Source organism: Nyctereutes procyonoides, unplaced genomic scaffold, assembly GCF_905146905.1.
Source record: "Nyctereutes procyonoides isolate TBG_1078 unplaced genomic scaffold, NYPRO_anot_genome, whole genome shotgun sequence".
NCBI classification, from domain to species: Eukaryota; Metazoa; Chordata; class Mammalia; order Carnivora; family Canidae; genus Nyctereutes; species Nyctereutes procyonoides.
In genome coordinates, this window is record NW_026575021.1 from 7,800,938 (window position 1) to 7,873,026 (window position 72,089).

The 72,089-nt window shown below is 43.8% G+C and overlaps 1 long non-coding RNA gene across 2 annotated transcripts; it reads right to left on the reverse strand.

Moving 5' to 3' along the window:
- Positions 1-22,531: 22,531 nt before the first annotated feature.
- LOC129520205 (uncharacterized) lies at positions 22,532-24,283 on the reverse strand. 2 transcript variants are annotated; one of them, XR_008666515.1, is made up of 4 exons: positions 24,262-24,283; positions 23,884-24,098; positions 23,272-23,798; positions 22,532-22,574 (listed from the first exon to the last, which is right to left on the reverse strand). It is a non-coding gene; the product is annotated as an uncharacterized LOC129520205 (long non-coding RNA). The 2 variants fall into 2 exon arrangements; XR_008666514.1 differs by lacking the exon at positions 24,262-24,283 and having other exon boundaries at positions 23,884-24,163.
- Positions 24,284-72,089: the final 47,806 nt, after the last annotated feature.

The window sequence follows — 72,089 nt, forward strand, 5'->3', positions numbered from 1 at the left end:
CACTCCATCAGGGCAAGGACTCCTCTCGTCCTGCTGGCTACTGTATCCCAGCACCTTCCCTGTGCTTGGCACGTGATGGCTACCCAGAGAGGTGAAGACAAATGCCACCCGCCCCAGGCCCAGTAGGGTTGGATTTTTAAGACTTGACACTTGAGCCCAGCTCTATTTGACCCCGCCCTCTCCTTTCTTAACACTATACAGTATCTTAGACTTATTTTTTTTAAGATTTTATGTTATTTATTTAATTTATTTATTTGCAGAGAGCAAAAGAGAGAGCATGCACACAAGTTGGGGGAGAGGTAGAGAGAGAGGGAGAAGCAGGCTCCTCACTGAGCGGGGAGCCTGATGAGGGGCTCAGTCCCAGGACCCTGGGATCATGACCTGAGCAGAAGGCAGATGCTCAACTGACTGAGCCACCCAGGCACCCCCAATATCTGATACTTCAGTGATCTGATATTTGGAGTCCTTTGGGCTAGGGAGGTGATGGGGGTTGCATCCTTATTGTGATAACAAAACACATAGCTTAGAATTCACCGTCCTAGTCATTTCTAAGTGTACCGTTCAGCAGTGTCGAGCGCATTCACATTGCCATGAAACAATGATCTGAGCTTTTAAAGTTTAATAACATAAAACAGTTTATGTCTATTGTCCAACAACTCATGAAAACTTCTAGCTGTTGACATTTTGTATGCCCCCCCCCTTGTTGGGGTGACGTCACTTGCTCTTTTATGAAAGTTTATTATCCAGAGTGCGAAACAGTCAGGTCTGTCTCGTGTTTAAAAACATCAAGGAAGAAGCAGAAAGATTTGATTCTGTATTTTGGTTTCACAGACCCAAGACCATATGTTTACAAAATATAACATCTGATCCAGATTTCGCTGCACAGTGGAAACTGAATAGAAACCCTAGTGGAATTTTTCCAAATTCTTCTCATTAAGGAAAACACCCCCCCCCCAAAAAAAGGAAAACACCCCCAGCATTTTTTTTAAATGAAAGAAAAATATGAGCATATTTTAATAGTTTTATTTTCTATTTTTAATACTTTCTAGGTGATATAAAAGATTTTCCTTTTTCTGGTTTTTAGGAAATTTTAATCTGATTACCAGAAAACAAGACATGCGTCGCAGAAAATTTCACCATCTAACAAATGTTTGATTAAGAAAAAATAAAAGTAGCTTTAATCCAACCTCTCATGATGGCCACCACTGCACATTCTTCTAGACCTTCCTTGAAAATACAAACACACAAAGACGCATAATGCCCTTGTAATTATGTTTCACATAGAACTTGGTACACAGTGTTTTAGACTTTTTCCTTAATAGTAGACAACATCTATTTTATAGTAGTCAGAGATTATATTGTTTATATTCTTTGGCAACTTGTAGTTTTCATTTAAATATCTTGGGCATCTTTCCATGTTAGAACATGCAGATCCTTTTTTAAACAGCTGAATACAAGGAACAATTGTTTGTGCCATGAAGCATCTCTCCAGGCCTGTACTCAGGGCCACTGGGCCATTTCCAGGTTTTTGTTTGTCCTTACGATGCTTCAGTGAGCATGGGGGCCATACCTTTACGATACCTGTTGGTCAGTGATATCAGGCAGGGGTTCTGGTACTTTCTCACTTGAGTTTCCCCTCCCCTTACCATTATCCTGGCTCCCTGGAGAACCCCTTCTGTGGCTCTAGCACATGTCACCCGGCCTCCTGAGCCTCCAAACTATTACCTGTCCAAGAAGGATAAGAATCCTTGCCAACCTCTTCCCTCAGGGACATCATGAGGACTGAGATCATATTTGCTCAGCACTTTGCATTCCCTCAATAATTGGCAGTACATAAATATAAAATGTTTTCAGTTCCAACAGAGCTTTTGGATTCCTTTCAGGAAGAAGTGAGGGCCCATGTAAAATGAATGTGTCAGTGTAAATACTTACGGCCTATCTTTTGTGTTCTAAATGACACTGCTGAGAGCAGAGAGCTCACCAGAGCTGCCAACATCAATGTGGGTTCAGGCACAGGTTAATTCCTGGGTCTTGGTGGCTGGGGACCATGGAGGCCCCCACCTGCTGGGGGACCACGCATGGGAACGATGTCAGGTCACCTGAGATTTGGGGTGAAAACAAGATCTTTTCCTTTTGCATGCTCATCTACTCAACACTCAATTATCAAGAGTCGGTCGGAGCCAGGAAGGGGGCAGGGTGAGTCCAGCAATGAGCTTCCCTGCCTTAAGGAAGCTGACAATCTAGCACATAACCCAGAGGGCAGTCGAGGCCTGGTGTCTTGGAGTACAGGAGAGCTGAGTTCAAATTCCCAAATCCATGCTCCACTGAAGCCCAAAGCCCTCCAGAAAGTATGCAAAGCATCAGCTGACAGGTTTTTTTTTTTTTTTAAGATTTTATTTATTTATTCATGAGAGACACACAGAGAGAGGCAGAGACACAGGCAGAGGGAGAAACAGGCTCCCTGAGGGGAACCTGATGCAGGACTCAATCCCAAGACCCCAGGATCATGACCTGAGCCAAAGGCAGGTGCTAAACCACTGAGCCACCCAGGTACCCTCAGCTGATGTTTTATGTCCTTGGTTTCCTTTCCCTGTGACTCCTGCTCCCATGGGTCTACCTCTGTCTGTGTAGCTTGGACCAGGGAGGAATGTTTGCCCTTCCTCTTGTTCCACGGAGCCTCCCTGCCCCCAAAGCATGCATGAGCTTCAATCACCTCCCCAGACATTTTTGAAGAGTATCGCAGAAGGAAAGACGCTTTTAGGAGACAGAAAAGCAAACAACTTGAAATGGTAATGACCAGCACTTGACTGGTGCTTACTCCATGCCAGGCTCTGATCCAAGCACTTTACTTTGTTAACTTACATAAACTTCCCAACAATTCTGCGAGGTAGATATTGTCCTTGTCCCATTTTAAAGATAAGAACATTAAATGTAGCTGATGCTGTGGGACCCTCCCCATGTCCCTTTGGCCTTCACCATTTTAGCACATGCCAGCCCCAGTTCCAACTGCCACCATGTCTATGCTGAGAGCTTTCTCTGCCCACATGTGGCAGGCCAGGCATGCCGGGGAATTAACTGTCCACCGAAACAGCCCTCAGCCAAAGACTGATGGGAACCGGTAGAGAATCCCCCGGGTCCCTCGCCCGTTGAGTGTCATAACTCAGAGGCACATGTTCTACGGGTGTCCCCAGATTTCTCTGGGGGCTTATGCTCCAGCTGTTTACATACACTCATTGGCCTCCTTCCCTTCCCTGCCTTACTTTCTCCCTCCCTTGTGCACAGTTCCGGGAATTACCTCCAAATAAACTATTTGCACTCAAATGGTTATTTTAGGGTCTGCTCCTGGGGGAAAACTAAACTGAGATGCTGAATCATGCATACAAGGTCACACACTGCCTGGATTTAAACCCAGAGAGTCTGGCTTGTGGTCAGTGATCCTTCCCATTGCATCGCACAACCTCTCAACCTCAAAAGGAATGCAAGGCAGACCCATTTAAAGGCATTTCTGACTGAAATGGTGGAGTAGAAGACTCTAGCCTCTGTCCCCCAAAGAAGAACAATGATTAGACAGCTATCTGCGAACAAAAATATCTTTGGGAGAGCTCAGGAGTTCACTTAAATGTCAGCAACACAGTGGAGCGCAGTGTCCGAGAAGAACTGTGCAAAAAGGGAAGGACAGCTTCATCTTGCCCATGTCATGCCATTACTCAGGCTGGCTCTGCTCAGCATCAAGAATGAACTTCCCTTTCTTTCCCAGAAAGAGCTCCCCTTGCTGGGAAGGGGGTGTCAGGGTGATCGACCCCCTTCCCACCTTTCTGGAACACTGCACAAGGATCCAGCTCAATTTCACCCCACCCAGAAGCACAATGTTGAGATGTATAGAGAGGCCTGGGATCCAGGAAGAAGTAAAGGGTTCATGAATATCAGCCATGCAGGGGGAGTGACCCCGAAGCTCCCAGCAGGCCCTCTCTGCAGAAGACCCGAGCAGCTTCTACCAGCACAGTCACTGTGCACCCGTTGCAGGTGCCACTACTAAGGTTTTCCCACTGCAGATTTTCCCACTCTCAGATGCTGGCTCCCTGAGTCTCTCCCCACCTCCTCCTCTTTCTCACCACTGGAGCCCAAGATCCACACTGGTGGCTGGCCTTGGCCTCTGTGGCTATATGAGTGTAAGACACCAGCCAAGACTGGCAGCTGGTCCCCTATTGCTATGTGCACATTCAGCGCTAGTCCCTCCAGCTGTGCTCCTGTGTGCCAAGGGCCCAATTCTGCACATCACCAGCCATGCACTTGCCTGAGATGAGAACCTGCAGCCACTGGAGAGTGCACACTGACTGCTGGGGCCCCTGCAACCACCATGGGCCTGGATCAGGCCCTGACTCTTATCACTGGCCTGCATCACTGGGCTCTCCTGAAACTAACCTCTGTGGTTCTACACTTGCATATTGCCAGTATGCTTATGGCTACTGGGATGCCCACAGGTGGCCCTGACCCTTGCTACTGGCTCTGGCCCTGACTACTACATGTATCTTTCAGCCTCTGCCACTACACAGGCACCTGCAGGAGGCTCCTGAAGCTAAGCATGTACACACTACCAGCTCTGGCTACCACCACTCCCTGCCCTGACCTCTAGCCACTGAACCTGAAGGCATCACTGATGACCCCAACAGCCCTTACATGCACTGAAGAACCCTTGCAGTAGTCTCCAAGGATCACACCATTGTCAATGTTGTAGACTTATGGAACACCGTTAAAAGAAACGATCTATGCATTATTGGAGTCCCAGAAGGAGAAAAGGATGGGAAGCTTATTTAAAGAAGTAATGGTTGAGAACTCTTCCAAACTGGGGAGCTATTTGGATATCCAAGTTCATGAAGCTCACAAGTCCCAAACAGATTCAGAGATCTTTCCATCTTTACACTGTAGTAAAACTGTCAAAACTCAAAGACAGAGAGAGAAGCTTGAAAGCAGCAAGGGAAAAGAAGCTTGTGACTTAGAAGAGAACCCCCATAAGGTTATGAGTGGATTTCTCAGAAGAAATGTTATAGACTTATAGACTGGGAGATGATATGTTCAAAGTGCTACAGGAAAAAAACTGCCAACCAAGAATATTTTATCTGGTAAACTTGTCCATCAGACTCTTAACTCTGGGAAACAAATTGAAGGTGGCTGGAGGGGAGGTGGGTGAGGAGGATGGGGTAATTGGGTGATGGGCATTAAAGAAGGCACTTGATGGAATGAGCACTGGGTGTTGTATGCAACTGATGAATCACTAAATTCTACCTCTGAAACTAATAATCCACTACATGTTGATTAAATTGAATTTAAATTTTTTTAAAAAGTGGAAGAGAGACAAAGATTCTCACAGGCAAACAAAAGCCAAGGGAGTTATCACCACTAGACCTGCCTTACAAGACATACTGCCAGAAGCTCTTCAAGCTGAAATGCAAGGACACTAATTAGCAGCAAGAAGATAGATGAAAATCTAAAATACATTAATAAAGGTAAGTATATAGTCAAGTTAGAATACCCTAATCTTATGATATGGTGGGTGTTACTAACTTACTCTAGTAGAAAGGTTAAATAACAGAAGCATTAAAAATAGCTACAGCTACAATAAATTGTTGATGAATGGACATCATCATCATAAAAGGTGGCATAAAATATGATATAAATCATATTTTGATTCACATTTACATCATAAAATGTGACATAAAATGTGGCAAGGGGAATAAAAGAGTGGGGTTTTTGTACAGGTCCAAGTCAATTGTTATCACCTTAAAATGGACCATTGTATTTATAAGATATTTTATGCAAGTGTCAGGGTAACCACAAAGGAGAAACTTGTAGTAGGTGTACACAAGACAAAGAGAAGCAAATCAAAATATACTGCTATGGAAAGTCACCAATTCACAAAGGTAAACAGCAAGAGAGGAACCATAAAACTACAAAAACAGTCTGAAAACAATTAACAAGATGGCATCAGTGAGTCTTTACCTATCAACATTTACTTTAAATGCAGATGGATTAAATTCTCTGATCAGAAATCATAGAATTGCTGAATGCCACATATAAAAGACTCGCTTCAGCTTTAAGGACACACAGAGGGTCAAAGGGAAGGGTTGGAAAAAGATATTTTATGCAAATGGAAACCAAAAGAGTGCAGGAGGGTAGCTATCCTTGTAGCAGACAAAATAGAGTTTAAGCTAAAAGCTCCAATAAAGACAACTGAGGCCATAATATAATGACAAAGGGTTCAGTTCCTCAAGAGATATAACAATTTTTTTTTAACTTTTATTTATTCATGATAGGCACACAGTGAGAGAGAGAGAGGCAGAGTCACAGGCAGAGGGAGAAGCAGGCTCCATGCACTGGGAGCCCGACGTGGGATTCGATCCCGGGTCTCCAGGATCGCGCCCTGGGCCAAAGGCAGGCGCCAAACCGCTGCGCCACCCAGGGATCCCCGAGATATAACAATTTTAAATATACATGTATCTAACATCAGAACACATAAATATATTAAACAAATACTAATGGATCTGAGGGAGGAAATAGACGACAATAATAGGTGTACCACTACCGATGATGATCAACAGTGGATAGATCATCTAAATAGAAAATCGAAAGGACACATTGGGCTGGAACTATACTTTAGACAAAACGGACCTAACAAACATACACAGAACGTTCCATCTAACAGCGGCAAGAATATATTTGCTTCTCAATCACATGAAACATTCTCTCCAGGATAGATCATATGTTAGTTAGGTCACAAACAAGTCTTAGCAAATCTTAAAAGATTGAAACCATATCAAATGTCTTTTCTGACCACAATGGTATGAAACTAGAAATCAACAGCAGGAAAAGAACTGGTAAATTTGCAAATATATGGAAATTAAGCAACACACACTTTTGAACAACCAATGAGTCAAAAGAGAAATCATAAGAGAAAAAAAAGATATTGTGAAACTAATGAAAATGGAAACACACATACCAAAAACTTATGGGATGCTGCAAAAGCAATTCTAAGAGGGAACTTTATGATAACAAACATCTACATTAAAAAAAAGAAAACTAGAAAAATGAAAACAAGGTAAGCCCAAAGTTACCAGAAGGAAGGAAACAGCAAAGTTCATAACAAAAGTAAATAGAGAATTTTTTTAAAATGGAAAAAAATAAAGGAAGTTTTCATTTTTTTGAAAAGATAAAATTAGCTAGACTTACCAAGGTAAAAAAAAAGAGAAGAATCAGATAAATAAAACTATAAATGAACCTGACATTATAATTGACACCACAGAAATACAAAGGATTATGCGACTACTATAAACAATCACACACCAACAGATTAAACAACCTTGAAGAAATTAATAAATTTGTAAAAACATACAAGCAACCAAGACTGAATCATGAAGAAATGGAAAAATCTGAAAAGACCACTAATGACAATAATCAAAAACCTCCAAAAAGAAAAGCCTGGGATCAGATGGCTTTATGGGTAAATTCTACCAAACATTAAAAGAAGAATTAATGCCAATCCTTCTTAAATACTTCCAAAAAATTGAAGAGGAAAGAGGACTCTAGAATAATTTCACAAAGCCAGCATTACACGGATACCAAAGCTAGATAAGGATACTACGAAAAAGAGAACTATAGGCTAATGTTCCTGATGAATATAGCTGTCAAAATTTTCAAAAAAAAAATACTAGTAGACTGAATTCAACAGCACATTAAAAGGATCATAAACCATGAACAAGGATTTATCCCTGGGATACAAGGATGATGCAATACACACAAATCAATGTGTGATATGTCACATTAATAGAATGAAAGATAAAAGTCACGTGATCATTTCAATAGATGCAGCAAAAGCATTTGGCAAAACTCAACACTCTTCCATCATAAAAGTGCTCAGTAAACTGGGTAGAGAAGGAATATACCTCAACATAATAAAGGCCATATATGACAAGCCTACTGCTAACATCATACTCTGTGTGGAAAAGCTGAAAGCTTTCTCTCTAAGGTCAGGAACAAGACAAGGTTTCCTACTCTTACCACTTTTATTCAACACAGTACTGGAAGTTCTAGCACAGTAATCGAGAAGGAAGGAAGGAAGGAAGGAAGGAAGGAAGGAAGGAAGGAAGGAAGAGGGAAGGAAAGAAGGAAGGAAGGAAGGAAGGAAGGAAGGAAGGAAGGAAGGAAGGAAGGAAGGAATCAAGAAAGAGAGAAAGAAAAAAATCATCCAAATTGGAAAGGAAGAAGTAAAAGTATCTGCAGATGGCAGATCTGACATAGAGAAAATCCTAGACTCCACAAAACAAACAAAAACAACCAAAAAACTGTTAGAACTAATAAACAAATTCAACAAAGTTACAGGCTACAAAGTCAACATACAAAAATCAGTTGCACTTCTATACACTAGCAAAGAACTATCTGAAAAAGAAATTAAAAACCAATCTCTTCTATAAAGTATCAAAAAGAATACATTTTAATGAAGGAAATGAAAGACCTATACACCAAAAACTAAGATACCAGTGAAATAAATAGAAGAAGATACAAATAAATGGAAAGGTATCCTGTGTTCACGATTGGAAGAGTCAATATTGTTAAAATTTCCATACTGCCCAAAGCCATGTGTAGATCCAGTGCAATCCCTACCAAAATCCCAATGGCATTTAAAAAAAGAAGTGAAAAAAAATCCTAAAATTTGTATGAAACCAGAAAAGATCCTGAATAGGCAAAGCAATCTTGGAAAGAAGAACAAAGCTTGAGGCATCACACTTCTGATTTGAAATTACACTGTTTAGTTGTAGAAAGTAAACCATGTTTTTGGCCTAAAACAGACAAGTCAAAAGAACAGAATAGAGAGCTCAAAAATAAACCTATACATATATGGTCAATTAATCTTTAACAGAGGTGCCAAGAATGCATAGTGGGGAAAGTATAGTCTCTTCAATAAATAGTGCTGGGAAAACTGGATTTCCATATGCAAAAGAAAGAAATTGGACCCTTATATTACACTACTCATAAAAATTAACTCAAATGCATTAAAGACATAAACATAAGACCTGAAACCACAAAACTCTTAGAGGAAACCATAAGGAAAAGCTCCCTGATATTGGTGTTGGCAAGGATTTTTTTGGCTGGACACTAAAAGCATAAAGAACAAAAGCAAAAATTAATATCAAGCTAACAAGTTTCTACATAGGAAAAAAAACTATCAACAAAATGAAATTGTAACCTGTGGAATGGGAGAGAATATTTGAAAACCATTTATCTGATAAAGGGTTAACATCCAAAAGATATAAGAACTCACACAACTCAACAACCAAAAAAAATTGATCTGATTTAAAGCTCAGGCAAAGGACCTGAGTAGAATCTTTTTCCGAAGAAGACATACAAATGGTCAACAAGTATGTGAAAAGATGTTTAGTGTCACTAATTATCAGGGGAATGAAAGTCAAAATCACAATGAGATGTCACTCCAAATCTGTTTAGATGTTATTATCAGAAGAAAGAGATAACATAAGTTGGCAGGGGTAAGGAACAAAGGGAGCCCTCATGCACTGTTGGTGGGAATGCAAACTGGTACAGTCACTGTGGAAAACAATATGGAGGTTTTGCAAAAAAAAAAAAAAAGAAAAAAGAAAAAAAAGAAATAGCAGTCCCATCTCTAGGTATATGTGCAAAGGAAATGAAATCCCTATTTCCAAGAGATATCTGCACTCCCATGCTCATTGCGTGAACTCCCACATTCACAATAACCAAAATATGGAATAGTCCAAGTATCCATCGATGGATGAACAGAAAAAGAGAATGTGGTAGATACATACAATGGAAGATTTTTCAGCCATTAAAAAAATATCGAAATAAAAGAGAAATCCCGCCTGTTGTGACAACATGGACGGACTTTGAGGGCATTAAGCTAAGTGAGCTAAGTCAGACAGAGAAAGACAAATACCGTATGATCTCACTCATACGTGGAATCTCAAAAAGCCAAACCCATAGAAGCAGAGAGTAGAATCGTGGTTGCCAGAGACTGGCAGGTGGGTGAAATGTGAGGTTGTCGGTAAAAGGTAAAAGGGTACAAACTTCCGGTTATAAGAGCACCGAGTTCCGGGGATGTAATGCACAGCCTGGTGATTATAGTTAACAACACTGGATTGTACACTTGAACGTTGCTAAGAGGCTAGATTTCAAATGTTCTCACCGTAACAGTAACAACAACAAGATGGTAATTTGTGAGGCGAAGGATGTGATGTGTAACTAATCTTACGGTAGTAAACATTTTGTGATACGTAGATGTATTAAATCATCACATTGTACATCTTAAACTTACACAATTTTATATGTCACTTATATCTCCATAAAGCTGGAGGAAAAAAAAAAAGGCCTTCCTCACCACAGAGGAGTTTCCCAGGCCCTTGATCTCCCTCCAATGAATATTATAACGGCTACCACTTACAGCTCAGCCTTGTACTAAGTGCACATCACCTCATTTAAAAATCACCACAAGCCTGTAAGAAAGAGATACTTAAAAAAAATATTTTATTTATTTATTTCAGAGAGGGTGTGCACGTGTGCATGAGGGGCATAGAAGCAGAGGGAGAGGGAGAAGCAGACTCCTGACTGAGCAGGGAGCCCCACCCGTGGGACTCGATCCCAGGACCCTGGGATCATGCCCTGAGCCAAAGTCGGTGCCTAACTGACTGAGCCACCCAGGTGCCCTGAGAGAGGCACTTTTATTAATCTGTTCCCTAGATGATGTATCTGAGACTAGGAGAGTTGAAGTGATCTGCCCAAGACCACTGGAAAATGAAGCCAGTGTTTGCACGCAAGTCTTTCTAATCCACTACCCAGACCCTCCTCCACTACCCCATACACCGTAGTGTGGTAAGTGCTGATATGGAAGAAAATGGAGTGCTAGATGCATTCATGGCCAACGTTTTAGTTTTCTCTTGCTGCTGTGGCAAAGTGCCACAAAGTCAGTGGCTTATACAATGCAAATTTATTATTTTATACTTCTTATGTTAGAAATCCAGCATAGGCCTTGGTATGCCAAACTCATGACATTAGTTCCTTTCCAGAAGCTCTAGGGGAGAACCTGTTTTATTCGCCTTTTCCGGGCTTCAGAAGCTTCCAGCATTCCATCTTCAGAGCCCGCAATGTCACATCTCTTTGGCCTTCTATTGTCCCATCTCTTTCTGAATGACACCATGTGGAGAGGTGTTCCATTTTTAAGGCCCATGTGATTTGATTGGACCCACCTAGATAACCAGCTTGCTCCCTCCATCTCAGAGTCTTTAACTTAATCACATCTGCAAAATCCCTTCTGTTGTGTAAGATAACATTTTCACACGTTCTTAGGGACCGGGATATGGGCGTCTCTGGGAGGCCACTGTTCTGCCTACCAGAGCTAAGTCCTATCATTTCAGAGAGGGCTTCCATGGTGGTGGAGGTTGGGGGGGGGGGTAGGGGAGCGGTGTGAGCTGAGTTTTACAAAGATGAAAAAACTGTAGAAGAGTCCATTGTGGAATAACGAAGACTTCCTTGACTCAAAGCCAGATGGAGCCACTTGTGAAATGAGCCAATTGTGGACACAAAGAAGCCCAGGGAAAAAGATACTGAGAAGACCTGGCGACGAACAATTCTAGACCAAGACATCAATCTAAGATAGAAGGATTTGTGTGGGAATGCTTAACCTCATGCCAGAGGGGAGCTGAACAAACCCTCCTTGTATCGGTAGGCGCTTTCGCCCACAAATAGCAAAATGTCCAACCGACAGTAGGCTAAATTATAAAGATGCTTAATTATCTCACACTCAAGAAGTATAGAGGTGGAGATCCCAGGGCTGTCTGGTTGTTCAACAGGATTAGCAAGGACTCGAGGCTCTTTCCATCTCTAGCTCTGCCACCCTCACGGTGCTAGGCTACGCTTCTCCGAATGGCAAGAAGATGGCTGCCTCAGTACAAAGTATCACATCTTCCTATCAATCAGCCTAGGCAGGCAGGACAAAAGTTTGGTTGTGGGAAAGGACTTCCTCCTCACGGATTTCTTTCTTATTAGGGAGGAGGGCTTTCCCAGAAGTCCTCATGGATCTTCTTTGTCATCTCATGCCTGGTCAGATGCCCATAATTAAGTCAATCACTGGTAAAAAAGGAAGGAGATTGCCACAAGGGGCTTAGATCAGTGCTGACCACCCCCTGGGACGATGCCACTTGAACACAACCAGAGTTCCCTTAGCAAGGGAGAGGTGGGCAGTAACTGTTCCTCCAATAACCTGGGAAACCAACAATGTCTCATAGTTTAGGAACCTTACTGGAGGTCTATTCTAGTCAGGAACAGGGCAACACGTAACTTCTTAGAGATTTTCCTTCACTCTGAGCCAAAAACTCTCCACTGAAGACAAACTCTCCAATTTATCCCCGCAATCCACTTGTCACCTTTGCTTCTTCCTTCCCCTCTTTGGGGATTTCTCACTTTCAGCTTATATTATTTTGGGCAAGTTACTCAAACTCTCGGAACCTTGATATTTTCATCTTAATATCTGGCTTCCAGGATTGTTTTAGGGATAATGTGTTATAACAAATGTAAAAGAACGCAGCCTAGTCCCTGGCACATATGACATGTGAAATAGATACTGGTTACAGGGTAATGATAACAGAGGATTGTATATGCTGGTGACCAGAGTTTAAATGCCCACACTAATCACACAACAGGAATGTCATAGGGGGTTTTTGTGCAGTCTGCACAATGAGCTGACAACCAGCCAACAGACACTTACGGTGTGAGTTCCCTTTGCCCGTGATGCCAGTTAAAATCTCCAGGCCTGTTAAGAAGAATCTGCTTGTACTGGCATTTTCAAGCAGTTTGGTGAGGGAGATATAATTGTGGTTGCCTTTAGTTGAAACAGGTCATCGTGCTCGCTTTGGCAGTGCATATATTTAAAACAGGTCATCAAGGCTGGAGGGTGGCAGCAGGATGGAGTCAGAGCTGACAAGTGCCAGTGCAAAATGAAAGGAGAGAGGCTTTCTAATTATCTGGGGTGGGTATAGGTCACTGAGTCTTTCTCAGCGACAGTGGGGACCTTAACCTCAGAGCTGGTGTGAGTCAAACTTGCCATCAGGAAAGCCTCCGCAGGGGTCTTGCAGGTACCCCCTCACTTTACCCACTTGAGCCCTGTCCAAGAGACCAGCTGCACACCTGGGGCCACATGGCCGTGACTCTCTTTCCCACTTCAGCCTTAGGCCTTAACTGCTGGGAGGAGATTGAGGGGCCACATCTAACTTTGTGGAGGAGAAGGGGAAGAAAGCAGAGGATGTCTGCCAGTCGTTACTTACTACCGATGTTGCAGTTCTTATAGACACACCTTCATGCTCTGTGTAATCTCAAGATAACAACATACACACGCTTGGTCCCCTGGTCTGAGTAACCTTTAAGGCTCAGCATCTTCTCCTGTGAGGTAAGCAGAAGCAGAGCTGAATTGACTATATGGGGCCTCACTACCCAAAGTGAGGTCCTGGCCCAGGAGCATCAGCATCCCTTGGGAGCTTGTTGGAAATGCAGTATCTCAAGTCACTTCCCACCACCTGAATCCAACCTGCAATGTAACAGGATTGCCAGGTAACTGGTTCGCCCCTTAAAGTTCGAGAAGTTCCGGTTCTCCCTGCCCTGCTGCCTGCTTACCCTATCACCGATGATGGTAGACCTTCACAGGACTTGGCCAGGTTTTTCTAATGTCCTCCCACTAGGCCCCTCTTTGATTGGCAGTCTTTAGAATCCTTCTGTCCAAAGAGCCACCAATACTATTGGAGAGTTTACTCTACCAATTATATATGTATATATATATATGTGGTTTATTACAAACTTAAGATCATTCACTATATGCTATTTTGGCATCTGCTATTTCTGTTTAGCAATAAAACACAACTATCCATGACATTGTGCATCCTTCTATTATATCCTTATATCCATACCGTGCAAGGCAGTCAAGTTGCATAAATGTACTACGGTGGATTTAATCAGTTCTCAACTGTTGCGCATCAGGGTTGTTTTCATTTTTATTAAAAGTAATGTCATAATGTTACCATGAATATCACTGACGCTAAATCTTTGTTAGCAGCTCAGAAATGGACCTATGTGCATATGGGAACTTAATATACGACAACGTGGCACCATAAATCAGTAAGGAAAGGCAGGTTTGTTAGGTGGATGGCATTGAGAAAATGGGGGAAAAAATACTAGAACCTCTCCATGACTACACTCAAGGATAAACTCCCTAAGTGATAATGTCGTGGCCTAGATATGACATGCGAAATCACACAATAAGATGAAATGTAGCAGAATATTTTGTGCTTGAGATTGTAGATGGATTTTGTGTGCAAAACTGGAAAGAATATAACCCATGAGGTAAAAAAAAATTGATATATATTTATTTTTTTATATGTATTCATTCATTTGAGAGAGAGATTGTGTGTGGGAGTGAGGAGAGACAGAGGGAGATGGGGAGAGAGAGAGAGAGGAACAGACTCCCCACTGAGCATGGAGCCAGATGAGGGGCTCAATCTCACAACCCTGAAATCATGACCTGTTCCAGAACCAAGAGTCAGACACTTAGCCAACTAAGCCACCCAGGCACACACACCCCCAATTGATATATTTGATGATATCTATTTCAAGAATTTCTGTTCAACAAAAGATACCACGAACAAGGAGAAGATACTGGCGATGCTTCAAACCCACAGCCAATATCTAGATTCTAGAATATTCCAGAAACTCCGGCAAATCAAAATAAAAAATCAGCAACGGCATTGGGAAAATAGACAAAGAGTAGCCACAGACAGTTAACAACAAAGAAGAAAACCCAGAGGGCGAATAAGCAGGTGAAGAAATGCTCAAACTCGTGAGTCATCAGGGAAACACAAACTGTAACAGAACAGGATATCCCTGCACACACATTAGGCAGGGAAAATTAGAAGGTGATTAGTGTCAAGTGTTGGGAGAGATGTATGGATAAGACCTTGCATTACTGCAGGTGAGAGCGTGGACGGGTACAGCTTTCCCTGAGCCTCTTCCAGCAAGATCAAGTCAAATTAAATGTGCACATACCCTCCATCCCAGCAATTTCACCCTTCGAGACATATCGCAAGGATTTGCTTACCCACATCCATAGAGCAACATGTGTGTGGTTTTCATTACAGCATGTATTTGATGACGAGAAATTGGAGGTAACCGTGTGCACATCACTGGAGAGTGGAAAGGCAAAGCGTGTTGCATGTGGAGTTCATGCAGCATTTAACAGAAGCAGATACTGTTACACATAGCTGCCGGCTGGATCGTAAAAACACAGTGGTGGGTAAAGAAATAGGTTATGTACGCAATGTGGTTAAGCAGATTAAAATATATGTGCACACAAGACGCTAGGCATCTTGCAAGAGCCCATGCAAAAAAAAAAAGAAAGAAAGAAAGAAAAAAAACAACCCAAAAGCCACCCTTCAGATACAGTAGCATGATGGCCTATGTCAAAGGAAGGGGAGTGGCAGAAAGGAGAGGGAAGAGAAGATAAACGAAACCAGGGAGAAGCCTCGAAGGACCCCTTGGCCACAGAGGTTATGAATTACTGGGGCCTTTGAGCCTGAGGGGGGAAAGCCTTAGTCATATTCATAATTATCTTTATAGAATGAATTCCTGGAAGTAAGATGATTTCACTTCATTCTTAACTTAGAAGGAAGATGGAAAAGCACCAGGGTTCCCCAGGGGCTGGGGAAGGCCCGTGAGCAGAGGACCCTCACCTCGGGCTCTGAGCCTAGAGCTTGGGGCTGGTCCCCTGTCCCCCACAGCAGCAGGAGCTCACCCTCCTGGCGTGAGTTTCGGACACCCGTTCCCCAGCTGGGCCAAGAGATAGAGGGGCCATCGCTGCAGCCACTCTGAGATAGGGCCGCTGATAAACTCCAAGGGGATCAGATCATGCGTGTGTGCAGATTATCTCATGACAGCAGTGGCTTCGCCCTGCACGTTAGCATCACAGGACCTTAAGCTCAGAGCTGAATGGAGTCTTGGCGTTGACCTCCCACCCATCGCTGGAGCCCTTTGGTAGCCTTCTGCACCCGCGTTGCCAGAGGCAGAGCTCAGTAGCGTGTGTGGCAATCCCCACCCTGCTCTGCTCCCCAACCCTGCAGACCCCTATTCCTCTACCCTCTCTCTCATGCCTGGGAGTCCGGGCCCTTCACCATCCCAGTGGATTCCTTCCCCTGTAGCTCAGCCTCCCTCTGACCTGTCACCAAAACTGACCACTGCGCTGTGGAGTCTGGGATCTTCCTGGCCTGAGGCCCACACCTAGCTGAAGAGCCAGACTCAGCTCATACACACTGGCTGGAGATAATCCGATGGGCCTGGTTGGCGTGGCGACGTCTCTGCTCACAGTGCTCCAGGCCAGGGAGTGGGGCGCTGCTGCTTGGGCCAAATGTAGCTCAGGAGCCAAAAGCTGAGGATTGAAGTTATATTCTAAAGGTTGAAAAAAAAAAAGGAGGAAAAAAAAAAGAACTAGAGGAAGGAGGAGAAGAAGGGGAAAGAGGAGGAGGAAGGAGAAGGTGAAGAAGGACAAGAACTAGAAGAAGGAGGAGAAGAAGGAGGAGGAAGGAGAAGGTGAAGAAGAAGGACAAGAACTAGAGGAAGGAGGAGAAGAAAGAGGAGAAGAAAACAAAGAACATGCAACCGATACGGTACATGGTCCACAAAGCCTAAAATATTTCCTATCTGGCCCTTTGCAGAAAAAGTCGGGGAGAGCCACCCTGGAACCTTCACGGCACTGACGTTGCTGGGAAGCTTCTCAGAAATGCAGGGTCTCTGGGGCACCTCGGAGCTCCTGGATCAGAACGGGCATTTGACAGGAGCACCTGGTGACCTGTGAGCCCAGAGGGAAGCCTCAGCCTAGGCCTCGCGGTTTCCTGGGTTTAGCTGTTAAGGGGCTAAAGCTGGCTCTGGAGCTGGACCCCAAGGGTTCGAATCCTCATTCCACCGCTTCCTTGCTGAGCCACCGGGGCAGTCATATCTTTCTAAAACCCTGTTTCCTCATTTCTGAAATGGGCTAGTCATGCTTTCTGTCTACGAGTGCTTGAGTCAGGCTGGAACTAAAGCAGCGCAGAGTCAGAGCTCCTTCGATGCTAGGCTTATTTCTCCTGTAGTTGTTTCTAAGGCAAGCCCTTGGGTCTCTCTCTGCCTCAAAACAGGGGAATCGGGCAGCCCCAGTGGCTCAGCGGTTAGCGCTGCCTTCAGCCCAGGGTGTGATCCTGGGGTCCTGGGATCGAGTCCCGTCTTGGGCTCCCTGCATGGAGCCTGCTTCTGCCTGTGTTTCTGCCTCTCTCTCTCTCTCTCTCTCTCTCTCTCTCTCTCTCTGTGTGTGTGTGTGTGTGTCTCTCATGAATAAATAAATAAAATCTTAAAAAAAAAAAAAACAGGGGAATCTACTTTGCATAGATTCCCCAGAACTTTTGCCCTCGTGGACTCGGGTGTTTCCTTAGAATCCCGGCTATGCAAATACTCATGAGTCAACAGGTGAGAAGGACAAGGGCAAGTCTGTGCTTAGCCCCACCTCGCAGGCTGTTTCCCTTCAACACAAGGAGAGGGACCTAACTGCTTTCTGGTTGTGGACAGATTGGTTGGTGTGGGCCGGAGTCACAGGTGCCGGTTCCCCTGGGAAACACAGAACCTGCTTGGATGGAACTAAAACAAGGGCACCGAGGGGGACACTTGACAGGATGAGCACTGGGTGTTATTCTGTATGTTGGTAAATTGAACACCAATAAAAATTAATTTATTAAAAAAAATAAAAAATAAAAATAAAACAAGGTTAAAAGGAAAAATCCAAACCCTGCCCAGGACCGGGGAAGCTGCTAGAAGTAGGCTGCCTTCCACATGACTTTGCCTCCCGTCGGCCTGTGGTGGTGGCATCACTTTCTGATTTGCATTTAGTGTCTGCTTTTCCCACACAGGGTTCAAGTTCAAACGGCCTGGCTGGGTGCCAGGTGAGGGCAGGTGGGGGCACGAGGGTGCTACGTGGGTGGACGGCTATTCCAGTGACAGGGGCCTCAGAGAAGCTCTGTGCTTCCGAGATAGGGCTTCGGTTCAGTTTAGATTTGCCAACTGTTGTTCCCAAGGAAGAGCTAAGACAAAGACAGAACTGCGCTCGGGAGTCCCTGCGAAGGGCAGGGGTTTATTTTATAGGACAGCCTGAGGTTCACTTCCTGTTTGGCTCCTTGAGGGCTGCTGGTTGGGAGTAATGAACTCGATCCAAATATTTTCAAGGACACAGTCCCTTGAAAGGGCATTTGTCCCCAAGCACGGTTCCCTTTAATAATCCATGCACGATTCACACCGAGTTACCTCCGCACAGAGCCACTCCCTGTTGCGTTCTGTGGACTTTCCCAGTGTGAACTGGATGACTTTTGACTCATGACCGTTCTCCCCATGATGGAAATGTCACATGCACTTTGGAGGTGATACATGGGGCGCCTGGGTGTCTCAGTGGTTGAGCATCTGCCTTGGGCCCAGGGTGTGATCCCGGGATCGAGTCCCACAACAGGCTCCCTGCAAGGACCCTGCTTCTCCCTCTGCCTGTGTCTTTGCCCCTCTCTGTGTGTCTCTTATGAATAAATTTTAAAAATCTTAAAAAAAAATGTTATAGCCAATACACCCATAGATAGATAGATAGAGTGCAAAGCTAGCACAAAATTGGGTATAGAGGCACCTGGTTTTAAGATCATTGGGCAAATGGGAAGGGAACCTGGCACGGTGGACTTGTCACTATGGATTTCTAGCCTGGACTCTTCCATTCACTAGTAGGTTGACCTTACATAATCCCTTTACTTTCCTGTTCCCTCATCTGTAAGTATGGGCTTCACAGGTGACGCACCGAACTCTTGTGGGGAGGGCTGCCACAGTAGGCGGTGGGACAGTAGTGAAAGAGGTGATGTTGGGGGTGAACCTTCCCCGCTTCCTTCAGCCAGAACTGCTTCCTTTTTTTCATTTGTTTTAAAGGATTTTATTAATTTATTCATGAGAGACACACACAGAGAGAGGCAGAGACACAGGCAGAGGGAGAAGCAGGCTCCCTGCGGGGAGCCCGATGTGGGACTCGATCCCGGGACCCCGGGATCATGGCCTGAGCTGAAGGCAGGTGCTCAACCAAGGAGCCACCTGGGTGCCCCCCTTTGTTCTGTCTTACACATCAAGCATAGGGAGTCAGTGTCTGAAGAAAAGGTCTTCCAGGCTAAGGAAATGCTTGAAAACTACTGGAGGTGATCACTAAAGTTGGGCGATCATACGTCATTTATCAGTCACATCGGGGCATTTTGACATTGGAGAGGCGATGCTGGCAGTAATTACCCTGGGGCAGCAGACTTCAGTGGGTGCGTCCCAGACAGACGGAGATGTACGGTCATGCAACCACTGAGTCCTCTTCCAGCTCAGAGGGCCTTGGCTTCTCTGCTCTAGGCTCCCATGGCTTGACACCTCTTCTTGCCTTTTCTCAGCATCAGGCAGAGGGACAGAAGCCATCAGGGGCAGCCTCAGAGAGTGAAGGCATGCAAGGGGACGGCCTCGGGGACAGCAGCCCTCAGAAACAGTTCCAGGGACAGAAGCCCTCAGGAGAGAGCACCATACCCAATGACTGGAGCACGCAGGTGGAAGGACTGCGCAAGGCCACCTGCAAAGGACAGGCGGCGTGGGTTCTGCCGGGTGCCTGTTCAGAATCATGTGAGAATCACCAGTTTCGTGGTGAAAACATCAATGAATCAAGCGGCAATTACCCAGGAAGCAAGCTGTCCGCAAAGAGCTCAGCCCAGGAGATGGTACTGGTGGCGAGAGATTAAGCAAAGAGGCCCCAATCACGGGTCCTCAGTGGAGGAAATGGGCAGTGGGGGCGTAGGTCACAAGGCGGGCTGTGGGATGGAGCATTGTGCTGAACTGGGACAGCCCCCGCAGAATTCCTACAGAGGACAGGTGCGGGGGGTGGGGGTCTCTCTGCCCACCCGCCCAACACTTGCACAGCTTGGGATCTAGAAGGACTCCTGCGCCCGCTGGGCTTAGCTCAGGCCTGGTGGAGGCCACGCTCCCGGTTGCTTCATGGGGTTTCCCACCCAGGGTCTGCTGCTGTGCTGTCCCACCTGTCCTTCTGTCCCTTCCCTCCCTTCTGATGCTCTAAGCCTTGCAGAGAGTGAAGTTTTTAGCAGAGTGACACAGGGAGACTGAGGAGGCTGGTGATGTGGTAAGTTAGAGAAGTATACAGAAGGCGCTCATTTACCTTCGTTGTTTTTTTTTTTTTTTTCCTGGTTGCCTCTTAGCCGGCAAATAATGGTTGGTCCCTGTCAAATGTCAAAGACTGGTTAGGGATAGAGCACAATTTTGCACTCCGGTCTGTACTGCCCTGTGTGCTGGGTGTGTGGCGCTGGGCAAGCACCTCCGACCTGGATCCTGGGCTCCTCGCCTGTCAAATGGGGGCGTACTGCTAGCGCCCCGCCTTCCTCGCAGGGCTGACGACCAGCCCTCCAGTGTCACCACTGCTTCCTCACATCCTGTCCTGGTCTCACAGCGGGGAGGGTCCTGCAACTCCTTTGGGACTATTTTTTCATGGAAACTTTGGCTTCCTTAAACCTCAGCATCACCATCCCCCCAACTCCTGGGGGTGTTCTCCTCCTCCGCCTCTGGTTGCCAAACGCCTCCTTTTCCTGAACTTTTGCACAGCAACCACTCACTCTGTGCATCTGTGGATAAATCAGACGACTTTGGGAAAGCCAGGCCCTCCTCCCATCACAGCACCGCAAACAACTCAAAGTCAAATACTGGACGTGGGTTTCTGCGAACCCCCTCACCGTTCTCCTGACTTGGGCAACCGCCTCCTGCTGTGATCTCACCTCCCACCCCTTCCATCCTCTCAGCTCCCAGCAGCACAGGCACATTTTTCAGGACTCGTTCTGCAGAGCCATTGAGGCCCGGACGCCCCCATATCCAAGCTCAGCTCTGGCTTCTGCTGCCTTCTCGAAAGCCTCATTAAGACACTTGCCTGAACAGTGTGTCACACTCCTTGGGGGGGGGGGGGGTTGAATTAAAAAAAATTATCTTCTTTGATGTAAGGATGAAACAACAGCCTATTCAGGAATTGGGCTGGGACCCGTGGCCTGGGAGGGCCCCACGTGCTGAGCCCAGGGGGACTGCTGGCCAGGGGCGAACGCGGCCCTCCGAGCCACTGGCAAGCAGCGAGGGGCCTGGGGCAGGGAGGGGAAAGGCAGGACATAGAGGCCCAGGAGGGTCCCTGCTCTGTGGCCCCGTGAGTGGGATTCTAGCTCCCTCAATCCTCAACTACCCTAAACCTTTGACCACCCAAGCTCTGGAAGCCACATCACCAGAGCCACGTCCTCTTGCCTCCCGCCCTTTGAGAAACTCTCCCACCACCAAACCAGTTGGAGGTGGGGAGGACGTTCCTCCCTCCTTCTAGCATCCCAACCCCAGGCCAAAGCCTTTCAGAGTCCAGCCGGAGTGGCCCGCTCCCAGAGGAGCAAGAGGAGCTCTCGAGTGTGCTATGGGGGGGCGGGGACCACATTCTACTTTTTGGCCCCCCTCCCATCAACCCACGATGTCACTGCAAACAGGATCATGTGTGCGGAAGCTCATGGGAACTGGTGTGAAGAACGGAAGAATTGGATTTACTCCTTATCACATGGGGGGATTGATCCTGGCTTGACACCAGACCACAGGGGGGCCCGGGGAGCAGCCAGGCAGGTGGAAAGGGAACCTGTGAAGGCACTTGCGAGGCTTCCCTGTAACTACTCAGCGAGAACACCCAGAGCGCGGAGGTGCGGGGTCTGGGCCCTGCGACCCGAGGTCTTATATAAATGCTAACAAGGCAAGAGTGGGATTTCGGTGGCCGAGGCGGGAGAGCCAGAGCTGCAGCTCATTTCCTCGGATGGATGGCGGCGAGGTCTTGCTTTAATTTGCAGATGTGCGAGGCTCTGGACGCCGACACCCCGAGAGCAGCAGGGAAGCAGGTGCCTTCTAATGGGTGCAATAGATTTAAGCTGAAGTGGACGTGACTGGTCCAGCCTCAGGCACCCCACTGCCTGTGTGGGGCCCTCCTATTTGTTTCATTCGCTCCTTATCCCAACCCTATGCACCACAGTTCCTATTGGGGGTGGACCCAGGATGTCTCCGGCAGCCGCAACACACTCAGGGGTCGGCAACTACAAGAAGGGCCTTCAGAGCCGGACAGATGAGGTTTGAGTCCCTCGCTGCAGTATGTTGAGGAAGGACATCTAGCTTCTTGGAGCCTCAGTTTCCTTCTCCATAAAAATGGGGCCACGGAGCACGCCCAGGGTATCTTTCGAGATCACCCGAGATACCTGTGTAGTTACATAGCCCAGGGCCCGGCAGGCAGCAGGTGCTCACCAAGGGGTGGCTATTATTCACACCGTCACTGGTGACTGATTTGCACGCTCACGGTTAAGCAGTGAACTTGAACGAGGGTTGGCTTAGCAGGGGATGCCGGCTATCGCGGGCTGCACCGTCCTATGCTTTACTTTCCTCTCCTGGAAAACAAAGCCTCCTTTGAAAAAGGAATTGCTTTCGTTTCCCATGGGAAGTAATTTCTACAACCCACGAGTAAATGCAGTCTAATGACTAGAATGTGACAGCGGCTATCAAGAATGAAATGTTCCATAAACAGGGCTGCCTCCTGAAATCACCCCATCTCGGCGCTCTCCGGCTCCCCTCTTGCCCACTGACTCTTTGTGGCCGCTTCTCATCCTCCCACCCCTGCCCTCCTCTCCCCTAGCCCATCGTTTTGGGAGCCCTAGACCACACAGCCTCCCACCTCCGATCCCTCCAATCCCAGGTGGGCCTGTCCCGGGCTCCAGCATGAAAGCCCCAAGACCTAGATGTCACCCCGCTTCTTCCCAGTGGCCTGGAGGACGGACAGGGGTGGGAGTGGGGGTGTCGGTGCAGGAGAAGGCAGTTTGCCAACAGGCACTCGTGGACCATTGCCTCCCGCATTTTCAGGGAAACATCCTTTAATCTCAGAACATCTGCAACGGTCGGCTACCTATTTTCCCCAGGGTTTGACTCGAAGCCGACAACAGACACCACCGGACACCCCCCTCCCAGGTCCTGTGACGCATCTCGGTATGGCTGAAGAGACATCAGTCGGGATCCTGTCTCAGAGCAGTGTCAGTCTGAATAGGAAAGATGCCAGCGCCCTTATCATCGCTGGCAGGGTCTGTAACTCACCTGCTGATCGCGTCTGTAACACAGCGCCCGCTTCTTTGATAGCATTGTTCTCAGGCAGCGGCAGTAATTGGGGTGCGCTGTGAGCGTGTTTACTTTTTCAGAGTGAGCAAGAATGCGGCCATCCGGGCAGCACCTCGCAGACACACAAGAAATGTCAACAAATGCCATAGTTTCTGCAACACGCCCAGGCCTCGTGTCTTTGCTGCCTCGACTTCCTCGATAATGGGAACTTCACCTCCAAAGGGCTGTCGGATTTTTTTTTTAATGCATTTATTCTACAAAGAAGCTAAGTAAGGCCCACGGTTGTAAATTCCTTGGGCGGGGGGTGGGGGTGGGGTGGCGAGAACACTTAGTAGCAAAGCAGAGCCCAGAGCCCTGAACTTAGGACCCAGGGCGCAGGGCCTTTCCTACCCCTTCTCGCTAACGAATGCCTTTCTTCTCCTTATTGGCTCCGAGGACGGATCCTGCCTCTGTTTCTTCTCTGTCTTCCAAATTAGAAACCGCATTCAACATCTTCGGTCTGACCCCTGAGGTTTAAGAACATTTTCTGAATTAGTTAACATTTAAAACAAACAAACAGAAAAGCCCCAAAAAACAGAGGATGGTCTTGACCTCTCCGTTCCTGGTTTCTCTTAAAATGTGGACCCACAACCCTGGGCGTGCGCGTTCTTGCAAGGCGACATGCAGCTGGAGCTGGCGAGACTGTCCCCTTCGGATGGATCCTGTGCTCCGTGCCTTGCCGTAGTCTCCACCACTCCCTGCTGCCTCACATCCGGTCTGCTTCACTCCTTGACCTGCCCGGCCGCTGGTGGCCTTTGAACGTGACCCTGAGTTGAATACGTGACAAACAACTTTATGTACATTATTACTCCAACCTACACATCGGCCTGGGCCTCCCCTTGTCCCCCAAGCTGCCCCAAATTGCCTCGAATCGCCAATCCCCTAGCCTGAGAAATCCAAGACTTTCCCAGTAACTGTGTGAATGCTCACAGATGGATATTCTCATGGTCCGCTTTGCCTCTAGCGCCTATGGTTTTGACTCATGACAACTTAAAAGGATCTAGATTCTTCCTCGGTCTCCTCCCCTCACCCCCAGGCAACCTAGGATTATAAGTGGACTGTAATGATTTTTTGGCAAGGGGTGGGTGGGGGGAGGGAGGCGTGCTATAAAGATTTTAATAGCAACCCTTGCAGCAGATATAACTGAAAAATTCATTCTCCGTGGGGGGTTTTCTTTGGCCTTTCTTCCATGGAGAGTTCGGTCACTCTGTCTCCCCCTCGAATCCTTAGCAACACCAACCCGCTTCAAATTTCCCTCTCTCGATAGCAGAGCAACTCAGCCTTCTCCCAAATGTACCGGTGCAAACCCATCGAGGTGCTCATGGAGCTAAGGTCTCTTCTCTGTTAACACTGGCCATGTCTCTGAGAGGCAAGTCAGGAATCTGGGCACCAACCTACTTTCCGTTATACTTCTAAGACTTTCCATGACTCTTGGTCTCCAAGGAACTAAGTTCCTAGGCTCTTATTCCTGGTACCAATCAACCTAATTCCCTGACTTTAGACATTTACAAGCCATGTGGTCCTCAGTATCACAATCTGAGGTTTATTTGTTCACACGGCTACCTTCCCTACTAGATTGCGAGCCTCTACAGTCAGGGACAATGTCTTATTATCTCTAGATCTTCACCACCTACAGAGTGAGAAGGGTAGGGAAAAGGACGAGGGAGCAGTGAACATAGAGAAGGTATTCAATCAAAGGTAGACTAAGAAAAAAAAAAAGAAGGTGGAAAAAAACGTTGGTTAGCTGGTACGGTTGTATCTGTTGTTCACTGCACAAGGGACACCAAGTGAAGAGGGCAAAGGGTGTGGAAAGCCAGACCTTGCTCTGCTCACCAAGCCGGAACCTCTATATCTGGCTGTGTCCTTTCACGTGCCCACTTGCCACCCTGCTCCAGAAAAGGCACTATTTCTTGTTCTCACAAAGATGCCATATGTTCTGGGGGACAAACAGAAAAACATATTGTCTTTCTATGTGAAAATGTGTATTTTTTGACACCTCGGTTCCTTTTGAACCCCTCAAAAATTCCGATAACTTGGTCAAGATTTGCACAGCGTGTACTCTGATAATGAGGCTGGAACCCCTGCAAGGAGTAGGAGCTCCCACAGGAAAAAGAACCCTTTAAATCCGCAGACAATGAAGCATGTGGGCCTAAAAAAGGCTGCCTCTCTGCTCCCTCGGGGTGCCTCTGCGGTTCTCTGTGCTGTGCCTGGCCCCCTCAAGGAGTGAGGGGGGGCAGCTCTACGCCTTCATGGTCCAGGCCTTTCAGAGAGAAGGGTGCCCAGTTGACGGCCACTCCACCTCTCCCCCAGGTCCCTACGCTCAGCCTGTCACTTCCCATCACCTGAACTCTGGTTGGGGAACAGCACCTGGCGAGGAAGGGTCTGCTGGCCCAAGGGGTGAATTTGGGGTGGATTTCAAGGCTGAGCTCCTGGACAGCAGGCACAGTGGCCAAGTGTGAAACGTGGGCACAATGGAATTGGTACCTCTAGGCCTGGGTGCTGTGCTGCTGCAGACTTGCTCCAGGAACCAGGAGACAGTGGGGGGCTCCAAGCAGGCCCCTATCCTGGGCCCCAAGATGCTGCTCTGAGCCTAAAGAGGATCTGCTAAGAAGCCCAGGCAGGGCAGGGGTGGAGGTTAGCCTCTTGCCCAGCCCGTGGCCTCTCCCACTCCAGATGCAGAGCACAGTCCTCGTGCTTCTGTTCAAGACACACTGCTCTTCCCTTCTCACAAACCAGCTAGGATTAAGGGAGGGGGGTGGAGGCTTCCCGAAAACATAGTCCCAGGAAAGGGTACCTCAGAGGCAGGTGTCCCTACGAGGTGGTTAAGAACTCAGGGCAGGGGCTCTATGCAATGCACGTGGGTGGCAAGGCCGGCTTACTTAATCAGTCTGGGCCTCAGTTCCTCCCTCTGTACGATGGGAATTATCTTTAGTAAGAGCTACTCGGAAGGCTCTCTGGAAATTCAACGAGAAAGTGTTCAAAGCACTTAGCACAGAGTCAGCAGGCTCTACGGGGTCACGTGGTGACGGTGACCTGCAATCTCAACTCTAAATCAGAGACAGACGTCTATAATCTCTTTCTCCAAAGCCTCAGCTACTCAAAGTGTGGTCGATGGACCAGCAGCATGAGCATCCCCTCGGAGCTCATTAGATACAGAATCTTGGGGGAGGGGGTGGGAGTGGGGGGTCGCCCGGGTGGCTCAGTTGGTAGAGTATGTGACTCTTGATCTCAGGTTGTAAGTTCAAGCCACACGTTGGGTGTAGAGATCAGTTAAAAAATAAAATGTTAAAAAAGGGGCGGGGGGAGGGAATCTCGGGTCTTACTCCAGACCTTCTGAATTAAAATTTGCATTTTAACAAGATACCCAGCTATTTGTATGCAGATTGAAGTTTGAGAAGCATTGCTCCAAAACATTCTAAGGGTTTCAGTCCTTTATAGCTAATTAATAATCAGCTAATGTCTTATAAGTCAGTTAGAGCTTGTATTTCAAGGTACATTTAGCACCCCACTTCCCCCCCTCAGCGGCTGCATTTTCTCCAGGATCACCCTTGATCAGGAAAACATCTGTCTAGCGCTTTATTTCCTCCTCCTCTCTCTGGATGCCCTTAGAAGAAAGTGCCAAGGAGCAGAAAAGTGACCAGATGGAGCAGATGGAAAGAAGGAGAAAGAGGAGAAGCTAGAAACCCAGGTGATCTAGTCTGGCCATCGGCCTTCCTGAAGCTTCCAGGTACTCATTCCACCCTCATGAGATTAACTGTGGGCCTCCCAGGAGGAGGCCCAAAGTCTAAGGCCAAGAAGCAACCTGGTTGATTCCTGATTGCGTAGAGATTCAGCTTTAGGGAGCCTGGATCCCAAACCACTTTAGGGGCTCTTCAGGATTCCATGAGCCTGGGCCAAGGCTGACACCATTCACTCACTCATTCATTCGTTCAACAAATATTCACTGAATGACCACTACCTGCTAGGCACAGCTACGTAAGACCCAGATCCTGCTCTCCAGATCGAGTTCTTGCTATGCCATCGGTTAAACTATCATTCTAGGTGAAATCAGGCCTGCGGGGGTAGGAATACTTGGTGAAGGGCCCTTCAGAGCCCCAGCTGCTGGAAGTACTGGTGGCTAAGAGTTCTCATCTCAGCTGAAACCCCTGCCAGCCCCGGATGTCCTTGGCCAAGGTCATATCGTCACCCTAGACATCTCCAACTCATGTCTGGTGGAAAGGGGACACTTCACTCAACTCAGAACAAATCTGAAGGGCCAGAGTCACCGCTTGACTGTCTGAGGCCTGCACTGTAAGTGGCAGATAGAATGGCATCTGCCAATCTTGCTCCTGTCACCCCTCACCGGCATCCTTGCTGACGGAGCACACTCCCCCTCAATCCTTTGCCAAGAAATCTCAGCGTGTCGGAATCCGCCCCTAGGGACTAGACCTCAGACAGTGATTTTTTTTCTAAGTACCCTCTATCCCTGAGAGCCTCTGGCTATGGCAACAAACTACAGATAACTAATTGCCTCAAACTGATAGGTTTGCATTTTAAAAAAAAAAACATTTTCTTGAAGGCTTTTCAAGAGCTCCTAGAGAGATGTCCTCAGATGTGTTTATGTACCTTTTCTAAAGTATAAAAACAATTGAATCTATCATAATTTATGGATACAATCTTATTTTTTTATTTTAATTTTTATTTTTTTTACAATCTCATTTTTGAAGAAGTGAGCAATGCAGAAAAATTCACAGTGAAATTTGAAAGACTTTCAATTTGGGTCCCTTCTCCAATCCAGCTCTTTTCCCTCAGAACTAACCACCTCTCCGGTGTATCCTTCTAGATAGATCTTTGGCTATGCGTTTGCAAACATGAAAATGTATACAAACATACTAACTTTTAATGTTTATATAAATATATATTATATACTATATTTGTATTTAATATAAGTAAATTCCAATTGTTTAAGGCATTTACTTATCAAAGTCTGGAAGCTTGGATCTTTTACCACTAAATGGAGACCCACCTAATGCTTTGCGATGGCTGCATAATATCCCACACAGCGTGGATACGCCATTTAGCCACTCCTTGGGGATGAGACTTTTTTTTTAAAAAAAAAAAACTTTTATTTATTTATTCATGAGAGACACAGAGAGAGAGAGGCAGAGACACAGGCAGAGGGAGAACCAGGCTCCCTGCAGGGAACCCGATGTGGGACTCATTTCCAAGACCCCGGGATCATGACCTGAGCCAAAGGCAGAGGCTCAACCACTGAGCCACCCAGGTGCTCCAGGGGGTGAGACTTTCAGTGCTCACCCATATGCACTTCTTTTCTTTTCTGGACACTGGAGAGGGGATCGTATTTTCTACTCCATTGCAGTTTTTTGGGGCCGTGGGACTAGCTTCTGGCTGGAGGGTTGAAAGTGGAAGTGCCCTATGTCACTTCTGGGCTGAAGTGTTGGACTGCAGATGTGAGACCCTCTAGCACTCTGCCCCCTACCCCAGGGGAGAAGGCCTGCTGTTGAGATGATGGAGTCCAAGATCAAGACTGTCTGGACTGCTCATGTTCAACATGAAGGAAAGTTGCCCTAGGGCTGCCTGGATCTAGAGCAAACCTTATAGAGTGAATGAGAACTTACCCTTTGCTATGTTAAGCCTCTGATTTTTTTTTTAAACTGTGGCAGAACCAGATATTCTGACTGATATTCTGACTAATAACCTGTTGGGCGTTTAGGTTGCTCCTGATTTTTCACATTAAATAAAATGCCAAAATTAACATCCTCTATTGACATGTCTAAGTAGAGGGTGAATACTCTTTTTAGGATTTTATTTATTTGTTCTAGAGACAGTGAAAGAGAGAGAGAGAGCACAGGCAGCGGGGGGGGGGGGGGGGGCAGAGGAAGAAGCAGACTCCCCATTGAGCAGGGAGCCCAATGAGGGGCTTGAACCCTGGACCCTGAGATCATGGCCTGAACCAAAGGCAGATGCTTAACCTACTGAGCCACCCAAGCGCCTTGAGGGTATTTCTGTAGAACAGTCACCAAGAAGAGGAAGTGATGGAGTCTTAGTCCATTTGGGACACTATAACAAAAATACCATAAGCTGGGTGCCTTATAACAACCAACACATTTCTTTCTCACAGTTCTGGAGGCTTAAAGTCCAACATTCTGGTGCTGCCAAATCTGGTGTTTGGTGAAGGCCCGCTTCCTCATAGAAAGCCCTTTCACTATAGTCTCATACGGTGGGAGGGGCTAGCTGGCTCTCTGGGGTCTCTTTCATGAGAGCACTAATCCCATTCATAAGGGCTCCACCCTCATGATCTAATCACTTCCCAAGACCCCGCCTCCTAAAACCATCACTCTGCGGGGTGGGTTTCCACATGAATTTGGGGGGATACAACACAGCAGATAGCCAAATGAAAACGTTTTACATTTAATTTTGAGAGGAACATCAAATTGTCTTCCACAGTCTTTATCTATCTACCTATCCACTAATAGCATCTCTTCCATTGATAGACGAATTGTCTTTTTTTTTTCTAATTTGATAGAGACAAAAGTGGTATTTTGTTATTATTTTAATTTGTAGTTCCCTGATGACTGGATGTTAAATAAGTGTTCATATTCCCATTGGCCATTTGTATTCCTTCAGAATCTTTTTTTTTTTTCCTCCATTTACTTTCTAAGTTAAAAAAAAATGTTTTTTAACGGACACCTGGGTGGCTCAGTTGGTTAAGCATCCAGTTCTTTTTATTTTTTTAAGATTTATTTATTTATGAGAGAGAGAGAGAGAGAGAGGCAGAGACATAGGCAGAGGGAGAAGCAGGCTCCATGCTGGGAGTCCGACGTGGGACTCGATCCCAGGACTCCAGGATCGCACCCTGGGCCAAAGGCAGGTGCTAAACCACTGAGCCACCCAGGGATCCCCTAAGCATCCAGTTCTTGATTTCAGCTCAGGTCATGATCTCAGGGTTGTGAGACTGAGCCCCATATCAGGCTCCACACTGGGCATGGAGCCTGCTTAAGATTCTTTCCCTCTTTCTCTGGCCCTATATATATATATATTTTATACATACATATATATACTTAAGATCTCTAAACAAGAATGTCTTCAAGAAAGGTCTTGAATTCTTTGTAATCAAATATATCTCCCCTCTTGACTTCCCAAAGATGTGCCTGTATTCACTTATTTTTTCAAAAATATTCATTCTTAAAAAAAATTCATTCTTTCTTTCTTTACAAATATTCATTGAATAGTTGCTATGTTAACCACGGGGGATGCACTAGTGAGTGAAACAGTTTCTGTCCTCATGAAGCTTTAGCTCAAAGAAAGGTTAACATTGAATAAATCTATTTTCTTGGGCTCTGGCCTCATTACCAGGCAGTAATGCAGTAGAAGGAACCTGTGCCATGCACGGGATAGAAGAGGGGTGGTATAAAAATGAGGCATTGCTTCTTTCCTTGATTTTTAGCTGTAGCAACAATCACTTCCTAAGCACTGCAGAAGGCTCTTGAGGAGCCTTCTTGAGGAATCCTCATTTTACAGGTGAGGAAATGGAGACCCACAGAAGCAAAGTGACTTGCCCAAGGTCTCCTGACTCCTAAACTGAAGGTCTGCTGGCTCCCAAGTTGCCTGCCTGGGAAGTGTTTGCAGCTATGGCAAAAGCTCATAAACCCTTCCAGGCACAGAACAAGGGAAAAGTGAGAGCCTGTCCTGAGAGGTCTAAGAAATATAGTCTCCACCCTCAAGGGGTTTACAATCTAGCTACTGAACATTTCTTTCTAAAAATACTATTTGTACCATTTGGTTAAAAGCTTCTTTTCCAAGAGGCTAAAAGGAAACCAATTTGTGCTAGACTGTGATCGAACTTATCTCAATGTTTGAAATTTTCTTTAGGGCCATTGTTTTCAGAAGGAAGTTGAAGCGCTCCCAACAGGAAACCATCACAGAATTTGTATTGACTGTTCATCCTGACGTTTCACTTGCTTTCTTGGAAATAAAAAAAAAAAATTCCAGTGGCTGCTGGGAAACTCTGTCTTATATGAATCCATCCATCTTTCCTTACTGAATGACTGACAGAGCTCTAGGAACACTAGAGGAAAAGTTGGGCACAGGATTTGAGGCCCATTAGCCTTAAGTTTCAGGTTTCTCAAGAATAAATGGGAATAATAACGTGACCTCATAAGATTGTTGAGAGGCTGACGTATAAATAATCATGTCTGTCTCATAGTGAGAGACCAATAAACATTAGCTATTGTCATTAGCATTCTTCCACTAGATATCATGCCCTCTTCCTTATTTATCAGCAACCTGGGCATCTGAGCAGCCATATGTGGGGAAGCAGAACCATAAATCACAGCCACCTGCCTGTGTTTTGAATATTTAAAAAACCCATCAACCATGAAGAGTAAACAAGGCAGGAATCCTTGCATCCAAGTCATGGACACTCACTCACTGTGTTTCATGTCCCATGTGGTGCACATGTCTCTGCTTGCAGGTGTCACATTCACCTGAGATCTCAACCACCCAGAGCTCTGGAGCCCCTCCTGAACTACCTTCTGCTCCCAGTCCGTCTTCACCTCACTTCTCATTTAGTTTAAGCTCTGAAGTCTCTGCCTGCCTTTTTATTTAGGCTGGCCCACCTGTTCTGGTCTGAGAAGAAGCCCAGATTCCCAAAACTAACCTTTTCCTAAGTCCTTGTGCTGTAGGAATGTACCAGTCCCCTCTAGTGCTCAGGCTGTCGGGAAGGGGAGAAGGGGCAGCTCGCTGGATGGGGGTCAGCAGTGGGTTTCTGACCTACTCCCTCATGGACTCCTGCTGACCTTAGTTTCTTTGGATCTCAGTTCTCTCCTCTGGAAATGGGGTAGGCAGGACTGACAAGGGACATCTCTTTCTGGTTGGCCTCATAAGGCCATTGAGAGATTGAATGAGATTATGTCTAGAAGGCCACTGGAGTTCCTCAGAGAAGGGTGCTCTCTAATGACAGGGCATGATTACATGTCACTCACAGGAAGAGGGAGAGCGAGGCTGTCCAGGAGCCCAGGGCGCATCTCTCAGACACTCACCCCGTCACTATAATTGCAGACACTTTCATAATGGAGGCAGAGCACTCACTGATCAGAAGGTGCGGGTCACAGGTGTGGGTTCTGTTGGAGGACTGGGCAAGCTTTAATAACAGCCTGGGGGCAGGGAGCAAAGCAGAAGCCAGAAACCCTTCTCTCAGCTTTAAGGACTCCCTCCTCCAATCTCCCTACCTCCAGAGGTGGGAATCCTGAACAGGCTGTCTGGCAGACATTCAGTAAATGCTCATGAAATTGAATGGAAGAGACTATTAAATATGAAATTATCTTCCTCAGAAGAGCAGTAGCTTTTTCCTGTGTTGAGTGTTTACTGGCACTTGACGTGGTTAGGAATTAAGGGGAATTGTCTAGTGTACTGGGAAGTGTGAAGGATGGTGGGGTGTGAGCCCTCTTAGCCTCTGCTGCTTTGCTCGCACTCCCGGGTGATGTTGCCCAAGGTGGGCCGAGCAGCCTGGCGTTGCCAGGAGACAGTTGTGCAGAGCTGAAGATGGATGGGGGGGGGGTAGTGTCATTAGAATAATCTGCTTCGCATAAGGAAGAGCAGCCAGCTGTGGGCTGGAGGTGTTGCTTTGCTTGGCAGAGAGGCATAGGCCAGTGGTCAGAGAAAAGATGAGAAGGAGAAGGTCCCTGACGTGGAGAACCAAGGAAGATACACACATTGACTGCTCCACAGCCCCTTCAGCCTTGCCATTGTGGAAATGGGCTGATTGGCCTCCACCTGTGGACCCGGTTCCCCTCTGAGATTCCTGCATCAAAACCCTTGGGTCCTTGCAACTAAAGAGAATGGGCTTGAGATCCCACCTCTACTTCTTGGGTAAGTATCTACATTCTCTAAACCTCAGTATCTTCATCTATCAAACAGGGGTCATAACACCTACGCTCCAGAGATTGGGGGGATCGTGGATGTCACGAGTAAGATTTCTACAACTGAGGGTAACACCACTGGTATGAGAATAATGGCAGGATTTTTTGAGACCTGGTCTTACATACAAGATCATTGTGCTATCTGAGGTGTCCAGGCACCTGCCTTCGTCACCTGGCTGCTACTCCACAGAGACAGCATTTCTATCTCTTGTCCCTGTGGGCATCGCTGTGCAGCCCCTGTATCTGTGTTTGTTGAGCATCACCCCCAGTCAGGCTTCCTCTCAATAAATACAAATGGTAGCTTACATTCCAGTGGGAGGAGACAGACAGTAAATAAAATAAGCCTGTAAAATGCACATGTTAAGTGGTATTAAATTCTTTGAAACATAGGGGATCCCTGGGTGGCTCAGCAGTTTGGCGCCTGCCTTTGGTCCAGGACGCGATCCTGGAGTCCTGGGATCAAGTCCTGTGTCGGGCTCCCGGCATGGAGCCTGCTTCTCCCTCTGCCTCTCTCTCTCTCTCTCTCTATATATATATATATACATATATATATATCATGAATAAATAAATAAAATCTTTTTAAAAACGTTAAAATTCTTTGAAACATAGAGAAAATGGCCTGGAAAGGTCCCTCTGAGAAGGTGGTATTTGGATAAAGACTCTAGTCTGGGGGTAACTTCTCTGATATGACCTGCTCAGTTCTTGGACTGTCTGGGACCACACATTGGGACACAACTTTTGCTCTAAGAGCCTGGCTTCAGACCAAGACAGACATGGAGTCAGCAGTGTCATGCAAAAGCTGACAAAAGTTCAGGAACTGCACCAGAAAGGACCATTGTCTTTGACAGGTGGTGGGGAAGAGGGCAAAATGCGCTTGGTTCAAAGACCTGGAGTGCTGGGATCCCTGGGTGGCTCAGCGGTTTAGCGCCTGCCTTCAGCCCAGGGTATGATCCTGGAGACCCGGGATGGAGTCCCACATCGGGCTCCCTGCATGGAGCCTACTTCTCCTTCTGCCTGTGTCTCTGCCTCTCTCTCCCTCTGTGTGTGTGTGTGTGTGTGTGTGTCTCTCATGAATAAATAAATAAAATCTTAAAAAAAAAAACCCAACCAAACAACAACAAAAAAACAAAAACAAAGACCTGGAGTGACCAGCACACTGAAAATAGAATGATGGCAAGGACCTCTTAGAGGCCAGCTTCAGTGCTCTTGACCCTCGCATCTGCGTGTGAGGTGACAAGCATCACTGGTGTCACAGCTTGCTAGATATGTGAAATTTCAGGGGGCACCTGGATATCTCAGCCATTTAAAGGCACCAACTCTTGCTTTCAGCTCAGGGTTGTGAGATGGGGCCCCGCGTCGAGCTCAGTGCGGAGTCCGCTTGGGATTCTCTCCCTCTGCCCCTCCACTTGCTCACGCTTACTCTCCCTCTCTGTCTCTCGAAATAAATAAATAAATCTTTAAAAGAAGAAAGAAAGAGAAAGAAAGAAGAAAGAAAGAAAGAAAGAAAGAAGAAAGAAAGAAAGAAAGAAAGAAAGAAAGAAAGAAAGAAAGAAAGAAAGAAAGAAAGGCTAAATTTCAGGCCCCAGCCCAGACCTATGGAAACAGATTCTGCATTTTAATAAGCGCCCCCTCCGTGACTCATATGCACACAGAAGTTCATCTTCACCAAAGAGAGTGTGGGGTGCCTGCCTTATTTGTGTAGTGTTTCTATGCTGAGATCCCCTCTTGCACTTGAGGTGCGTCAAGCAATGGTAGTACAAGGGAGGGCAGAGGAAACCTCTAGGGACGGCTATGGCTGCCCTCCCATCTTCAGAGAACAACGCTCCTTCTGCAGTTGCTCTGCATTTCCTTTACTGTGGGCAAGGTGACTGTCTCAGCCCTCAGTGGCACATCTACATTCCAGGCAGTGGGATGGTAAGACAAGGTGGGAGGAGGGCATATTCCACCCCTTTTAGATCATGACTTTGGCTCACCTCCCATTAGGGATGGTCTAGTCACATGGCCACACATAGCTGCAAAGGAGTCTGGGAATGTGATCCTTAGCTGGGTGACTAGATTCTCAACTTCCATTACTTCTAAACCACAGAAGAAAGGGAGAATGGATTGCGTGATGATGACAAGCCATCTCTCTTACATCAGGGAAGAGAATCACTGGGGCAAGCCACAAGCTAAAGAGCAGGCTAGAGCAAGGACAGAAATGCAGGCACTCAGGTAAGTTAGATGACATCCCATCAATTAGAGCATTGTGAACTCTGACCCAAAGATTGCTCCAACATCAGGTCTGAGTGTCTAAGAAGCTCTCATCCAAACTACACGGAAGCGGCACACACTCACAAAGTGACACGGGGTAATGCCATATATTGTGCACGATCCATGTCCATGCCATTAGCAGTTGTTATATATATGTATTAAGTGGGCTCCATGCCCAGTGTGGAGTCCAGCGTGGGGCTCAAACACGTGTCCCTGAGATCAACACCTGAGCTGAGATCAAGAGTCGGACACTTAACTGACTGAGCCACCCTGGCGCCCCTTGTTGTTAAATATTTTTAATGTCACTTCTGCTCTAATCTCTTGAGGTTCTGGAAGGCTGAAATGCGATTTTTCTCTTACTTTCACCACCTAACTCTCCCAAGAGATGTAAGAAATCCAGGAGGCAGGGAATTATAATGCCTAGTATGCTGTAGGGCATGTTTTTCTCTTCCCCATATAGAATTTCATTTTAAATTAAAATAAAATTAATTTTTAAAAATTTAATTCGCATGTCCAAGGACAAAATTGTCATAGTCTATTTCCTCAGCTCCCTCCTCCAAGTCCTACTTTCCGCTCTTTTATGCCTTAACAGAATTGCAGTCCCTGATGAGGGAGGTGTATGGGTTGAAGGGGGAAGATGGTAGTCCTCAAAAGTGCCTCAAGAGCAGCATCTGAGTAAAAGAGAGAGAGAACCACAGAGTTTTCTGCTGAAAATATGATCTGTGTTCCAGAAATGGGCACCGTGGTGAACTGAGGGTGAGGTAGGGATTATTTGTACATTTTCTACAACACGATTGCTGTGTTTGGCCACGTGGCCCAGTGCGAATGGTGCCTCCAATGGTTGTGCAAGACACAGACCCTATTTCACATAGGATCTTTCTCTGCTATGGTCAGCGTTAGCACCAGTATAACTACTTCTGACTATGGCTCCAGACTCCAGGACAAGCATGTGCTCAGAAGACAGAATGGCTATAAGTAAGTTTTAAAGGGTCTGATGGGGGTGATTGGTGCCCAGGTGGGAGATGCTGACGGCATAGTATCCCTGGGCTACCTAATTCTAGATGCATTTTATGGGCCACATAGAAAGGCAGCCTTGAGAATCTTGCAGCGATGTGACAAAATGGGATAGCCCCTAATAAACAGGCTAAAAGTAGCTCTCAAATTGTGTGCAACCATTCAGGGAAGGGAGAAAAAAAAAAAAGATTTCTTTGTGGGGGGTCTCCAAGTACCTATCAGGGGGACAACTGTGCAGATTATCAGAGATTACAGGCCTAAAAGGGAAAAATAAGAACTACAAAGCATGTAATAGCTCAAGTGTATTAGCTCGGATACACGTTTGGCTGGTCTCAGGCCAAAATAACAGACACCAGGGATTGGCCTAGGAATCATTCAAATAATCATGCCCTTGAGCTGGAGCTCTGACAGGGAGATTCAGTATCCAGGCGAACAGACAGTGGAGCCAATGAGCATCCTCACACCCTGTTCTTTCAGAAAACACTGGATCTGAATAGGTGTCCCTGCATTTGAAGATGAAACCTTAAAGGGGCGGTCTAGGGGTGGGAGTGGAGGAATGACTCCCACATAGGCCTATTAAAAATACTACCAAAGAAACATTTTTAAATATCCTAAAGACTCAGAGAAATAGCAAGCCTTTGAAAATGAGTCACTAGAACCAGAGGAACATTTTAGAAACTTGACGAACATCCTCAACAGGAGGCAAAGAAACTTTCCACAAAACCAGACTAGAAAAGTATGTGGAGAAAATGGGCTAAAATAAGAAGTGACAACTAAAATATTAAATAGGCATAGCTTAGGGGAAATCATGATAAGCACTTTATTTTAGTTTCTTACCATCACTTGCCCTCATTTTATTTTATTTATTTTTTAACATGGAAGATCTCTAGTATATAAAAAGGAGGCAGGGGTGCCTGGGTGGCTCAGGGTTGAGCTTCTGCCTTTGGCTCAGGTCAAGATCCCGGGGTCCGGGATCAAGTCCCACATCGGGCTCCCTGCATGGAGCCTGCTTCTTCTCTCTGCCTATGTCTCTGCCTCTCTCTGTGTGTGTCTCATGAATAAATAAATAAAAAATATTTTTTAAAAAGAGGCAGACTAGCATCATGAACTCTCAGGTTCCCAGCACCAGCTTTCATGTCCTGTTCATGACAAATCTGGTTCATCTATACCTTCCCCTGCTGCTCACTTGCCCCCCAAGGCAGTTATTTAGGCCCCTAGCTCTCCTGCATCCTCCTATCCAGAAAATATATCAGGAATCTTCCCACTTCTCCCCAAACGTCCTACCACCACTCTAGTCCACATCAGCCTCACCTGTTGTCTGGATGCTCTTTGTTCCCAACTAATCTTTGTGTCCATTCTTACTTTCAACTTTTATTCTAAAATAAAAGACCCAGAAAACTGCCCAGAGCAAACACAGAGATTAGGAATTATTATAAGGCGAACAACCTCATAACAGAATGGGAATTGGAACGTTGTTGGTCACCCCAATGTACTCCATCTGTGCCTCATCCTATTCATTTACCTTAAGATACAGTTTATATAGGAAGAGCACTATAGGGGATCCCTGGGTGGCTCAGTGGTTTAGCGCCTGCCTTTGGCCCAGGGCGTGATCCTGGAGTCCCAGGATTGAGTCCCACATCCAGCTCCCTGCGTGGAGCCTGTTTCTCCCTCTGCCTGTGTCTCTGCTTCTCTCTCTCTCTCTGTGTCTTTCATGAATAAATAAATAAAATCTTTTAAAAAAAAAAAGGAAGAGCACTATAAAGGCTTGACTAGTTTCATCAACACTCAGAATATTAACTCTGCTATAACATCAGGGTATTGGGTATGATCACAACCTTCTCCCACAAACACAAGGGAAAAAAAGCAGTGAGGAACTATAACAAAATGCTAAAGTTGCTTTCTTTTGATATCGGGACTTTGGAGACACGCTTCTTTGTCCCTACTTGCCTGAAGGTTACATACCAGACTCTAACTACAGTGATATGTGGTTGGTGAACTAGGCATGATTTGCTTCTCTTCCTATTTTCCCTGTGTGTTCTAAATTTCCTACAATCAGTCATATTCTTAATAAAATGGAAAAATAGGGATGCCTGGGTGGCCCAGTGGTTGAGCGTCTGCCTTCAGCTCAGGGTGTGATCCCGGGATCCAGGGATCGAGTCCCACATCGGGCTCCTGCGAAGAGCCTGCTTCTCCCTCTGCCTGTGTCTCTGCCTCTATCTCTCTGTGTGTGTCTCTCATGAATAAATAAATAAATATTTTTAAAAATATTTTAAAAATTTAAAAAATAAAAAATAAATAAAATGGGAAAATACATCTATATCATATCTTTCTGTCTATCCATCCATCAATCAAATCTTTGGTAGTCCCGGTCCTCAAATGACTCTTTTCACCGCTGGGAAAGTTATACTGTTGGAATGAGGTATTTCCTCTGAATGGTTTCACTCTCACAAAAGTCAAATGGTAAATTGTGAGGTTTTGCCATTTTAAGGCAAAACGGGGATGTCCAGTGTGCACACAGAACAGAGGTACCAGGATAGGTGGTGAGAACAATTCTCTTTTCTGGACTCATGCAGGGTTCCTTTCCTTTGGGCTTCTCCTAGTTGGGGCTACAGTGTCACCAATTGGGCAAAGTGAACACTGAAGCCAGGACTTGCTTACACCCGTGTGCTAGGACCGCCATAACCAAGTACCACACACTGGGAGGCTTACATAGCAGCAGTGTTTTCCTTACAGTTCCATGGACTAGGGATCAAGATCAAGGTATTGGCAGGTTGATTTTTTTCGGAGGCCCCTCTCTTGGGCTTTTAGCTGGCTGCCTCCTCCCTGTCTTCACACCGTCTTCCCTTTGTAGCTCTGTCTCCCAATTTCCTCTTCTTACAACACAGGCCTTTTTGGCCTGTATTGGATGTAGGCCCACCTTAAGGGCCTCATTTAACCTTACTTACCTCTGTAAAGATCTATCTCCAAGTAACTTTCTGAGGTACTAGGGCTTAGGACTTTAAAACATAAATTGGAAGGCACACGACTCAGCCCAAAACACCACTCATTGCCCGTTGTGGTCCCATTTTCTTCCCTTCTAGAAATGGCAGCGTTCTAGTCAAAAGCAACTCTTCACCCACCACAGAAGCACCTCTGCCCCGCTCACCTCACATCCTTCCAATGTCTTTATGTAAAATGAGCTCATACCTTCCCACCCCAGATTTCCAAATCACAGCTAGTTTCCATGCCAGGGAGTTGGTGAGAATGTCTCCATCTTTGCCACGATGCTCACTGTTGGCCAGCCTGGTGGCCCTGCTGTCACCTCCCAGGATTTCCCACCAGTTCACTATAGGCAGTGGGGCCTGCCTCCTTGCTGGCCCTGATTCGTGGCTTTCTTTGCAATTGCCCTTTAATTTAAGAGCTTGCCTGGGGCCTAAATCACGTGGCCTCAGAATCTCAGATGGGCTGGCCCCTCTTCACCCCTGTTTCTCTCCAAGGCAAGGATGGCAGGGGCTCAACAGGCAGCTGTTGGGTTCACAATGGACTGCCTTCCTGGTTACTTTTAAAATCTACTTTTCAATGATGGAGAAGTTCCTTTGCCACCCCAGGCTGAGTATTATCAACTTTTATTTGCATATAAGAAAACCTGAAGCAATTGTGAAAGCTAATAGGCAAATGAGAACAGGTCTGTTTACAACTGGAGGCACGTCTCACATTTACTTTTCCAAAAAAGACCAGAATGCATAGTTTTTGCTTCGGTGGGTAGACAGTAATCTAGGTACAGCTCCATACGTGGTAATCAGGCTGAAGGTTAGACATTTGGGGCACCTTCTTCAAGTAAGAGAATGCCCACATATATACTTTTGCAACCTTTACGAAAGCATGTGAGCATAAATTTCTAGCCCCCCATACACACAGTCCCTCTGGAAGTTGGAAGCAGCCTATCTGTGCATACCAGAGACCCGGAAGCTGGCCCCGAAGCTTAGGTTTCATTAACTTCCTGGTAAATATGCTTCTAATTAGAATGAACAACGGAGATGTTTAGTTGTTTATTGTTTTTCTGCCTCAGCTCAGGCTGGAAACACAGTAGTGTATTCATCACGAATATCTCACAATCGGAGCACAGCACTTTTTATAGTAGGCAGTCATTAAATATTTGTCAAATGAAATTAATGACTGGAAGGTAGGAAGGAGCCATGAATGAATATGGTGACAGGCCTAAAGGCAATTAGGCTTCTACTACATGGAGAAAACTGAGCAGTTCGAAGTGACTAGCAAACATCCTTGGGCGCTCCATTCCAAGGGAACATGCGTCATCGTGTCCATGGACCTGGCTCCTCCATGACCTCCCTCCTGTGGCCTCCTGCGACATCTGAGACCCAGTCCTTTAAAAAGAGCAGTGCAGATGGCCTCTGGTGCTCTGCAAATCCTTGGCCAGAGCCCTGCAGCTGTGGAGGGATCAGCGAAGTCCAGAGTTAGGTGACCTTTAGAAAGAACTTCAGGCTTATTCTTTTCCTGTAGACTTGTCTGCAGAAGCCATGATAACCAGTGACCTTTTCCTGAGGACACTTGGAGCTGTCGTGGGAGAAAATCTACAGTGTTGTGGAGAAAAACCTACCTTCCCTCTGAGCTTCAAATGCCTCCTGACATCCCCACCACAGATGTGCACAGGCATGAACGATCTGCAAGAGCAATAATCTCATAGCAGTGATCGCTGAATAAATTCACAATGAGAACACAACATCCCTTTTTATTTTTTTTATTTTTTTATTTTTATTTTTTTTTATTTATGATAGTCACAGAGAGAGAGAGAGAGAGAGAGAGGCAGAGACACAGGCAGAGGGAGAAGCAGGCTCCATGCACCGGGAGCCTGATGTGGGATTCGATCCCGGGTCTCCAGGATCGCGCCCTGGGCCAAAGGCAGGCGCCAAACCGCTGCACCACCCAGGGATCCCAACATCCCTTTTTAAAAGCAGGGTCATCAGCAGACCCTATCTAGAGAGCGGGGTGATGTCTTTGTATGCACCTCACGGCATCTGGTTCTTTGTGGGGGCTCCAAATATGGTGCTGAAATGCTAATACTGAGTTTTCATTTCTTTGTCTCTCTGCCTCCGGCAACTTTGCTTTGCTGCTCTCAGGATTTGGGCATGTGGGCTAGGGTTAGGACCTTAATCATGGCAAGATATTGGGCATATTTAGAAAAGCCAGAGTTGTAAGAGGAAAGAACGTAATAATAAGGATTTAGAGATGAAAGCAATTTGAGAGAGAATGCTTACAAAAGTACATGAAATAAAACTTGATGTGGGCCTTGATGAGATACCACGGTGTATAAATCCAAAAATATGAGGACAGGCTCCCCCATTGCTCTTGTAGGACCTGGTTGGAATAATCCAGACATTACAGGTTACAGTGGGCTTTGGCAGGCTGAATCCCTGGGTTTGAACCCCACCTCGGGCTCTTACTGGTTGTGCCCTCTTGGTCCAGTTCCTTAACTTCTGTGAGCCTGATTTTCCATATCTGCAAAGAAGAGACTAGTGAGAGGACCCACTTCATGCATCAGTGGGGTTTCGGTGAGATAATATGTGCACTTTATTTAACAGCCCCTGAGCCTTAGAACTCAACAGAGGGTAGCAACTGATCATCACCAGGAAACCACAGCATATTTAGAAGAATAAGCCATGTCTCTCCCCTGAAGAGCAAAGTGTTTTATATAGGTGGGTTCTGAGCAGTCTGACTGCAATGGGTGTGCCAGCCAGGGGGGCAAAACGTGAGTGCAAAGTGTTAAATGTGCTTTACAGACCCAGAGGGGAAAAAAGCACTGGGTCACTGGTGACTTCAGAAGACAACAAAGAAATCAATTGTGGGATAGTTAAGAAAGGAAGGATGGATGGCAAGAAGGAATGAAGGTTAGGCAGAAGGAATGGAAGAGGAGTGAACTTGGGAAATATCTGGTTGCCACAGCATGACAAAGACATGATAGTGATGTAGGGGAAGGTTCTGGTTAGAAGAAGGTATGTGTCCAAGAAAAACCTGCAGAGAGGGTCCAGCCCTCTTGGTTTCTAGGGACATTGACTAGCTGCTCAGCTAATTGAGTAGCACTAGATTAAGTCCCCCTGCACAGAAGAATAATGTCAATGAATCCAGCAGGGGGACTGCATTCCAGAACCTTTCTGAAATGAACTGTGTCACAGGTAGAGTTACCAGATTTAGCAACTAAAAATACAGGATGCCTAGTTCAATTTGAATTTTTAATAAAAAATAATAATTTTTTATCATAAGCATGTCCTCTGCAATATTTGACACACACTTAAAAAGTATTCATCATTTACTTGAAATTCAAATTTAACTGGCTATCCCATATTCGATCCATCAATTTTTTTTTAGATTTTTTATTTATTCATTTTACAGGCAGAGAGAGAGAGAAAGAGAGAGACAGAGAGGGAGAACAAGCAGGGGGAGCTGCAGGCAGAGGGAGAGAGAGAAGCAGGCTCCCCGCTGAGCAGGGAGCTCCATCCCAGGCCCCTGAGATCATGACCTGAGCCAAAAACAGATGCTTAACCAACTGAGCCATTCAGGCACCACTCAATCCATCAATCTTAATCTCAGGAGCTCTATTAATATCAGGGACAATATGATGCAAAATAGAGTCCACAGGAGATGTCAAGAATTCCCTCTTCCTAAAGGCAGTAGTTAGGCAACATCTGTTGAGCGCCTCCTCTGTGCTAGCTATCTCACAGATCCCTTCTCATTGAATCCCCCCAAGACTTCCGGGTCAGGTTCTGTCATCATCTGAGTTACAGTGGAGGAACCTGAGGCTCAGGAAGTACTTTACAAATAACTAATAGCTAATTAATGGTGGAATGTGGATCTGGATCAAAGGAGGCTGATCATGGAGTCCATGGTCTCTCAACAACATTTGGGTTTGCCATATTGAGCACAGCCAGGGTTTTTAGCACCCCTCTTCCCCCTTCCCTCTGTGTTAAACCCTGAATGACAGACTCACCACTGACCCCTGAGCCCCGACCAGAACTGCTCAGTCAGGGTGTATGTATGGCATAGGTGACTCTCCCCATCCCTTCCCATGAGTCAAGGGATGTACTGCTTCCCTCTGGATCTCCTATCCTAATGTGTAGGTCTCTCTGCTGATTGGTAGAGGCAGAAAGTTCTGCATCAAACCCCACCTCCAGCTCCCACACACTCAGTTCTCCAACTGTGACTTGCCTCCCCTCCTACTCCTATCTTCTCCAGAGGGAAGCACAATGGCTTTGATGAGGTTTAAGCGGTTCCTCTCATTAGACAGCCTGTCCAACATTGTCTTGTTTTGGTAGTGCTGTCCTCCTCTGGGTTCCTCTCTCACCCTCCTTTGGGATGTACCATCCCGTCCCCCATGAGCAAGTTGCTCTGGGCCCTATATCTCGCAAATTCTGCAGCCTCTGTCTCAGCCAGATGTTAATGGAGGTTTTCTCCTGCCCAAACTTCTGCTAGCTCCCACAGGGGAGCAGCAGATTCTAGTGCCATAATTGGGGATAAGATATGGGTGATCCAATTCCACTCCTTTCTGTACCTTCAAAGGTTGTGGCCTGAATCCTCCCCAGTTCCTTAAAAGCATATATATTAACTCTTATAAACAAATCACAGTTCTCACACAAGGCAAGAAGATTCTTTTTACTCACATGATTTTGACCCTACTTATTGAGAGAAAATAACCATGACATAATTATGCTAAAGGAACACTTGTCTCCTTCCTGCATCTGCTTCCTTTACAGTGAACAATGTACAGTGTATCTGGCTTGATCCTTCTTGCTTTCAATCTTAGCCCAACTGTCACTACCTCAAACAATATCTCCCTGTCATCCAATCTATGGTAATCCAGGACATCAGCAAGACAGAAGAACAGGAGGCCCCCTGCTCACACCCCCACTCTGCAAGAATTACTTGACACAAGCGACTTTGTAGGAGCTTTGGGAACCAGGTCAGAATGCAGATGCTAAAACAGCCCATAACTTGGATGCAGCCCCTCCTAGCTATAGGCTAACCACATTCCTTCCCACCTGAAGACCCACTAAGGGACACACCCACGTATGCCCATGAGACAGGTCCTCTGATGTCAGTCTGGCTGAAGACCCTGAACCAGCCCTCTAACTCAGCTCTAGCTCCTCTCAGTTGTAGGCAATGATGTCCTTCCCACCCAGGGACCCAGGGGGAATCATACCTGTCTATGCCCATAGAGGCACACTTACCAATCTCAGTCCAGCTGCAGATCTTTAAACAGCCCTCTAACCTAGCTCCAGCCCCTCTCATTCATGGTCCAAGAGTGGTCCCTGTCCACCTAGGGACTTGGGAGAGGCACACTTGTCTGTAGCCTGGAGGCAGGACTGGAGACCTCTGTCCCAGCTGTGGACCCTGATGCAGTCCTGGGATCAGTCCAAGCCACTCTCAGCTGTGGTCTGGGACTGATCTTGCCTGCCCAGGGATCTGTCCAGTGACCTCTTGGGAGCTTTCCCAGGGACCCAGCAGGAACCATACCTATTTGTACACCTGGTAATAAGCCTGCTGTCTGCAGACCCTGAAGCTGACCCTTCTTCCAGCAATGCTGCCCAAGGTCCTTGAGGCAATCCTACTGACCCAGATGCCAGACAGAATCCATGCCTGACTGAGCCCCGGATAACAGACTCACTAACTGCCAATCACAATGCAGACCCAGCAGCCATATGACTGAGCTCCAGCTCTGCCCAATTGCAATTCCAGAGGTGATTCCATCTGCCCAGGGATCCAATGGGAGAAGGTCTTCACCTGTCTATAGAGATTGAAAGGGGTGTTTGCCTCTTTTAATGCATAGACACTGACACAAGGCTACATGGATCATGAACAATCTGGCAAACTAACACTATCAAAGGAAAGCTACAATATTGCTTCAAAGGAATGGAAATCTATGAATTGCCTGACAAAGAATACAAAATGATCATCTTAAAGAAGTTCAATGAGATGAAAGAGAACACAGATAACTAAGCAAAATCAGGAAAACAATGTATGAACAAATGAGAAGTTTAATTAAAAAATAGAAACCATTAAAAAAGAACAAAATCAAAACCTTAGAGCTAAAGATAGAAAAAATCAATACAGAGCTTCAAAAGCAGACTAATTCACGCAGAGGTATAAATCAAAAAACTCAAAGAAAAGTCATTTGAAATTAGTCAGCTAGTGGAATACTGGTCTGAATGTTTGTAAAACCCTCAAATTTATATATCGAAATCTTAATGTCCAATGTAATGATATTACAAGGTAGGGTCTTTCAGAGGTGATTAGGTCATGAGGGTGGAGCCCTTGTGAATAGGATTAGAGCTCATATAATAGAAACCCCAGAGAGCTCCCTAGTACCTTCCATCATATAAGGACATAACAAGAAATCTGCAACCCAGAAGAGGGCCATTTTCCAACCAGGCTGGAACCCTAATCTCCAATTCCCAGCCTCCAGAACTGTGAGAAAGAATTTCTTTTGTTCACAAGCCACCCAGTTTGTGGTATTTTGTAATAGCAGCCCAGACTATGACAAAGAACAAAAAGGCAAAAGAATGATAGAATGAAGAAAGCATACAGGACCTATAGGACACAATCAAGCCAACAAACATATGCATTATGACTCAGGAAGAGACAGAAAAAAAGAGAAGAAAGCTTGTTTAAAAGAATAATAAGGAAAAGGAAATCTTCTCAAATCTTCGGCGGGGGGATATGACCATCCATAGACATAAAGATCAAAGGACCCCAAGCAAGATCAACCCAAAGAAGATTACCCTAAGACACAATATAATCAAACTGTCAAAAGTCAAAGACAAAGAGAGAATTGTGAAAGTAGCAAGAGAAAAGAAACTAGTTGCTCACAAGGACCCTCCCACAAGGATAACAATTTTCTCAGCAGAAACCTTGCAGGCCGGGAAGGTGTGGAATGATATATTCAAAATGGTAAAAGAAAAAAAATCTGACAACCAAGAATACTATACACAGCAAAGCTGTTCTTCAAAAATGAATAGCAGATAAAAATATTCCTAGACAGACAAAAACTAAAAAAGTTTATCACCACTAGACATGCCCTACAAGAAAGTCTAGAGGGAGTTCTTCAGGTTGAAATGAAAGAACACTACTAACATCATGAAAATATCGTCATATAAAGTGCACTGGTAAAGGTAAATATATTTTGTCAAATTTAGAATACTTAATTCTGTCAGGGTGGTATATAAATCACTTTTAAGTTTAGTATAAGAGTTAAAAGACCTGTGTCTTTTATAATTATATCACAATAACTTGTTAATTGATACACAATATAAAAAGATTATTTATATATATGTATATATATCTGATATATATATTTCGGAATATTACTCAGCCATCAAAAAGAATGAAATCTTGTCATTTGCAATGGCATGAATGGAGATGTAGTGTATTACGCTAAGTGAAATAAGTCAGTCAGAGAAAGACAAATGCTATGTGATTTTCACTCATTTGTGGAATTTAAGAAACAAAACAGATAAATATAGAGAAGAGGAAAAAAAAGGAAGGAGACAAAACCATAAAAGACTCTTTTAAAAAAAGATTTTTAATGTATCTATTCATGAGAGACACGCAGAGAGAGAGGCAGAGACACAGGCAGAGAGAGAAGCAGGCTCCATGCAGGGAGCCCGAAGTGGGACTTGATCTTGGTACTCCAGGATCACTCCCCCAGCCGAAGGCAGATGCTCAACCCCTGAGCCACCCAGGCATCCAACCACAAGAGACTCTTGACTATGGAGAACAAACTGAGGGCTGATGGAGAGGATGTGGGTAGGCAATGGGCTAAATGAGTAAGGAGGATGCCCAAGGAGGGGACTTGTGATGAGCAATGAGTGTTATATATAAGTAATGACTCTCTAAATTCACAATATATTTACTAACTAGAATTTAAATAAAAACTTGAAACAAACAACAAAATCACCAAGTCACAAAGGAAAACATCAAAAAGAAAGAAAGGAACAGAGGAATTAAAAAATGGTAAGAAAACAATTATCAAAATGGCTATAGCAGGTCTTTACCTATAAGTTACTACTTTAAACATAAATGGATTAAATTCTCCAATCAAAAGATACAGAGTGGTTAAATAGATAAGAAAAAAATTACAATCCAACAATATGCTGCCTATAAGAGACTCACTATAACTTTAAGGGCATACAATAAGGCTGGAAGTAAAAGGTTGAAAAAGATATTCCATAAAATGATAACCAAAAGAGAATAACATGCCTGTACATATGTCAGACTTGAAGCCAAAATGTGTAATAAGAGACAAAGGAGGTAATTATATCATGATAAATGACTCAATTCACCAAGGGAGTATAACAATTATAAATATCTATGCACCCAACATTGGAACATGTAAATATATAAAGCAAATATTCACAGTACTAAAGAGAGAAAAGGATAGTAATACAATAATAGTAGGGGACTTCAATATCCTACTTTCAATAATGGGTGAAGAAAAATAAATAAGGAAAAATAAATAAGCAAACACTGGACTCGAATAACACCACAGATCAAATGAACCTAACAGACATATATAATACATTTCATCCAACAGCAGCAGAATACACATTTTTCTCAAGCACACAGAGAACATTCTTCTGGATAGATCATATGTTAGGCCACAAAAGAAGTCTTAACTATTTTAAGATTGAAATCATAGCAAGTACTTTCTCTGACCCAAAATGGTATAAAACTAGAAATCAATAACAAAAGGAAAATGCTACTTAAGATTTTATTTCTTTATTTGAGAGAGAGAGAGAGAGAGCATGAGGAGGGCAAATGGGCAGGGGAAAAGGGATAAACAGACTCCCCACTGAGCAGGAAGACTGACGTGGGGCTAGATTCCAGGATCCCGGGATCATGGAACCAAAGGCAGATGCTAACTGACTGAGCCACCCAGGCACCTCAGAAGGAAAATTTAAAAATCACAAATATACAGAAATTAAACAACACACTCCTGAGCTACCAATAGGTTGAAAAAGAAACCATACAGGAAATCAAAAAGTATCCTGGAATAAACAAAAATGAAAATACAACATGTTTAAACTCAGTATGAAAAAAACCTAAGTAAACTAGTAGAAATTAAACTGGGATGCAGGAGAAGCAGCTCTAAGAGGGAATTTATAATGATAAATGCCTACTTTAAAATGAACCAATACCTTAAATAAACGATCTACCTGTATGCCTCAAGGAACTAGAAAAAGAACAAAACTAAGCCCAAAGTTAGCAGAAGAAGGAAATAGCAGAGATTAGAGGAGAAAGAAATGAAATAAAGACTAGAAATACAGTAGAAAAGATCAATGAGACTAGGAGTTGTTTTTCGAAAAGATAAATAAAATTGACCAACCTTTGCCCACCCTAAGAAGAAAAGAGAGAAGACTCAAAAAAATAAAATCAGAAATGAAAGAGGAGACATTTTAACTGTTACCTCGGAAATACAAAGGATCATAAGAGACTCCTATGAAAAATTATCTGCCAGCAAACCTAGAGGAAATAAAGTTCTAGCCTTTTAAACACGAATCATGAAGAAATGAAAAGTCCAAAAGGACCAATAATGAGTAAGGAGACTGAATCAATAATCAAAAACTTCCCCAAAAGGAAAAGCCCAGGACCAGATGGCTTCACAGGTGAATTCTACCAAACATTAAATGAAGAATTAATGCCAAATCTTCTCAAACTCTTCCAAAAAATTGATGAGAGGGAACACTTCCAAATTCATTTACAAGAGTAGCCACTGCCCTTATGCCAAATCCAGATAAGGACAATACAGGAAAAGAAATTATAGGCCTGATGAACATAGATGCAAAAGTCTGCAACAAAATACTTGCAAACCATATTCAGTAGCATATTAAAAAATTCATACACCATGATCAAGTGGGATTTATCCCTGGGATGCAGTATGGTCTTTAAATACAAAATCAATATATGTGATATGTCACATTAACCGAATGAAGGATGAAGATAATATGATCATAAATCATATGATCTCAATAGATGCAGAAAAAGTATTTGACAAAATTCAACACCCTCTTGTGTGAAAAACTGCCAACAATTGGAAAAAGAAGAAATGTACCTCAATATAATAGAGGCTATATATGACAAGCCCACTGCCAACCTCATACTCAATGGTGAAAAGCTGTAAGACTTTCTTCTAAGATAAGGAATGCTCACCCATCAGTTCTATTCAACATAATCCTGAAGTCTGAGCCAGGGCAATTAGGCAAAAAAAAAAAAGAAAAAGAAAAAAAAATAGAAAACAAAACCAAAAATCATCCAAATCATAAAGGAAAGAGTTAAATTGTTTGCTTGCAGATGACATGATCTTATTAATAGAAACTCTAACTACACCATAAAATTGTTAGAACTAATAAATTCAGTGAGGTTGCAGGATATAAAATCAATATCCAAAAATCAGTTGCATTTCTATATACTTACAAACTCCCAAAGAGAGAGAGAGAAAGAGAATGAAGAAAAGAATCCTGTTTACAATAGCATCAAAAGGAATAAAATGCTCAGGAATAAATTTAACCAAGGAGATGAAAGATGTGTATCCTTGATGAAAGGAACTGAAGAAGACAGAAATAAATGGAAAGATATCCTGTGTCCAAGAATTAGTATTGTTGAAATGGCCATATTCCTCAGAACAATCTTCATAGTCAATGCAACCCCGATCAAAATTCCAACGGCATTTTGCAAAGAAAAGAAAAAAATCCTAAAATTCCTAGGGAACCACAAAACATCATAGCCATAGCAATCTTGAGAAAGAAGAACAAAGCTGGAGAGACATCACACTTCCTGATTTCAAACTATTACAAAGCTATAAAAATCAAACAGTATGGTACTAGAATAAAAACAGACACACGGATCAATAAAACAGAATAGACAGCCCATAAATAAAGCCACGCATATGTGTCAACTGATCTTCAACGACAAAGACACTAAGAATACACAATGTGGGAAGGACAGTCTCCTCAAAGAATGGTGTTGGGAAAACCAGATATCCACACACAAAAGAATGAAATTGACCCTTATCTTAAACCACTCACAAAGATTAACTTTAAAAATTGATTAAGGACTAGAATGTAAGATATGAAACCATAAGACTTAAGGGATCCCTGGGTGGTGCAGTGGTTTAGCGCCTGCCTTTGGCCCAGGGCGCGATCCTGGAGACCCAGGATCGAGTCCCATGTCAGGCTCCCTGCATGGAGCCTGCTTCTCTGCCTGGCTCTCTGTGTCTCTGCCTCTCTCTCTGTGATGACTATCATAAATAAATAAAATTAAAAATATATATATTAAAAAAAAAGATTTAAGACTTCCTGCATAAAACATAGTTTAAAAGCCTCTTGACCGGTCTTGCCAAGGATATTTTGGATATGACACTAAAAGCAGAAGCAACAAAAGCAAAAATATATTAGTGGGATTACATCAAACTAAAAGCTTCTGCACAGCAAAGGAAGCAACCAACAGAGTGAAAAGGCAACCTATCTACCAAATGGGAGAAAATATTTGCAAATCCTGTATCTGATAAGGAGTTAATATTCAAAATATATAAGGAACTCAAACAACTCAATAGCCAAAAAACAACTCAATTAAAAAATGGACTTTGAAAAGATGTTTTTCCAAAGAAGATATACAAATGGCCAACAGGTGCATGGAAAGATGTTCAACATCACTAACCATCAGGGAAATGCAAATTAAAGCAACAATGAGATATCACCTCACACCTGTTAGGATAGCTATTATCAAAAAGATAAGAGATACTAAGTGTTTGCCAGAGTTGTAAAGAGAAGGGAACTCTTGTACACTGTTGATGGGAATGTAAATTGATGCAGCCATTATGGAAAATGGTAGAGGGGTTCCTCAAAACACTAAAAATAAAACTACCATAAGATCCAGCAATTCCACTTCTGGGCATCTACCCAGAGGAAATGAAAATAGGTTATGGAAGAGATACCTGCATCCCCATACTTCCTGCAGCAATACTCACAATAGCCAAAAGATGTGAACAATCTATGAGGTATATTAGTATTATTATTCAGGCATAGAAAAGAAGGAAATCCTGCTTTTTACGGCAACATGAGTGAACTTTGAGGACATTTCACTAAGTGAAATACGCCAGACGCAGAAAGAAATACTGCATGATTTCACTTATATGTGGAATGGAAAAAAGTTGTTCTCAGAATCAGAAAGTAAAAGGGTGGTTTCCAGGGAGAAATGGGAGAGATATTGGTCATAGGGTATAAACTTCCAGTTACAGGAATAAGGCCTGGGGATCTAACGCATAGCGTGGTGATTATAGTTAAAAATACTGTATACTTGAAGTTTGCTAAAAAGTAGATCTCAAGTGTTGTTACCACACACACAGAGACACAGAAAATAGAAACAAAGCTTTTTTCTTTTTAACAAATGTTCCTTTAAAAAAAAAAAAGAAAAATATTTTTAAAAAAGTAATCCCTACTCCCTCCTTAGTACATTGAGCTAATTGATTTTATTCATAGTGGGAATCCTGATAAAATCTGAAATGTCCTTGTTTCTTTGTGTACTTGTTTTTGACTATGTACCTCCTAAGTGACCTTAACCTGCCCGAAAGCCTGGACCTTAACTATTCGGTTCACTACTATATACTCCCGGCTAGAACAAAGTCTGGCTTCAATAAATATTTGATCGTGGAATGGATGAGTGAGTGAGTGAATGAATAAATGAGTTAGCTAGAGTTAGCCATCTGAATGAGCTGTCTAGGCCAGATGTTGTCATCTCCTAATGTACCTGTTTGATACTACACCATTCTCTCCCCTGCGAGAAAGGAGGCAGGGTTTTACAAAGTGCCCTGTGAATTCTACTGAGCAACACGCAGGCAGACCGTGGATGGTGGTGAGTTCGGAATCATCAATTAAAATGAAGAAGCAGTGGCCAGGCTGGCAGAAGCTTGGAAGTTGGTGTTTGGGGAAGAAATGGCCAGCCATGGATTAGGGCACCTGGGGATGGGGCATTTGACCCTACAGAGGTCTGTGCCTGGTGTTGTTTGGGATGTTGTGTGCGTATGCATGTGTGTGTGCATGTGTGTGTGTGTAGTGAAATGATTATTCCACAGCCCCTAGGTAGGTAGCATCCTTATAGAGAGTCTATCCTCAGGGTAAATGCCAGTGGGGAGGGAAGGCTGCCCACAGAGGCTAGTCTGCGTGTGGGGTTAAATATGTCCTTTACACACTTACACACCCTCCATTACTTGGTGTTACATCTGGGCCAGACACTGTTTTCCTCCTGGGCGCCAGTGTCATCATTCAGGAGTTGCCAAGCACAGTCCTCACACTTGACCTTTGCACTTGCAGCAGCCAGGTTCATTTTCCCAGCCTGAGTGCCGGGAACAGCGAAGCCTTGTTGTAAACACAGATACCACACGGGCCCAGAGAGCAATGGGGAGAGAAAGCTGTGAGGTTGTCCCTGAGCTTTTCCCTCCACCCCGCCACCACCCCTTTCGAGTCCCAAGACCACGCACCTGCCGCCGAGCACCTCACCGTGGGGCTGGAATCCCACAAAAGGCAGAAAACACTGGCTGCAGAAGCAGGGCCATTTCATCCAGCCAAAGGGAGACTCATTTCCAAGAGACTGTTTTTGTTTTGATTTTAGTCAAAATTGTCTTCAGCCTTTATGTGTATATTTTCAGTTAGGAAGACGGCAGGAAGTTGCATACCAGGAGCCCTCTGAAAGTCCAAACTGCCTCATTATGAGCTGCTTTTCTGACAACGGTTGTTAGCCTTAGCCGTATATGTCACATTTTCCAAAAAGGGCCCGAAGGGAAGAAACACATGTAGTTGGATTGCATATATGATGAGAGGATGATTTGGATTGAAATTCAAGGTCTGTAACTACTTTGCATGGATACAAAAACAAAGGTATTTTCTTGCATGGACTGTGGTTATTTTAATGTTACTAGGAAAAGTCAAATGATTGGTTACCCACCTCTCCTTTTCTTTTGATTTTGGTAAAGTGAATAGGTCTATGGGGCTGAGAATGAGCTGAACGCCAGGAATTAGGCCTCAAGGGGCTCCCATAAAGGTCCAAGTGAAGAGTATTGTTGGACTGAGGATCACACAGACCAGTACTCTAGAGTCATCCTTATTCTCTATGTGGGCCTACCCATCCCTACCCCATCTCATATGAAAATAAGATTCAATTCGCTTCAGATTAAATGGATGAGCAATAATTGATTTTACTCAAGATTTAACACACCAGAAAGACATCCCCATAATCCGGAAATCATAAGAGTGGGAAGACACAGAAAGGAAGTTAGGGAGTAATTCAGAGGGAAAATGCAGTAATCACATAAATAGAATTTCCCTGGAATATTGGGGAAGAAAATATAGAGTGGCTTTGAAGTGATGTATGACGGGCACTCACCCGGCACTGAGCAAGCCAACTGCCCAGGTCACCTTGCCTTACTTAGGTGATCTGCCGTCCAAGAGAAGCGAAGGGCAAGGCAGGGCAGCTGGCCTGCTCACGATACCGTCTTGGCTGGTGCAAGTTTGACTGTTTCTGCCAGCTGATTCGCCATGCCTCGCAAAGGAACCCCAAGACCAGAAAGAAAACAGCCTGTGATGGCCACAGATACATCAGTTTATGGGACAGGACTCCTCCCCAAGTAAAGTTGGGTCTATTCTCTCGTCACCTGATGTATGGATGCCACCAAGAAATTTACAGGAGAAGGACCACTTTCATTATGGGGGTGACTTGTTGACATTCGTGTTTAAAAGGTAGAATTGGGGGACGCCTGGGTGGCTCAGTGGTTGAGTGTCTGCCTTTGGCTCAGGTTGTGATCCCAGGGTCCTGGGATCGAGTTCTGCATTGAGTTCCCCCAGGGGGAGCTTGCTTTTCCCTCTGCCTCTGTCCCTGCCTCTCTCTGTGTGTCTCTCATGAATAAATAAATAGAATCTTTTAAATGAATGAGTGAATGAATGAATGAATAAAATAAATAAATAAATAGTAGAATTGAGCTAAAATGGAACTTGAGTATAATGGGGCTTTGGGGGCAAAGGAAAAATCACAAGTCCAAGGTAGCCCCTTGACCTGCTCACAAATGCCTAAAATACTGAATATTGAAGTGAAAATTGGCCTTTAATGAATACCAGGACCCTTGAATGTATGGTTTCATTTGCTCCTGATAGCAATTCCATATGTAATATGATTCTTACCCCCTTGTTACCAAAGGACGGTGAGACCCGGACAGGTTGTGATGGTTGGTTTTGTCTTTCAACTTCACCAAGCTCTAATATCTAGTACCTAGATATTCGGTCAAATGTTAATCTGGGTTTGTCTCTGAGGGTGTTTGGGGATGAGATTAACATTTAAACCAATAGCCTGAGTAAAGCAAGATTGTCCTCCCTAATGTGGGTGGGCCTCATCTAGTCAGTTGAAGGCCTAAAAAGAGCAAAAAGACTGACCCTTCTCTGAGTAAGAGAGTATTCTTCCTAATGGGCTGCCTTCAAACTGTCACCTAGGTGTTTGTTTGTTTGTTTGTTTGTTTTTGTCTTTGGATTTGAATTGAAATCTTGGCTCTTCCTGGGTTAAGCCTACTGGCCTTTGAACTGGAATACCACCAATGGCTCTCCTGGGTCTGCAGCTTGCTAACTCACCCTTCAGATCTTGAAACTTAGCCTCCATAGTCCCATGAGCCAATTCCTTATAATAAATCTCTTTGTGTGTCTCTTATATGTGTATGTATACACACATATCCTATTGGTCTGTTTCTCTGGAGAACCCAGCTTAAGCACACACTCGGAGTGATGCAGAGGGTGAGCAGCAGAGTCAGAAATCCAACTCAGGCCTGGCTGGTTCACTTTCAATTCCTGTTGAGAGGTAACTAAGTGATAAGAGATATACAGCTGAGGGCAGTTTTAGACTTGTGTGATTCCAGACTGTGGGAGGACAAAGGTATAAATATCAGAACACTGACACCTAAAATGAACAGACAAGGACATTGGAGGGGCGAAAGGGTGTGGCGACCTCAAATTTCTCCTGGGCTTACCCTCTTCTATGAGATCTTGAACAATGCAGTTAACCCTTGAACAACACAGGGCTGAACTCTGCAGGTCCCCTTATGCATGGATTTTCTACAGCACAGTACTATAAAGGTATTTTCTATTCCTTATGCTTTTACTTTTTAAAAAATGTATTTTATTTATTCATGAGAGAAAGAGGGAGAGAGTGCAAGCAGGGGGAGGGGTAGAGGGAGAGGGAGAAACAGACTCCCCGCTGAGCAGGGACCCTGATGTGAAGCTCGATCCCAGGACTCCAGGATCATGACCTGAGCTAAAGATAGACTCTTAACCAACTGAGCCACCCAGGCGCCCCTCCTTATGATTTTCTTAATCTCATTGTCTTTTCTCTAGCTTATTTTACCATAGGAATACTGCATATAACATCTGTAACATACAAAATATATGTTAATTAACTTTATGGAGTCAGTAAGGACTTCAGTCAACAATACACTACCAGTAGTTATGTTTGGGGGTAGTCAAAGTTATTTGTGGATTTTTGACTGTCGGGGATCAGTGCCCCAACCCTCACATTGTTCAAGGGTCAATGCCACTGTTAGCCGCTATTTCTCAAGCTCCTCCTAAAATCAAACGCTTCACACACATTCAGTGTTTATAATAACCTTGCAGGGTAGGTATTAGTGTTCCAAATTTGCATACAGGCTCACACAGTTGGGATGTGGCAGAGGTAGGATTCAAACTTAGGTCTCTCTGGCTCCAGAGCCCATGGTCTTCCTATGAGACCAAGCTCTTCTTGGAGGGCTGATCCTTACACAAGGTGCTCTCAGCATTGGCCCACCTTCAGACCTTAATTGGTACTAATACTCCTTCCAGGAGAATAAGTAACCAGACATGTGTAGAATGTGACATATATATTATATAATTTCCTAAGCCAAATCCTGAATTAAATTCAGACTTATTATCCAAGCAATCAGTAGGTGAGGATTCTGGCTACAGAAAGAAAAGGAAACCAAGGAAGGGAAGACATTACATCAAGGCTGAGATGTTCACAGCAACTCATGCTAAACAGGTACTTGCTAATAATAACTTTGTTCACATGAGTTATAAAAGTATATGTTCTGAATATATAAGACAAATCTTATCCACTTAGAAGTTCTGAGCCTTAATAATCTCAAAAGAACCATTGTCATAGAGCCAGTGAATCAACAGTATAAAGCCTTCCTTTTGTATGGAGCTTTGCTATAAGCTTCATAAGGAATTGAGAGGTGGGAGGTAATTGTCCCTGATAGGAAATAGAATAAAAATAAAAGTGATAGGGATCCCTGGGTGGCGCAGCGGTTTGGCGCCTGCCTTTGGCCCAGGGCGCGATCCTGGAGACCCGGGATCGAATCCTACGTCGGGCTCCCGGTGCATGGAGCCTGCTTCTCCCTCTGCCTGTGTCTCTGCCTCTCTCTCTCTCTCTCTCTCTGTGTGACTATCATAAATAAATAAAAATTAAAAAAAGAAACATTAAAAAAAATAAAAGTGATAGAATATATTTCACCCATTCCTTATTTCGTGGAATCTAGCATGATAATAACCGTGTGATTCAAGATGGTTTCGCATACCATAAAGAAAGAAAAACTGCTGACAAATACTATTGGGAGATGCCACATGTTATAAAAATATTCTGATTTCAGAGACATTAAAATGCAAAAAAGAAGTGTGTCTTAGAATCAAATACCATATATAGTGGCAAGCGGCAGGCAAGAGAACTCCCGAATGTCCACCTCCAATGCCAAGAGTCAGAACAAGTATTCAGACAACCATCTCTGAATTCAAATTTAGCCAAGCTCTAATCATTACATGTTAACATGAGATTCATTGTGACACAATTATTGAATATTAAGAAAATATGGACAAAAAAAAAGAAAAGAAAAGAAAAGAAAATATGGACCATACTTTCCCCCAAGAGAATATTTTCAACTGTGGGGTAAAAAAAGGAAGATGTCTTAAACACAAATTTGTTCCAAGTTAGTATCTATTAGTTCCTATGCGATTTCATCAAGAAAATTAAAATCAATTTGCATGTTTCTTTTATGGTTTCTTTTTTTTTTTCCTTTATGATGAGCCCATCATTTAAAAGAAAAATCCTCCATGCATTAAAAAAAAAATGTTTTTGCCACTTCAGAAAATGTCTTTCAATAGGTCATTCTTGTTCACTACCATCATTCTAATCTCCCATCATGGAACTGAGAGTCTGAAAATGTCAACATTATATGTCAAGAACTTCAAAGGCATAGATTTCTTTTTTTTTTTTTTAATTTTATTTATTATTTATGATAGTCACACACACACAGAGAGAGAGAGAGGCGCAGAGACATAGGCAGAGGGAGAAGCAGGCTCCATGCACCGGGAGCCCGACGTGGGATTCGATCCCGGGTCTCCAGGATCGCGCCCTGGGCCAAAGGCAGGCGCCAAACCGCTGCGCCACCCAGGGATCCCAAAGGCATAGATTTCTACATTGGGCATTGCAGTTCTGAGAAGGCGACGTGGACTTTATGAAGCAATGTACTATATTATAACCTTTGTGCTATGGGCATCCCTAACTCAGAAGACTTGAATGCCTTCTGGGAATCAAACACACCATTCTTTCCTCAAATCTCCCCTCTAAAACCTGGGTAATACTCTACTGCTACATCATTTGCCCTCCTTGTTTATAATAATTTTAACAAGAAAATGTTACAAGTTTAGTTGAGGTGAACTAACAGAAAGGAAAACCTGTGCTTATTACTTTTGCAGCAGATGACGTGGTTACCGAATGTTCTCCAATATGGCACATGCTCAAAACCTTGTAAGGAAATATCTTTCTATTTGGGGTCCTCAGGGATATGAGTCCCGTACTCTCTTGGTGTGACCTGCTCTCCTTCCTGACCGGCACAGTCATCCGGCTGGTGTAAGTTGGTGTTTTCTCCTACCATCTTGGGTGTCTCAGGACAGTGGTTCTCAGCATAATTTTCTGCTCACTACGTGGCAGTTGTTGGATGAGGTTCCCATGAAAGACATACACTTTTTTGTGTTCCCAGATTATTCATCCATCAAATCACATATTGAGCACCTACTATTTGTCAGGCAACTCTTCTACACACTGGGATTACACGTTGAAAAATGTGAAGTCTCTGCCTTCATGGAGCTCATTTCAGTGAGAAGAGACAGAAAATAAGCAAATATACAAGTAAACACAATGTGACAGACTATAGTAGTGCTATGGAAAAAAAGAAAACTAGATCAAAGGGCAAGGAGGGGGACTTAATATTGACGGCTTTCTTAGTAAGAGGATTTTTGAGCAGAGACCTAACGACAGTGATGTTACGTGGGGGAAGAATATTCCAGAGCACAGAGCAAGTGGAAGAACTCTGTTATAACATTATGAATTAGACAGAAGGCAGAGGGCACAGATGGGGGTGGAAGTGTAGGGTCTGGACATTTGTTAAGACTTTTAAGAGTCAGTTAAAGGCATGATAAATGTCTATTTACAAGAGAAAATGAATTTATATGTATGTTCCAAGTTTTGAAAGTTGAACTTTATTTAATAAAGTCTTGATTTTTTAAGCCCACTACTCTAAAAGTAATATTAACATCACAAGTATGTACTGTTGAAGAAGCTTATTGAAGAATAAGTAAAAGTGAAGTTTGTTATTTCTAGTCTACACAGATCTCTAACATGTAAATATGAATGGAGTATTAGAAATGTCACCTGCATCATCACCTCTTTGATATAGTCATTATAATTGTTGTATTTTTATGAACATATGTCTATAGAAGGAGTTGGCAAATTACAGCCTGTGGGCCAAATCTGGTCCACCATCTGTTTTTGTAGGGCCTGCTAGCAAAGAATGGCTTTTATATTTATATTTATTTATTTTTTTATTTTTTTACTTTTTTATTTTTTATTTTTCATATTTTTTATTGGAGTTCGATTCGCCAACATATAGCATAACACCCAGTGCTCATCCCGTCAAGTGCCCCCCTCAGTGTCCATCACCCAGTCACCCCAACCCCCTGCCCACCTCCCTTTCCACCACCTCTTGTTCGTTTCCCAGAGTTAGGAGTCTCTCATGTTCTGTCTCCCTCAATGATATTTCCCACTCATTTTCTCTCCTTTCCCCTTTATTCCCTTTCACTATTTTTTATATTCCCTGAATGAATGAGACCATATGTTTGTCCTTCTCGGATTGACTTACTTCACTCAACATAATACCCTCCAGTTCCATCCATGTTGAAGGAAATGGTGGGCATTTGTCGCTTCTAATGAGTAATATTCCATTGTATACATAAACCACATCTTCTTTATCCACTCATCTTTCGATGGGCACCGAGGCTCCTTCCACAGTTTGGCTATTGTGGACATTGCTGCTATAAACATTGGGGTGCAGGTGTCCCGGGGTTGCACTGCATCTGTATCTTTGGGGTAAATCCCCAGCAGTGCAATTGCTGGGTCGTAGGGCAGGTCTATTTTCAACTCTTTGAGGAACCTCCACACAGTTTTCCAGAGTGGCTGCACCAGTTCACATTCCCACCAGCAGGGCAAGAGGGTTCCCCTTTCTCCACATCCTCTCCGACATTTGTTGTTTCTTGTCTTGTTAATTTTCCCCATTTTCACTGGTGTGAGGTGGGATCTCATTGTGGTTTTGATTTGTATTTCCCTGATGGCAAGTGATGCGGAGCATTTTCTCATGTGCTTGTTGGCCATGTCTATGTCTTCTTTGGTGAAATGTCTGTTCATGTCTTCTGCCCATTTCATGATTGGATTGGTTGTTCCTTTGCTGTTGAGTTTAATAAGTTCTTTATAGATCTTGGATACTAGCCCTTTATCTGATACGTCATTTGCAAGTATCTTCTCCCATTCTGTAGGTTGTCTTTGAGTTTTGTTTACTGTTTCTTTACCTGTGCAGAAGCTTTTTATCTTAAGTCCCAATAATTAATTTTTGCTTTTGTTTCCCTTGCCATCATAGATGTACCTTGCAAGAAGTTGCTGTGGCTAAGTTCAAAAAGGGTGTTGCCTGTGTTCACCTCTAGGATTTTGATGGATTCTTGTATCACATTTGTATCTTTCAACCATTTAGAGTTTATCTTTGTGTATGGTGCAAGAGAGTGGTCTAGTTTCATTCTTCTGCACGTGGCTGTCCAATTTTCCCAGCACCATTTATTGAAGAGACTGTCCTTTTTCCAGTGGTTAGTCTTTCCTGCTTTGTCGAATATTAGTTGACCATAGAGTTGAGGGCCCGTTTCTGGATTCTCTATTCTGTTCCTTTGATCTATGTGTCTGTTTTTATGCCAGTGCCACACTGTCTTGATGATCACAGCTTTGTAGTACAACTTGAAATCTGTCATTGTGATGCCCCCGGCTCTGGATTTCTTTTGCAATATTCCCCTGGCTATTCGGGGTCTTTTCTGATTCCACACAAATCTTTATTTTTTTTAAAAAGATTTTATTTATATATTCATGACAGACATAGAGAGAGAGAGGCAGAGACATAGGCAGAGGGAGAAGCAGGCTCCATGCAGGAGCCCGAAGTGGGACTCTTTCCCAGGACTCCAGGATCATGCCCTGAGCCAAAGGCAGGCATTTAACTGCTGAGCCACCCAGGAGTCCCATGATTCCACACAAATCTTAAGATGATTTGTTCCAGCTCTCTGAAGAAAGTCCATGGTATTTTGATAGGGATTGCATTAAATGTGTAGATTTCTCTGGGTAGCATTGATTAATTCTTCCAATCCATGGCATGGAATATTTTTCCATCTCTTTGTGTCTTCCTCAATTTCTTTCAGAAGTGTTCTGTAGTTTTTTAGGGTATAGATCCTTTATCTCTTTGGTTAGGTTTATTCCTAGGTATCTTGTGCTTTGGAGTGCAATTGTAAATGGGATTGATTCCTTAATTTCTCTTTCTTCAGTCTCATTGTTAGTGTATAGAAATGCCACTGATTTCTGGGCATTGATTTTGTATCCTGCCACACTACCGAATTGCTGTATGAGTTCTAGCAATCTTGGGGTGGAGTCTTTTGGGTTTTCTACATACTGTATCACGTCATCCACAAAGAGGGAGAGTTTGACTTCTTCTTTGCCACTTTGAATGTCTTTTATTTCTTTTTGTTGGCTGATTGCTGAGGCTAGAACTTCTAGTACTATGTTGAATAGTACTAGAATAGTGAGAGTGGACATCCCTGTCGTGTTCCTGATCTTAGGGAAAAGGCTCCCAGTGCTTCGCCATTGAGAATGATATTTGCTGTGGGCTTTTCGTAGATGGCTTTTAAGATGTGGAGGAATGTTCCCTCTATCCCTACACTCTGAAGAGTTTTGATCAGGAATGGATGCTGTATTTTGTCGAATGCTTTCTCTGCAACTACTGAGAGCATCATATGGTTCTTGTTTTTTCTCTTGTTGATATGATCTATCACATTGATTGCTTTACGAGTGTTGAACCAGCCTTGCATCCCGGGGATAAATCCCACTTGGTCATGGTGAATAATCTTCTTACTGTATTGCTGGATCCTATTGGCTAGTATCTTGTTGAGAATTTTTACATCCGTGTTTATCAGGGATATTGGTTTATAATTCTCCCTTTTGGTGGGGTCTTTGTCTGGTTTTGGAATTAAGGTGATGCTGGCCTCATAAATGGAGTTTGGAAGTATTCCATCCCTTTCTATCTTTTGGAACAGCTTTAGTAGAATAGGTATCGCTTCTCTTCAAACATTTGATAGAATTCCCCTGGGAAGACAGCACCTGAACTTTCCAGCACTGCTGGCCCTGAACTTCTGTGTCTTGGGAGGTTTTTGATGACTGTTTCGATTTCCTCCCTGGTTATTGGCCTGTTTAGGTTTTCTATTTCTTCCTGTTCCAGTTTTGGTAGTTTGTGGTTTTCCAAAAATGTGTCCATTTCTTCTAGATTGCCTAATTTATTGGCATATAGCTACTCATAATATGTTTTTAAAATCGTTTGTATTCCTTTTGTATTGGTTGTGATCTCTCCTTTTTCATTCATGATTTTATTAATTTGAGTCTTTTCTCTCTTCTTTTTAATAAGGCTGGCTAATGGTTTATCTATCTTATGAATTCTTTCAAAGAACCAACTCCTGGCTTTGTTGATCTGTTCTACAGTTCTTCTGGTCTCTATTTCATTGAGTTCTGCTCGAATCTTTATTAACTCTCTTCTTTTGGTGGGTGTAGGTTTTATTTGCTGTTCTTTCTCCAGTTCTTTAAGGTGTGAGGTTAGCTTGTGTATTTGAATTTTTTCCAATTTTTTGAGGGATGCATGTATTGCGATGTATTTCCCTCTTAGGACTGCTTATGCTGTATCCCAAAGATTTTGAACACTTGTATCTTCATTCTCATTAGTTTCCATGAGTGTTTTTAATTCTACTCTACTTTCCTGGTTGACCCTTTCATCTTTTAGTAGGATGGTGTTTAATCGCCACATGTTTGAATTTCTTCCAAATTTCTTCTTGTGATTGAGTTCTAGTTTCAAATCATTATGGTCTGAAAATATGCAAGGGACAATCCCAATCACTTGGTATCAGTTGAGACCTGATTTGTGACCCAGTATGTGGTCTATTCTGGAGAAAGTTCCATGTGCACTTGAGAAGAATGTGTATTCAGTTGCATTTGGTTGTAAAGTTCTGAAAAGATCTGTGAAATCAATCTGGTCCAGTGTATCATTTAAAGCTCTTGTTTCTTTAGAGATGTTGTGCTTAGAATATCTGTCATTTGCAGAAAGTGCCATGTTGATGTCTCCCAGTATTAGTGTATTATTATCTAAGTATGTCTTTACTTTGGTTATTAATTGATTGATATACTTGGCAGCTCCCACATTAGGGGCATAAATATTCATGATTGTTAGGTCCTCTTGTTGGATAGATCCTTTAAGTATGATATAGTGTCCCTCTTCATCTCTTACTACAGTCTTTGGGGTAAAGTATAATTTATCTGATATGATGATTGCTACCCCTGCTTTCTTTTGAGGACTATTTGAATGGTAAATGGTCTCCAACCTTTAAAATACAGGCTATAGGTGTCCTTAAGTCTAAAATGAGTCTCTTGTAGACAACAAATAGATGGGTCTTGCTTTTTCATCCAGTCTGAAACCCTGCATCTTTTTATGGGATCATTTAGCCCATTCACGTTCAGAGTTACTATTGAAAGTATGAATTTAGTGTCATCATAATACCTATTCAATCCCTGTTTTTGTGGATTATTTTTTTGGGCTTTCTCTTTCTTTTACAGAGTCCACTTAATATTTCTAGTAGGACTGGTTTGGTGGTCACATATTCTTTCAGTTTCTGCCTATCTTGGAAGCTCTTTATCTCTCCTTCTATTCTGAATGAGAGCCTTGCTGGATAAAGTATTCTTGGCTGCATGTTCTTCTCATTTAGGACCCTGAATATATCCTGCCAGCCCTTTCTGGCCTGCCAGGTCTCTGTGGAGAGGTCTGCTGTTAATCTAATATTTCTCCCCATATAATTTAGGGATCTCTTGTCTCTTGCCGCTTTAAGGATTTTCTCTTTATCTTTGGAATTTGTAAGTTTCACTATCAAATGTCGAGGTGTTGAATGGTTTTTATTGACCTTGGGTGGAGGGGGGGAATCTCTCTATCTCCTGGATCTGAATGCCTGTTTCCCTCCCCAAATTAGGGAATTCCTCAGCCATGATTTGTTCAAATATGCTCTCTGGCCCTCTGGCCCTCTTGCTGCCCTCTACAACCCCAATTATACATAGATTTTTCCTTCTGAGGCTGTCATTTATTTCCCTTAACCTTTCCTCACAGTCTTTTAATTGTTTTTCTCTTTTTTCCTCTTTTAATTGTTCTTCTCTTTTTTCCTCAGCTTCCTTCCTTGTCATCAACTTGTCTTCTATGTCACTCACTCTTTCTTCTACCTCACTAGCCCTCATCCTTAAGACTTCCAGTTTGGATTGCATCTCATTTAATTGATCTTTAATTTCAGCCTGATTAGATCTAAATTCTGCAGTCATGAAGTCCCTTGATTCTTTATGCTTTTTTCCAGAGCCACCGGAACCTTTATAATTGTGCTTCTGAATTGGCTTTCTGACATTGAATTGTAATCCAAATTCTGTAACTCTGTGGCAGAGAGTACTGTTTCTGATTCTTTCTTTTGTGGTGAGTTTTTCTTTCTAGTCATTTTGCTCAGTGCAGAAAGGATGTATGAGAGGGCTGAGTCAAGAATATCAACCAAATTTACCTAAGTAAATTTCACCCTAGATGATTCTGACGAGGTCAGAGACCAGAAATTGAAAACAAAGATCATAACGAAATAAAACAAAAGGACCACTAAAGTGAAAAACAAATTTTAAAACAAAGTAGTAAAAAATAAAAGGCCAGGAACCCTAAAGAAGAGGGGGGAAAAAAAGAAACAGAAAAAAGAAAAAAAGAAGAAAACAAAGGAGGGGACTGGGAAATGGTGGTGGTGACAAACTTGTAGTGGAGGGAGAATGTAGTCTACCTGAGGAGTTCTAGAGGATGATCCTCTTGCTTCTGAGTATGTTAAGTTCTATATGTTAGAAGATGCTCAGTCCCAAATTTATATAAACCATAAATACTTGTAGAGGACCCCAACATTGACCACCAAAACATAAATGAGATAAAAGAGGAGGGCAGAATGGGAACGAGGAATCTCACAGAATTAACCAGCACAGTATGCCACTTGGTTCTGGGTGCATGCTGCTTATGTATTAAAAGGTACTAACTTCTGCCACTGTAGAACAAAATTTGTCAGAGAAAAGAAAAAACACAAAACAAAACAAAACAAAACAAAAACATATCTTGTATATCTCCCAAAACTAAGTTGAGTATATTGAAGGGAGTCTAGAAGTGGAAAATATATCTAGGACCTGTAATTGTAGAAATATGAAAGTCAAAAAGGAAGAATCTTAAAAATGAAGAGGTGGTAAAATATTGTAGTTAAGGTGGGAAAAGAGAAAAAAAAATTGGAAATTTATAGTTTGATATAAAAACGAGTTGTACTAGAAAAGGGAAGAAAAAACAAACAAACAAACAAGGAGGGGTATCCTCTGGTTCCATATACTGTAAATCCCTCGACTTCCCCTGGAACTTTCCAGTGCCGCTGGATCAAGAACTTGCTCTTACCCTGTCCTTCCAGCTGGTCTTCTGGGGGAGGGCTGATTCTCAGGTGTGTGCACCTGGGGGAGCTGCCCCACCTCTTGCGGGGTGCTGGGCTCAGTGGGAGCTGTTTACACCTGTTCCCTGCAGCCCCACTCCATCCCAGGCAAGGGGGACAACACCACTGGTGGGGGCCAGGTCCTCAGCCCTGGAGTCAGCTCCTGCAGTAACCACCACAGTCTCCCTGTCCTCACTGGCCTGGATGCTCCCGGTGGGGGGGGTGGGGGGGCACACAGGTGCCTGACCGGCACAGCTTGGGGGCACCTGGTGGCAGGAAAGTCCTTGCTGTCCTGGGCCCTCCCCGCCTCCACCTGTCCCTGGGGGAGAGCAGGATCCCAGCTGTGTCCCCCGGTGCCCTGGGATCCTAGGCCTGTGCTGCTGGCATCACACTCCCGGGGCGCCCCCGCCCCCGGAGCCACCACCTGAGCTTCTCCCGAGGCCCCGCCGGGCGCCCCAGCCCTTTACCGAGCTGGCCAGGGTGTGCGGTGCGCTCTCCCCGGTTGCGCCTCCTCTGTGAGTGACCCCGGGAGACTGGAGGCCCCACTGCCCCTCCCGTGGTCCTGCCGGAGGTCCCTGCTGAGCGCCTTTTCATCCGGGAAGAATCCGGTGCAGATTTCTAAAGTCCCCACTTCTCTGCGCTGGGCTTTCCTGTCCAGAGGCCCCCCGCTGCCCCCCTTAGCCCGGTTCCTTGCAGGGGTCCCTCCCCCGCTGGATTCTTTATTTTTTTTTCCACCTTCCTACCTTGTTAGAAGTGAAAACCCTTCCCTCTGTAACGTTTCAGCTGTTCTGTCTTTAAATCTCAGGTTGGATTTGTAGGTTTTCAGGATTATTTGAAAGTTATCTAGGTAAGTTGGTGGGGACTGGTGACTTGGGGACCCTACTCCTCCGCCGTCTTGCCCTCCCCTGGTCAGCTTTTATATTTTTAAATGTCTGGGGGAAAAGATCCGAGGAGGAGTAATATTTTATGATGTGTGGAAATTATACAAAATTTAAATTTCAGTGTCTTAATTAAAGTTTTATTGGAACACAATCACACTTACTCATTTACTTATTGTCTATACCTGCTTTTGCACCATGAAGATGGAGTGAGTATTATGATAGAGACGGTATGGTCTGCAAGAGCTAAAATGTTTACTCTCTGATCTTTAACAGAAAAAGTTTACTGACCCCTGGTTCATCCTTCCTATTTTCATACAATATAAATATAGGTGCCTTGAGTTTTAGAGGTGGCTTCGCTAAGATAGTATTGCACACATGAAAATGCATCTATTTTAAATGTACAATTTGATGAGTTTTTACAAATGCGATAGTCATGTAACTACCACCCAAAAAGATACAGAACAATCCCATTACTCCCGCAATTGTCACATGGCCCTTTGAGGTCAATCTTCTCAATCTGTTGACCTCTGACAACCACTGATTGCCTTTATATTACCAGGATTGTTCCTTTCCTAGTATATTATATAAATAAAATATATAATCCTTTTTTGATGCTACTTTAGTATAAGGCAGTATTAGATCATGTATCATTTGTTCATTCCTTTTTATTACTAAATCCTATCCCACTATGCGGATATACCAAAATTTATTTATCCATTCACTTGCTGATGGACATCTGGGTTATTTCCAGTTAGGTATCTTATTAATAAGACTGAAAAGAATATTCAAATATATCTTTGTGTGGATATATGTGTTCATTTCTCTTGGATAAATACCTAGGAATGGAAATGGTTATTTCCTATAGAGATGACCTAGTTTTTAAGAAGTTGGTGACCTCTTTTTCAAAGTGGTTATACTATTCCCAGCAACAATGAATGAGAGCAACAGTTGCTTTCCACCCTTGTCAACACTTGATATTGTTAGTCTTTTTTATTTTAGCTATTATGGTGGGTATATGGTAGTACATCATTTAATTTTCGGTTTATTTACCTAAAGACTAATGGTTTTAAGCATCTTTTCATGTATTTGTTTGCTGTCCATATATATCTTCTTTGATGAAGTGCCTATTTAAATCTTTTGCCAGCTTTTTAACTAGGGTACTGGTACTCTGTTGAGTTGAAAGAAATTTTCTTTTTTTTTTTAAGATTTATTTATTTATTCATGAGAGACACAGAGAGAAAGAGGCAAAGACATAGGCAGAGGGAGAAGCAGGCTCCCCGCAGGGAGCCCGATGTGGAACTCAATCCTGGACCCTGGGATCATGCCCTGAGCTGAAGGCAGACACTCAACCGCTGAGCCACCCAGGTAGCCCAAAAGAAATTTTCATAGATTCTGAATACAAGTCCTTTAGCTGATACGTTTTTGCAAATATTTTCTCCCAACCTGTATCTTGCCTTTTCATTTTCTTAATGGCATCTTTTAAAGAGTAAACACCTTTAATTTAATGAAATCCAATTCAGCATTTTTTATTTTATACTTTCTGCTTTTTAAGTCCTATTTCTAAATTGTTTGCTTAACCCCAGATCACTAAGCTTTTCTCCTGTTTTCTTCTAGAATTTTATAGTGTTATGTTTTACATGTAGATCTATGATTCATTTTTGTATACAATGTTGCTTGACTAATGAGATTTTTTTCTTTTTAGCTTATGGATAACCAATTATTTCAGCACCATTTTTTAAAAAGATTATCCCTTCCTCCTGAATTGTCTTGATACCTTTGTTTAAAAGAAAAATCAATCAGCCACATAAATTTAGGTATATTTCTGGACTCCCTATTCTGTAACTTTGATCAATATATCAATCTTTATGCTAATACCACATTGTCCTTACTACTAAAGCTTTATAAAAGGTCTTGAATCAGGTAGTACAAGTACTCCAACTTTTATCCTTTTTTGTAAAATTGTTCTACTACTAAAGATCTTTCGCATTTCCACATATACTTTAGAATTGACTTGTCAACTTATTTAAAAAAAAATCCTGTCTGGCTTTTGATTAGGATGCATTGAATTTATAAATCCACATGAAGAAATTCGACATCTTAACAAATTTTAGTCTTCTGACCATTAATCTGATATAGCTCTCCTTTTTTGGGTCTTATAATTTTCAGGATCCGGGTTTGACATGTATTTTGTTAAATTTATCCCTAAGAATTTCATGTTTGATGCTATTTTAAATATTGTTCTAAATTGTAATTTTAATATTCATTGCTAGTATGTAGAAATACAATTGAAATCTGTATGTTGATTTTTTACCCTGCAAACTTACTAAGCTTACTTATTAGTTCTCAGAATTTTCTATCTAGATTATATTGTCAGCAAATAGGGACGCTTCTTTCCAATCTCTATGCCCTATGAGTCATAGTTCTTGCATTATGGCCTTGGTTAAAACCTACATAGTACAATATTGAATAGAAGTAGTAAGAGTGGACATCTTCATCTTGTTCTCAGTCCTAAGGAAGAGTGGGGCCAACATAATGCACAGGAGCACAAAAGATTTAGGAACATAAAGAATGTCATTTGGTATTAGCCTGTGTTTTCTTTTGGTTCTACCTATATTACATCTCTATCAGCCAGATTTTCTTCATATGAAGTTCCCAGAAACTTTGGGGACACATCTCAGTTTTCACATAGTGCAGTGATTGGCAACCATGCACAATTTTGCTATCATCTCCCCCTGGTGACATGTGGCAGTGTCGGGAGAAATTTGGGGTTGTCACAGCTGGAGTGGAGGAGTTGCTACTAGCACCTAGTGGGGTGAAGCCACAGATACTATTAAACATCTTATAATGCGCAAGACAACCCCTCCACAACAAAGAATTATGTGGGCTTATATGTCAGTAGTGTCATGGCTGAAAAATGCTATAGGGAAAAGGTGTTCTCCTACCAACAGTTTTAACCCAAGTCCCAGGACCAATTCTCATTGGACCAAATTTTGTCACATGCTTATCCCATGCCCATCTCACATGACCGACCACCATGGCCAAAGCATTAAAAACACCAATTAGCCAGATTTGGACCATGTGTCAACTACTAGGGCTGCAGCTGACATGTCACAACTACCCAACCACACAAACTATGAACATGGCATTTTGGCTTACCAAAGTTTAAATTACTGGCTGACACCAGAGGAAGGGGAAACGATGCTGGGAAGGCAAGAAGACCAGATGTTCAAGAGATCATTCTTGGGAGAGGAGACTTGTAAGAACCTAAGTCAGGTTGACACTGGAGGACCAGAAAGGTCAGTGGAGATTTCCTGGCTCACACCCAAAAGGGAGCACTGGGGGCCCTGATGTTTGCAGGAGAACATTGGGGCACACCAGCCACTGGACCTGTTCACAGCAGGAGTTCATTCCCAGCTTCACTGTCATAATTTGTAAGAGGAAGGGCGTGAGGCGGATTAATGCTTTGTGAATTAGCTCAGCAACCAGAGTAGAAGAGGTGGCCCATGGAGGGCTTTAGTGACTCCAGATGTAAAGATACAGGGAGAGACAAGGATGGCCTTGTGGGAATCTCAGACCTACACCAAAGGCACCAAGCATTTCTTGGCTCATATTCTAGGGGGGGGGGGAGTATTTTCCCTAATGAACCAGATTAATAAAAGTTATAATCTAGGTAACTTCAAAAGCTGGTGGTGCTGTGATATGTGGTGATGATGTTTCAAACTCCTTTTATTTTTTTCCTCTAAAAAGAAAAACAGGCAGTATGCATTTCCTGACAGGCTTTATATGAGCATGGTACTTAAGTGATGGCTCTGTAGAGGATCATGCTTTTCTCTCTCATTCAATATTTTTCAACAAAAGGCATTCTTGCAGGGAGAAAGTTCTGATCAAAGACCCATAAGGTAATAAATGCCACCTCCATTCCACATTTTTCCACCTAAAAAGCTAATAAACCTTCAGAAAACACTATGAGGAAGTGTTGCTGAAAAAAAGAAGAAAAGAAAGAAGGTAATAAAATTACCATTATTAGGTGCAGGAAGAGGAAGTGATTTTTTTCTTTTTTGTCATTAAGGGTGAGACAACTCTCCAACTTCAGGATCCATCTAGATAAAAAATATTGCAGAAATATGAGATTAACACCAAATCCTAATGAATATTTCTGATGGAAAAGGCACTGAAGGACAAACATTTTTGTGTAATGAAGGTTTCGACCTGAATACTAGTAAAACGGGCTTTCACCACTATTCATTTTCTTTCTGGTTTCTAAGGGGATTGGGTTTTGAATAAGAGAGCAGTCTGGAATCAATTTACAAGGTGCACACGAGGACACAGCAAGGTGGGTACTGCCCAAGATTATTACTGTACAAAAGACATCTCAAAAGCAATTTTCTACTGACTTTTCTCTGCACTAGCAAATCAGAGGCTCTGGGAACATTTGGAGAGTTAAAATAGGGTCAATGGATTAGTATAATTCCCTGATGATTTTTTCAGTTTTATGTAGAAAAGTTTTTGAAAGTATTCATTAGCAAACCTGAGAAATCTGGAAGCATCACAATCTGAAGGCAACTTTTGGTTCTATTGGGCTCTGTTTGCCCACGTTTTTATTTCTACAATTCCCAAGAAATTCAGCCTTCATTTTCAACCCCTATCTGCCCCCACCCCCACCCACTAAGCCAGTTTAAAAAAAAAAAGTGTCAGTAATGCCTTGTCAACAGAAGGAACTTTAGGAGAGAAAACCAGATTGTTGTTCATTTTTCTTTTTCTTTCTTTCTTTCTTTCTTTCTTTCTTTCTTTCTTTCTTTCTTTCTTTTTTTTTTTTTTTGCCTTAACCTCTCCCCACCTCACCCCATCACCAACACTCTTCTTTTATTTTTTTTTTTAACACTCTTCTTTTCAAACAATTCATATTCATTGTTTCAAAAACAAAAAACCCAACTGGACTTCCTCAGTAAAGAAGGAGGCTGGACCGTAGTGTTCACAAGTGTTCACAAGTCCCTGGTAGTGGAAGACAGTGGCTGAACTCCTTATGGTCTTGGGTTGTGGGGGTGGGGGACGTTATGGGGGAGTGAGGCGAAGGGGTCATTCATCGTCTGAGCACTGTCTTCACAGCACAGTAGGCTGAATGGGATTAAGTCTGAAGGAGACAGGGAGAGACTCTGTTGGCTCAGCTGCTCCCTCAATGTCTTTGAAAAGAGGATTCTAGTAGCAAGGGACAAAAACCCATTCTGGGTTTAGCACAGGGTGAACCTGTTGGTGCTGTTGTACTTGGTCTCAGGGGCAAACACATTCAAAGGGCTAAGTCCTGTTGAGTCCTTTCTTCCATCTCTGTCTCAGCTGCTCCTCCTATGAGCGGTTCATTTTCTTAAGCCAGGGTTCTCCCCCCCGGCTGACATGTCCTCGGCTGCCCAAACCTCCAAGACCCATTCTTCTCCGTCACCGGAGAGACAGCGCTCCCTTCTCTCACTCTGATTTACAAATCCCCAGGGCAGTCTGCTGCTCTGCCCCAT